A 72,089-nucleotide genomic window follows, 5' to 3' on the forward strand; every position below is an offset into this window, starting at 1 on the left:
AAAATATACAAATTTGGGAAAAAAGTTTTTTCGGCAATTTCTAAGTATTAAAAGTTAATAAAAATTGGAAATGTGGCGCGCGCTCGTAGCGCGTTTTTTGTTTAGATTTAAAAAAAAATTATGAAGGAAAAATTTATCGTTTAGGTTCCCTCTATTGATTTTCCTTTATATTGCATAAGGAAAAGGGGTTTAATTCTCGTAACTTTTTAAAATTTTTCTAGAGTTAATAATTTCTAAGAGTGCGGTTTTTTTCTATAAAGATAAAGTTAAAGAAGTTTACTACATTTTTACATTTTTTTTTTTTCAAGTTTAAAAGGGGGGACTGGGGCTAAATTTCATGGAAAAAGTTACCCCTAAAAATTTATCAATAAACATTTTGATCATTTTCAAAGTGAAATTTTTAAAAAAGAGGGAAAATTTTTAAATCTTTCTCTGTACTTATTGAAATCTGAGATCCCCCCGGAGTTTGCATATGATTTTCCACGAAAGGCATTTTTTAAAAAAGATAGTGCTTTTTCGACGGTCCCCGACTAAGCCCCTTAAAAAACCCCATTTACTTTACTTGTTCGACATGCACGAAGGAGACTCAAAAAAATTTTATGTTTGGTAATTTTTAAAAAAAAAAAATAAGTTTTTATATAAAACATATATAGACTTTTTCTTTGTGTTTAATAACTACGCGACGTAAAAAGAGTTGTTCTGAAAAATTGAAAACTTGAATAAATAATTATTTGGTGCTAAAAGGGAAAAATTTTCGCTCTTTTAAAATATATACAGGTAACAGCAAAAAAATACTATAAACAAATTGTTTGATATTGCAAAAAAAATTGTCTGGCGCAGATAAAGAATCTTTTATTTAAACAAAATAATTTTTTTTATAAATCTTTGTTTCTGTACAACAAACAAAAATTTTTTACAAGTAAGTAAACTATAACAATAAACAGTATTTTTCAATGTCATTTTTTAAAAAATAAAAAAATATTTTAGTACAAATGGTTAAATTTTAAGTGTTACCAAAAGTTAAACGTAGTTCCCTGAAAAAATTAACATAGAACGCAATTTAATCTTTTATTTCGAGTAATTAAGGTAATAATATACAATAATTTAAGTATCGAAAAATAGGATAAATCAAAATTAAAATTTTTTATAGGAAAAATTTTTAGGGTTAAATTTTTTATAAGGTATAAATTAAAAAAATTTAAAAACCCAAAAAAGTGAGAGGGATGTCAAAGATTTTTGTTTTCAATTTTTTACAATTGTTAGAAGAATTTGCCCCCGGGTCAAAAAACTTTTTTTTGTTAAAAGAGAATGAAGAAGTAGGCGTAATTTAAAAAATTTATAATTTTGGTTAACCCGGCAGGGGGCAGCACGCCCTAAACCCCTAACGCCGCCCCAAGCGTTTGTTTATCGAACGATGGGGGTGAACTGTCGTCATCGAACGGGGCATTCGCCCCAAACGGTTTTCGATAGTCACTGGGGTTTTTTCCGCGCTTTTAAATGTTGTGTTGTTTGATAATAAAAAAAAAAATCAGATGATTTCGCTGTGATTCGGGAAAAGTGAGTTTGGGGAAAATAGTTCACTTGACATTCGAAAATTAAACGGTGCAACAAGGGCGCCGTTATTACGCGACAAAAATTTGCGTAAAAACATTTTAACAAAGCGGTTCGTGATTGGGACCAAAAAATCACGCCAGGTGAAATATAAAAGGGGGGGGCCCCGAAATCGTTTGTTTCCCACGAACGTAATAATGTTAACATGGAGGCTCGCGCGTGTTCGGTTTTTGGCAGCGTAGATACGTGAGTTGGAGCGCGCAGATCACGGATCAGTCATCGGGCTAACCTGATGTCGTGGGTGTGTTTTTGGGTTTTTTTTTTTCACCCCTTCGGCCGTGGTGCTCAACGCCACGTAAAATTTAGGGATCAGTGATTCTTTTTTTGAAACTTCGGTTCGCGATTAATATCGCTTTCGCCGCAATGGGCAACGTGACGAAATTTAATGTGAGATTTCGAACGATTCGATACAGATTTTGAGCGTGTTCATCGTAAAGAAATTGTTAGAAACAAATATTTTTTCGGTGGTGTCATGAACACATTAATACCAATAGTGGACATTTCGGATGTTAACAACCACGTGTAGTGTTTGGGGGGACTATTTTATTCGTTAATAGATAAAGTTTTTATGTAAAGGTTTCAAAAAATTTTGCTTTTATGTACTTTGTGATTTCGGAAAAATTAGTAAAAAAATGGATTTTTTTTTAATTTTGGGCATTAATTCCCGTATTTGGTTCTCGATTGGCCCACGTGGTTTTTAAATCGTTCCCCATCCTGGCCCCAATGGGAGCGGGCCACCCTCCTTAAGATACACCATTTTGAATCTTCCGTGCAATCTATCCGAGACGGATATCGACGATCGGATTACACCCATTGTCGGGGACCCGTAGCTTGTGGTGGGGTTTAAGTCAAAAATCGAGGACCCCAAAAACTTTTTTTGGCCCTTCGAGCCGGATGGGGAGCGTAAGAGAATCGAGAACCGAATAAGGACCCAGTGATATTAAGGGGGGGCGTGTTTCGAGATACAGTCGAAAGTAATCGCTTTTAATAGCAAGGGTTTTTTGGACATATTCATAAACAACTTTTGGGCAAAAGGAAGAGTTTGAAAATCAGCAAAAATCTTCCACTCAATTGCTCGACCCTTCGAAAATTTTAAAAAAGATTGGGTCGTTCTTTTTGACGGCGAAAGGGTTTTCGCCAGGATGGGATTTACAAGCTAAATGGCTAAAGGTGTGCACAATACCCATTGCTAACTTTTTCCAGAGGATGATCAAGGGAAATAATTATTCAAAAAGAATAAATTTCGCCCTTCACGAAGATCTTATCAATCACCCCGGTTTCATATGAACGAATGCTAGAAAACCTGGTTCCTGTCGAAAGTCGAGATAATCCTCGAAATTTTTTGCGCAAAGGGACGCATCGTCATTCTCTTTAAAGCTTTCCCCTCTTTTAAAATTTCCCGTTTTTTCTAAAAAAAAACGAAGTTTGGGGAGACCTTTCGCGACCGTTTTAGTCGTTGATATAGATAACAAAGAATGTAAATTTCACTGTATGCATTTTTGATCTCTATTTTTGAAGGCCCGGCCGCGAGCGTTTTATCAGGAATAAGTAACCCCCGGGGAAAAATTTTAAGGTGCGTGGAAAGCTTAAACCCCACGCGTTTGAAAAAAAAGAGGGTTTTTGATCGAAAGTACATGTGTCGCCCTTTTTCATTTCCAAAGATGACTCGCGAATCAGCGTCAGAAATTACGATTGCGAGTAAAACGGAAAAGCGTTGCGAATTTGAAACGCTTGACGTACGCAGGGATTTTGTAAGCGTATTTGATACTTCATTTCACAAAAGTTGTTTGTACGCGTCGAGGGGGGAAATTGAAGAGTAGCGATAAGAAAACCCCAACGTAAAAAGACTTGAACGTTATTTTCGCGCGCATAGCGTGGGAAACCCCACTCCGAACACGATAAAAACAAAGGGTCCCCGAGAGGAAAAGGCCCCCCCAAAACTGCGATTTAAATTTTGCATGTCCAATTTGAAACAATCTCACTTTCTCTCTAAGTGTAAACAATTTTTTTTAAGAGCACGGATCAACGCCGAATGATAAGAAATTAAGCGGTTTCAATTGTTAAGCGTAAGCACTTAGCCTATTGTCAGAGTAAATCAGTGTCGCAAATGTGCAAGCGGCACCCCAAACAAGTCCACTTTGACTCGGGCTATTGAAACAAACAACGAGCATTCCTGCGTCATGATCGCAGAAGTTATAATTACAAAGTAAAGCGCTTCAGCGGTCACTTTCCTACATACCGACTCCTGTGGTTGTTAGGAAAAGGGGGAAAAAAAATTCGCTTTCGGGCTTCCCTTAAGTCGACCCCCTATTGACGGTGGTTAGAATAATTTTTTAGGAAAAGGGGTTAGCGAAAATTTAGGGACCTCGTATCAAACTTTTATTTCAATTCGGGGATTAGCGTGCAGTCCCGGGTTTCGGGCGATTCCCGGTTAATTAAATTTCCCCTCGGATAAACCGGCCCAAACCTTCACCACGGTAGTTACATCATGAGAGCTTTGACGAAGTATGCTCCAGACACGTTCGTCATTACGTGAAGGGAAAAAACACACTCCAACTTGACTTAGCGGAGACGATCCGACTGGATAACTCCTAGCCCTAATTATTGGAGCTGATTTATGCAAGGTTTGTAAATATACGAAAATGGACCCATAGGTAACCCGACGCTATACAATCGCTTTCGGGGGGTTCTATCTGGCCCACGTCAACCCTAATCATGTATCAAAACCCCTGTAGTCGGTCTACTTTGGTTTCATGCATGTCGGACCCCCAACCTCAAGGTCCCTTACCCGTTCACAAAAAGGTATAGAGTTGCTCACTGCTCCCCTTGGGAACGGCAAATTTTGTTTTTTGGGGGGGTTTGAAGAAACCCCAACAGTTATGCGTCCATAGAAGATAAACAAGCGAGGACACTTAAAAGCCGCATACTGAACAGCAAGGCAGATGTGTGCGACTCCTTTTAAAGGGGGCCCCGCCTAAAAAATAGGGACCTCGCAGCATGCTGAACCCCGATTTTCGCGCAAATTTCGAAAATTTTGTTCAACCCACCTTGCAAAAGAATTTGGACTTCATGCGCGAATGAGAAAAAAATCATAAAAGCAAGCGCCCCTTGATTAAAATAATGTTAAGGACCTAATCCCTCATATCCAGTCATCAAGGAGAAAAGTTCGAAAAACCCGTTTAAGATCGGTCAAACCCTCCTCTAACCCAATGGAACGTTTAAAATTTTCAAGTACCCCGGCCCCAAAATTGCAGCCCGATTAAAGCAGTTATATTGCGCTGGAGGCAAAAAAAATGTATATTTTGGGGACATCGCTAAAATGATGCCAAATTTTAATCGATCAAGAAAAGGACACCAACGGATACTGGGGTCGCCCACAAATAACAAAAGGAAATCAACTCCTTACCGTTACTACGGCCATGCGCAGACTTTCTTGCTCTCAGTATCAAACAATTGAACTGGACGAGGGAGTTTCATTTCCGTTGCTCCCCCATCCTAAGAGAAAACATCTACGTCGATGCTGTATTATTGGTGCAGAGTTTATCACATTTAAAGAAAGCTCCCCCAAAATTTTGTAATTTGCTGAACCCGTGGGGTTCGACCCCGGAAAGGGCAGAAACCACCAGTTTGTTTAGATATTCAGCCTGACCATGGATTGGCTTACGCAAAAAATTGGAGATGATGACATCTAAAAATCCTCGGTTTTGTCGGGAACCCAAACAGACTTTTTTCATTTTCAAATTAATTATCGAAATTTTCCCTAACACCAAACGAGAAATTCTACAACAATAGCAAGATTTTTTCGACCCGCTGGGTGGGTCAACCTGCGTTTTTAAAGGCAAAAAAATTTCGCAGCAATTTGGCGACACCGTATCGGGGGGGCGACATTATCCGGGGACGAAATCTTTATCGGGAAAGTTTTCCGAGTATTACCTATCTACAAAAAAAAATTCAATGAGTGCTGGACAGGTTTTGAGCCGGAAGGAACGGGAAACGGGTTTTGCGGACGCATCCACAATCGCTTACGCGCATGGTTTTTTTACGCGTGACCCCTTTCGGGAAAATACGGTCTCGCTCATTGCGGGCGATTTAAAGCGGTTCTTAAACAAGACGGTTCCTCCCCCTCGAATTTCTGTGGTTCTGCGTTCGCTGATGACTTATAAAGCAGTCATTCTTTTTAAGGGGAATTGCGATTTATTTTTGGACAGATCCACTGTAGTTCTGCACCCCAAAGAACCCCCCCAAAAATTGGAAATTTGAGCCATAGAGTACCAAAAAATCAACACGTTCCAAAACCGGTATTGGCATGAAACCCCCCCCGGGGGAAAAAAACCCCGGGGGTGGCCCCGGGTTCCGGCCAAATTGATACCCAAAAAGGGGGCTAGGCCGTCAGGGTTTTGATTTTTCTGATGAGGCCTCATAAATTCTATCAAGCACCAAAACCATTGGAAAAAGGCATGGAAGCTCATCAAACGTACCCGTAAAGGGGAGTTTGCTCAGGTATTCATGGGGGCCAAAAATTTAAAAACGTCCTGCAAATTATCCGATCAAAACAAATTTAAAAGGAAGCACGCGGAGTAAAAGATCAGTCCGGTCCCCCCCCTTTTTTTTTTGGGGTTTTTGGGTTTTTTTTTTTCCGAACTTTTGGTTTGCTATGATTCAACAGAGGGTTCAACAAGAAACTTTACTTAAAATCAAAAGAGTTAAAAAGAAACACGCTGATTTTTTAAATCCTCCAGACCAAATGGTCTACTCCCTTGGGGGAAGATTGGAGCTTTCCCTACCATTTCAACCAAACACCAGTTTTACTAGTGACACCAAATTACTACAATGCTCATTCGTACACGCACATAGCCTCGCGCACCCGGGGGTTTCATTTCCCCCTTCAAAAATTCCCAAAAATTTTTTGGTTTTAAAAAATTAGGTTTGTTAAACGTTATCTACAGGTGCTTCGAGCCCGAGAAAGAGCTCAGGTAGAAAATCTTTGGGCCTCCCCATCAACTCGAGTTCAACCCCAAAACGGGGGTTTGCACGCGGCACGTTTAGCCGGTCCAGTGTCATTGACCCTTTCTCTGGTGAGGAACACCTCACAAAGGCTTTCCATAGCCGTTTTCATATGTTTGGCCACTCGAGCCACTTCATCTCGAGTTGGTCAGCGATTATTCAACGCCAGCATTTTTGAACGCATTTCAACGATTTTGCCGCCAGACGAGGCTTGCCAGCAGTTATGTATTCGATAACGGTACAACATTCACAGGAGCGATAAAGAGCTATCACCGCGCGTATCGGGATGCTCACGCAATACGGATTGGTCTCAATTTAATCGCAACAGATAGGATCACTTGAATTTCATCCCGCCTCATGCTCCTCATTTTGGATGACTATGGGAGGCAGGAGTGAAGAGTGTCAAAACACCACCTTCGTCGAATTGTAAGCTCACACGCATTGACATTTGAGGAGTTCACGACAGTGTTGTGCAAAATTGAGGCTATCCTCAACTCAAGGCCGCTTTCTCCACTCAATGATACTCCAGACGACTACGAGTTCCTGACCCCAGGTCACCTTTTGATTGGGACTGCCATTACTACGAATCCGGAACCTTCCGTTCTACAATTGAACGAAAACAGATTGTCGCGATGGCAATTACTCAGACAGATTACGGAGCGTTTTTTGGAAGCAGTGGCAGTCAGATTATGTCAATACTCTTCAACAAAGATCAAAGTGTGCGTCGAGAAACGCCTCCGATTCAGGTTGGCTCAATGGTTTTGATTCAAAACCCCCTTCTCCCACCGTGTAAATGGGAATTAGGGCGAGTTATTCATTGTCATCCGGGCTCTGACGGGTTAACTCGAGTCGTCTCAGTTAAAACAGCGACGTCCGAATACAAGCGACCAGTAACTAAATTGTGCCTACTACCTATCGATATTAACTTAATCGATCAACTGTCGGAACGTAAGACAGGTACTGCGGAAAACCCAACTCCATAATGCGCATGCAACGTCTCAATCGTTCGCATAATTAGGACAAGTCAAGTCCTTCGTAGTTAGTTAAGGCGGGCGGCGCTCAATATCCTTGACTACTCAAGACCACTCGCGTCGCGATAATGTAAGTTTAGTAAGAATCTATGTCTTAATATTGTTATTCAATCATGTAAGCAACCAAATGCCTGTTATTGTTCAATATGTAATCACTGAATCTCACTCGAAAAATCATTAAGCGATTAACGTTTTATTTTTTCTTTTTTTTTTTCTCTTTATGTAACAAAAAAAAAACCCAAACCTGGGGTAAGTTCTTTAGTTACTGTAAGACATTTCGAAATCTTTATTTCGAGGCGGGCGGTATGTTCAGAAGTAAGTTGACCCCAGGTCAAGAACTTTATTATTTGTTCAAAGAGAATGAAGAAGTAGGTCGATAATTTGAAATTCTATAATTTTTGAGTTAATCCGGCACGGGGCAGCACGCACTGAACCTACACGCCGCGCTTCAAGCGTTCGATTATCGAATCGATCGGGGATGAACTGCCTCGTCATCGAACCTGGGCATTCGCTCCTGGCACGGCTTTGCGATTAGTCACATGTGGGTTTTCCGTCGCGATTCTAATTGTTCGTAGTTCGTTTGATTAATAAAAAAAAATAATCAGATTGATATTCTGCTGTGATTCAGTGATAAGTGAGATGTGAAATACGTTCACTTTGACATTCGCTAATTAACGGTAGCAACAAGGTGCGCCGTTATATACGCGACATAAAATTTGCGCTCAAAACATTGTTAACGAAGCGGAATTCAGTGATTTGGGACCAGAATTCACGCAATGGTGAAATATCAAGGTGCCGAAGTCCGATTGTTTCCACGAACGTAATAATTGTATACATGAGGCTCGCGCGTGTTCGCTTGGTACGCGTAGATCACGTGAGTTGGAGCGCGCAGATCACGTGATCAGTCATCTGGGACTGATACCTGATGTCGTGATTGTGTTTGCGTTCCTTTTTTTCATCCCTTCGAGCCCGTGGTGCTCAACGCACTGTAACATTTATGTGATCAGTGATTCTTCATGTTAATTGAGACATTTCGGTTCGCGATTTAATATCGCATTCGCCGCAATCGGCAACGTGCACGAAATCTTAATGTGAGATTTCGAACGATTCGATACACGAGTTTGAGCGTGTTCATCGTAACTAGCAATTGTTATGCAACAAATAGTTTTTCGGTGATGTCCATGCAACACATGCTAGATACCATATAGTAAGACATTTCGGACTGCTTAACAACCACGTCGTACGTGTTTTCGCGGTGACTATTTTATTCGTTAATAGATAAAGATTTTATGTAAAGGTTTCAAATTAATTTGCGTTTATGTACATTGTGACTCTCGGACAAATTTAGTTAATAAATGGATTGTTTTTGTGTAATTTGTGCATATAATTCCGTATTCTGGTTCTCGATTCGGCACGTGGCTTAAATCGTTACCCATCCTGCGCACCAATCGGAGCGCGTCCACCCTCCTTAAGATACAGTCCACTTTGAATCTTCCTGTGCAATCTATACACGAGACGGATATCGACGATCGGATTTACAACCCGATTGTCAGGATCCGTAGCTTCGTGCGTGAGCGTTCAACGTCAGCAATCGAGCGTACGCGCAAACACAATGTACATACATATATCTTAGTAACTAAATCTTAAATTAAAATTCTATTATAATAAAGAATGTAGTTTTGTTAATATTTCATTTTCACAAGGCTTAATTTCTAATTTATAATTAGTAATAATGTATAATAATAAGGTATAATAAGACTTAAGTTATAATTAAACGAATAGCTTAATTTTTTCCAATCGCTTATAACTCAAAAATTATTGGTGCCTCGACATTTCTGCCGAGAAAAAATCGTCTCCAAATGATCTCCATTGACACATCAATCTGTTTCTCACTGTCAGTCTTATGTTAGTTTGTCAGTTTTTTGCACTAAAAGGTTTTTTTTCAGAGGAATTTAATTTTAGAGTTAGATTTCTTCTTATTTTATCTAATACTATAGGTCTGTGTGAAGTTCGTATAGTTAACGAATGGTTCTGTGTGGTAGAAAATTGTTCGAATTTGGTATAACCTTTTGATAATTTAAGTCTGTTCTCCCAATCCCATCGTTGGTTTCCTTTAATAAGAATCTTCATTCGAGGTTTTTTAATAATATTCAAATAATCATACGTAGTTCTATTTTTCACTGGATGCCATGTAAAATTAGCTGAAGAAGATGTTGGATTTCTGCAATAAATGTGTAATTGATTATTATTACGTGATTGTACGATGTCACAATAAATATTCGTATAAAAAATGTCAAGTCTACGGTACCCCGTTTTAGCAAAATTTGTCCACATCTGCGTTAAGTATTCCATAATTTTATAATCCGGCGTACCACGTGCAAATGGTAACACACCGAATGTTTTTCCTATATGAGGATAAAATAAATAGCCCAGTTCCTCGAAGTGAGATGTACCTGCAAAATTTTGTTACGTAAATTAATTTCAAACGTTGATAATTTTTTCCATACATTACAAGTGCATTATAAAATTTATATTTAAATGTTCTCTAAATTTTTTAAATCAAATTTCTCCAGAACTACGTGTGTCTTCTTACAATCATATATAGAAAAAAATTTCACGTTTACTTTTTTTCTAACTGTAATATTAATTTGATTCTTACATAGTTCTATTTTAATTAACAACGCAATACCTGAAAGCGGTTTTTGAAAAAATATTTTCTTCACAGGAGAGGTTTCACTTTTGTACGAAAATTTGTACAAGTAAGTCGACTCGTTAACATTAGAATTCATTTGAGTATCAATTGCTTGTATAATGCCTCTATAGATATGCTGATCGCCGATAAAATCAGAAAGATTTTCTATAGTTTCCTCCGACACTGTTTTATTACCAAAATACAATGATCGTAATTCTGGTACCGTGATCCCAAGTTGTGATAATTGACGCAAAACTCTAGGATATATGGCTTTCTTGAAATCATAATCAATTTCCTTTAAAGTCTCGTTGTTTACCACTGAAACAATTTTTATAACGATTTTAATTTTAATTTTATTTGATTTTATTTATTTTAATTTTAATTTTAATTTTTAATTTTTATAATGATTTTTTATTTAGGTATTATAAATATATATGTAGCTTTATTACGTAGAAACAAAACGGTTTTATTAATAAATAATTAATAATTATTTTGTACATTTAAAAGTTATATATTGATGAAATCCTGAAACTTATTAATTTTGATTAAATTTATTATAACATTCTATGTTCATCAAAACATTTTCAAAATATTGCAGATCGTTTATCTATGAAAATTCTACATAAAATAGTGATTCATGATATACTAATAATTAATAATGTGTAATAATGAAAAGCAAAAGCAAATATATATATTTACGGCCGACAAAAGTGGCATTAATGAAACAATTGCCTTCCTGGTTATTATATCCGAACATAATTGGTATTTCAATTCCATTACGTAATAATTGCAATGGATTTTCTGGTAAAAAAGGATTCGATGACTTGGAATCCACGGTCGGCGTAAATGCAAGCAAAATATCTAAGCCAATCTGCAAGAACATAATATTCTTAATATAAAAAAATAGTTTATAGTAATTCATCGAACATTATTATTGCAATAATCGTAATAGAGCGTCAAAAGACCTCCGCTGCTATCAATTTTCTTCCGTCTATGTCTTTCAGAAATTTCAAGGCGTCTTCCGGATCAAAAGTCGCATTACCAAGCTTCTGGGCTAACATCAGACCGTTATTGATAGCATCGTCTTGTTCAGTGAAAGCCCAAGGAACTGTCATAACACCACTTTGACATATTGCTTTATGAAATAAACCTGTTAAGCACACATTCGCACATAATATAATTGACACTTGAAGTTTAATATGACTTTATCGTGAGATTTTTACATCTTTCCTCTTTGACTCGATATGACACATAAATTTAATCTGCGTGGTTTTAATTTTCAATTCTCAATTTAGAATCGATATTTTTTTACTGAAAGATGTTATCAGATATCTTCTAAGTAATTTTCTACGATGTTTTAAAACGTCGATATTATATAGTTTGCAATCAAAATTTAAGTTAGAATGAAAAAAAAATCTTATTAAAAATTTTTTTGCTACAGCAAACCTATAAAATTTTTTAATTTTCTTTTGTGTAAAATATGTTTCTAATATTCTTAATATATGTATATTAATATTATGTCCTGTTGATTCGTACCTTTAGCTAACGGTGAAATAGTTAGATAATGAACCATCACTCCACCCGCATTTTGACCAAAAATTGTGACGTTATCGGGATCTCCACCGAATTGCAATATATTTCTTTTAATCCATCTTAACGCCATAACTACATCTTTTAAGCCCTGATTTCCTGTTGCTATTTTCTCATCAAAATTGAGAAAACCTAAAGAGAGAATGAGAGAAACATGTCGTTAATACGTTTAGTAAAGTTTACTATCAAGTCTTAAATATTCGTATTCGCTAGTCAGTAAAATAAGGAATATTAAATAGCCGACCAAACTAGCACAAATTAAAATTAAGTTTCACGACGTTTTGACCATGTGGTTAAAATGTTTATAACGTTTTTCACTTGAAAAGAACCACAACCACATGTTCGAACTTTTAATCTGTGCTAGTTTGGCCGATTATTTAATATTCCTTATTTATTTATATAAATTATGTAAATATATAAAATGTTTAACGATTAAATAAATTGATTTCACGAGTTTTTGTAATTACTTATAATTCGACAATTGTTAAAAAAAAAACATTTATAAAATGTTATGATAATTGATTATTGTTTTGAAATTGGTAGTTTAAAAAAATCATACATAGACGTAAATTATTTGGATCGTGGAAAATAGAATGCGTGTGTATGTGTTTACTTAAAAAAAAGGTAGATTATTGAACGCAAGTAACATAAAATGATTTTGAGCTAATTAATAATGTACCTAGAACACCTAATCTGTAATTCAGGGTGACGAGTACCACATCCTTCCGCATGATATAATCGGGACCGTACAAAGCCGAGGTGCTGTCTCCCACAAAAAAGCCTCCACCATGTATCCACACCATCACAGCATTTTTCTTTGAAGTCGTCATATCATTGGTATACACATTCAAATAGAGACAGTCTTCGTTGCCGACTGTGTATTTCATATCCACCTGAAGACAGTTGTATCCGTAAGACAAAGCGTCTCTATCGCTGGACCATGGTTCTGGTGGTTGCGGATCCTACAATCAGTGTTTTTTATCTAAATATATTTTTATAGATGATCAGTTATATGAAATTTTGGCGCACTCTTATCTTGTTATAGATAATAAAAAGGTGTATGATTTATATCTGCATCTTAGATGAAAGAAAGTACTAATTAGTAATCATAATCCTTTCGTAAATTATTCAGATAATTTGTTTTAGAGTCATAGCATAAAAATAATTAATTACTAGAACTTAAGCAAGAAGCGATAAAAATTTAAAAATAAAAGTATGAATATATTTTTATATCCCATTTATAATTTACTTTTTTTATAACTGTGTCTACATAAACGATCTTAAAAATTATATTAATTGGAAGTTATCTAGATAAATCGCCACATAATTTTATCTTTTATATATTTAAAACAATATCATTTTAATTTTATCTAACGATGAGGTAAATTTACATATTCATCTCATCTTTATTTTGCTAATTATAAATCATCTAACAATAAGCACAACACTGCCTACAATAAATATGTAAAATTTTAAAAATTACAACAAACACTTGTAGTAACGTATACACATGCAATACAAAATGAGATATGAAACGGGATAAGCATTTGTTTTTCTCATTATTTTGAATATTACGATCTTCTTCAACAGATTTACTAATAGAAGATTCAGATGTCTTGAAAATCTCTGTTGTTTAATCAGAGCCAATTGGGATCTGTTCTAAATTTGGCGATATTGTTAAGTCATAAATCCTTACTTTAAAAAAAGATATGTTAACTAAGTAAATTTAATTTTAATCAAAGTATTAAGAGTTTTTTTCCGCGATGGCTGCTTGTTTCGAAGTTTGTTTCGCGGCTTGAATCACAACCAAGTTGTTTGTCAGTTTTACAATTTGTGATTAAATTTAATTAATATTATTTTAATTTGCCGAGTTCCTATTATGCACATAATTTTGTTTATGTCATCGATCTTTATTATGTACATAATTTTAATTCACCGGTTTAGCTGGTTGAAGTTTGGAACGTTTCAGGAGCGATTTTCTAATAACGGGTTTGTTGCCATTACCCTTTTGCATAGAGCAAGTTCTGAGGGCCAAAAACAAAGTACAGAAACGATTAATGCAATACACGCGTCGGAAGACACCCTTATATTCGAAAAACCACCCCTAAAATCAAATAAAATATTCTTGCACCTCAACGAATGATGTATCGCTTTTGTGCTGTTGCATAGAGGAGCTCCTAACATTCTTACACAACGTACAAAACAGTACGATTCGATACATGCATCGGAAGACACCCTTATACTCGAAAAACAACCCTTAAAATCACTTAAAAGATCCTACATCTCAACGAATGATTTGTCGCCCTTATGCTTTTGCATAGAGGAGCTCTTAACATTCTTACACAACGTACAAAACAGTACGATTCGATACATGCATCGGAAGACACCCTCATACTCGAAAAACAACTTTTAAAATCACTTAAAAGATCCTACATCTCAACGAATGATTTGTCGCTCTTGTACTTTTGCATAGAGGAGCTCCTAACATTCTTACACAACATACCAAACAGTACGATTTTATACTCGTATTTTTCAAGTTATTTTATTATCATAATCTGATATTTTAATATAAAAATATAACATATCTCCTTAAATATTTATTTTTTGATAATTTTATCCTAATATTTTCATGCACAGAATAATGAGACAAATCGATTGGTGTAAAGAAAACGCAGTTGTCTTTAACACAAAATGTGTAATTTACAATGTACTTTTTGTTAACCTCTTGAGTGTTAGTGACGCACATATGCGCAGAAAAAAGTCGTGCCATTTTTGTCTCATGACGCATATGTGCGCATTTGAAAAAAAAACATGTTTATACTTTATCGATTCGATTGTAATTTGGTAAATCATGGTTTTTGAGGTCGCTGAATCCGAATCTGAAATCGGATTTTCAAAATTCAAAATGACGGATCCAATATGGCGGACGCAAATGCGAACAATGGTTCGATTTTGACAAAAATTTGTATCTCTAGATGTTTGTGATCGCGAATGTACAATTTGAATCCTGACTCTAAATATCTGAAACTCGGATACATTATGACGAATAAAAATTCAGCAAACCATTCATGGCAAATTATCCATCGTAAAAAATGTAAAAGAATATTTTTTTGTTTTTATATCCCGCTCTCTGATATATTTATATTGTTTATATTATTTTTTATATTATGTGAGATATGTTCTAGCATTCAGGCGCTCAAATTCAAATCAACCGAAACCATAAGGAACTCATTTTCATTGGAATCAAACTATTTTTCAAATTTGCATTCGCTATTTCAAATTTTGGAAATCCGATTTCAGATTCGGATTCAGCGACCTCAAAAACCATAATACTAAAACTATAGGATAAATCAATGAAAATTTTTTTCCAAGACAAAAATGGCACGAAAAGCTTATTTTCGTCTGACAGCTAAGGGATTAAAAGCCCAACCGTGCCTTTTCTTTACATTAATCGACTTGTCTTATTATTCTGTGCATAAATGTATTAAGATAAGATTATCGAAAAGTTAATATTTTACGAGATATTATGTATTTTGTATCAAAATATCAGATTATGATAATAAAATAACTTAAAAAATACTCCATAAACAATATATAATTATAGTGTTTTGAAAAGCTCTCGAACTAAGCTACAAGAATATGTAATAAAAAATAGGGGATGCAATTTTAAGACTCCTGGCTACGCTCCTGGCTCTCTACTCGCTACGCGTTGGAAACAAAAGACGATTCTGTCTCACTCACGATAATTCCAGCGATATTGTTTTGTTTCCAACGTTTGGCTTCTACGGTGTTGTGTAGCACAAATGCTTGATTCTCTGTGAAAATTTTATTTTTTCGAAATATAATAGAAGGTTTATTATATATCAAAAGTGTTATGTTGTTGCGTATGCATTTATACGTACTTTGTGATTAATATTGCTATCCAAACAGTAAAATGGATAATTTACAAAAAATCAACTCTATTGAAATAAGGAGATTTGCAGAAATATTATGTAATTTGATGAATTCCATAGAAGATATTAACTTTGATTTTTGTGGGAAAGGATCTGTTTGCGAATTAGTAAGTGTCTTCTTTTAAATATTATATATATATAAACTGAAAAGAATTTACAGAAGAAAGAGATAAGAATGTTATCTTTTTAATTAATAATAATTTTTTATAGAAAAATTTTAATTACATACTTAAAGTTATAATTTCTTTCACTACCAAGAAGAGGCCGCGTGATGTTGCTCTCGGATTTAGATCAACTTTTTACCATTTGTAAGAAGGGGGGAGGTGTCCTGAGTACACTTAAAATATTAAGTGTAGATGGCCAGCCATTCGTTAGTAATTAACAAAGAAACATTTTATGTCAGGTAAATTTCTATATTCTAGCTCAATTTGCAAAGTGTTATTAAACATTACTAACTTTTTAATAATTTTTTCGTATTCAAGAGGTCAAAATCTACAAAAAAAAAACACTATTCCTTCTACTTATACCTTTGAGGGCAAAAATCGATCACTTTTTTTTACATTCTAGTTTAGCTGAGAGAAGATGATAAAAAATGATCGATTTTTGCCTCCAAAGGTCTAAGTAGAAGAAATAGTGTTGTTTGTAGATTTTGACTTCCTGAATACGAAAAAATTATTAAAAAGTTCGTAGTGTTTGGGGAATACCTTGCAAATTGAGTTAGAATATAGAAATTTACCGGACATAAAATGTTTCTTTGTTAATTACTAACGAATGGCTGGCCATTTACACCTAATATTTTAGGTATGCACGCAGGGCACTCCCCCTACAAATAGTAAAAAGTTGATCTAAATCTGAGAGCAACATCACGCGGCCTCTCTTAGTAAGTTTATTATAAAAATTTTTCTATTTTACATTTATGTATTTGTTTAATTTTATATCTAATTTTACATTTATGCATTTTTGTTTTTCCAGCTATTTCAAAAACAGAAAAAAAATTTGATCGAAAGAAATTCTTGAATTATAAAAGGATATGGAATAACAATCAGGGAAATATACGAAGTATTGTACTAAATGTATTACAATCTCGATCCAAAGATACAACGAATATTATGACAAAATCTGTACATGAAGAGACTAGAAATAAATTATGAACCGTTACACAATAGTTTAGCTACACCACAGCGATGTACTGTAATATCGACGCGTAAATTACTTTTTAATGAAAATGACATGGAAAAGTTGACTGATATTGATTGCAATGCGAAAGTACCATAGATTGCGTGAATAATAGTGATAATACATTTAGCAGTAAAGGCGACAATAGTGACAGTTCTATACAATTTCATAAAAAAAATAACAAAAAAAAGTTGACTGATGTTGATATGCAATGCGAAAATAACATAGATTGCGTAAGTAATAGCGATAATACATTTAATAGTAAAAGCGACAATAATGATAGTTCCATACAATTTCATCAAAAGAACGTGAACTTACAAGTACAAAAGAAATTTTCCATTTTGCAAGGACGATTTCATATTCAACGAAATATCATTTTTAACGAATATGAAATCATTAACAGAGATAAAATACGAAAAATAATACAATACAATATGGTACATTTGCTACATTTTCTATGTCCGTTAAAGTTTTATGGCGGAATACGACGTAACAGTGATTGTTTAGTAGCATACGCAAAGTGCAGATACATCAGTCATGTACAACAATTTAAGTTTGATATAGAGAATTTAAATAATGCTATTGTTGATGTATTTGTTTCAAGTACAAAATGTACTGAAATATTGCACAAAGGACCACCTATTTTTTTAAATTTAAAAGGTGAATCGCGAGATCAGGCAAAGTTAAAAATGAATTATATATCTCCTCGAATGTTGCAATTAAAAATATTGGAAAATGTGGATCATGAACTTGCTAATGATGGATATTTTGAAGAATTGCGTAGACTTAGTACTTATCAAAAAACAAAATCTGAGGAAAATAAAAAAAATGACTCATATCTTTCTTCATACGATTTATCTGATTTATTTCAGAAATATATTATAGATCAAGAATCTAATGATCCATATATACGAAATGTAAGTTTGCCATTCCATGTATACAATATGTATACAGAGGAACAAATTAATGTATTGGATAAAAATGACATTATAATTCATTTTGATGCTACTGGCTCTATTATCCGTAAACCAAAAGGTATAAAGTGCAAACGCATTCTATATTATGCAATCGTTGTTAATAAGAATGGTACTATACTTCCAGTAGCTGAAATGATAACCGCAGTACACGATATTAATGCAATTAGTATATTTTTGAAAACATTCCGACATTTTTTGCCAACTAAACGTTTTAGCTGGCCATTATTCTCAGTTATCGTTGACGACTGGAGTTGGGCATTAATTAATGCAATTATAAACGAGTGGAATACACTAACAGTATCACAATATTTAGAAGAAGTTTACATAACGCTTAATAAGAAAGAAATAATACGTTCAAACTGAATTGTTGTACATAGCTGTTGTGCACACTTTCAAAAGCGCATTTTGTCTACTATTTCTAACAAATTTTCGAAAAGTATTAAAAATAAAAGTCTCATATTAGAGTGCATGGGTATATTGATACATTGTAACACTTTAGACGATTTAGATTATTGTTATGAAAATTTTATGATCATATTATTGACATCATCTAACAAAGAGGCTCATAATAGTATTATCGATATGAAAAAATTTCATGCTTCAAAATATAAATTTGAGAATGAAATACACGATGTAAACTCAGATTTTGAAAGTGACGCAGACTTTGTAGACAATAATGAGCCAGAAGGTCGAATTTTCATTAATTCGCCATTTTTTAAAAGATACATATCGAAATTGTGCGATTTAAAAAATACTGTTGAAAAAAATAGTGTAAAAGATAATAAATACTATGCTCCAGAAATTGCAGATTACATTACAAGTCATTATATGCCTTTTGTTCCAATGTGGTCTGCGTTACTATTAAAACTGGTTACACCTGATAAAATTCGATTAAGCAATGCGAATGTTGAAAGTTTTTTTAATATTGTAAAAAAAAATGTTTTAAATGATGAAGTAAACTTAAAAGTTGGACGTTTTGTTAAAAAATAAAAGATTATACAACACAAGTATGCGCTGAATTGAAATTGAATATATCTATAAAACGCAGAAAACGTAATATTAAATATTGTAATACACAAGACACAAATAACGAATTAATAGAAGAAACGTGGCAAAAAAAGCAAAAACCTTTGTACAGTTATTTTGAAGCTCGCTCCTTAGGACGCATAGCTAGAAAGTATAACTTTCGTACAAGTACGCCTATATCAAATAAAAATACAATAGATTTATCAAAATTAAACTTAAGCGAAAGTTCTACTCATGCAAATGCCCTTGAAAATGGGTTATTTTTGGATGTCGAATATTATATGAAATCACCAGACTCTACATTTACAATTGAACAATATGGATCAATAACAAATGCATCAGTAACAGGATTTGATATTTATAATCTTATTGCAGAAGAATTTTGTACTTTAAAAAATGAAAATTGGATTGAAGGCAAGATTATTGATTGTTTCGCAATTACTTTACTAAACAGCATCTCTGCTAACTTTATATATGTTCCTACAAATCATTCAAACTATATGATAGGAAATTCCTATAAAACATCTAAGAGTGCACGATGGCGCATGTACAATATAAAAAATCCTATTAGCGGTGTAATATTATTACCTTATTTATATTTATTTCATTGGCATCTTTTAATTTTTGATTGTTACAAGAATACAATTTTACACTTAGATCCAAAATATACCGAAAGTTCTGACAAGAAACGAGCGATTACAGCATTTAAAAATTATTTAAAGGAAACCTCTTTGATAGATGAGTCTGGTGAAAACATATGTGATAGATCGTGGCGCGAAATAACATGTAATAATAGGCCTTTTCAAAAGGATACATTTAATTGTGGAATATATGTTATATATTATCTAGACTGTATAATACGCGACAAATCATTTGATGAAAATTTTAATCCTGCACAATATCGAATTACAATTGTCGAATCCTTATTAACGCCATCTAGATGTATGAAAGACGTTTGTCAATATTGTTTTAGCGATCGTCAAATATCTTTAGTAATGTGCAATACTTGTCGACGTTGGGCACATCAATTGTGTCTCAAAAGGAAATTCAATGATACAACAAACTGGACAGATCCAAATGCAAAGTATAGATGCTTATTGTGTGCCAAAGGTTTTCGACCATGGATGAAATATGTTCAATAAAGTTTAATCAATCGCATAAAATTTTATTTCTTCTAACCTTCTTTACAACTAACAAAATAGTTCTCAAGTATCATCATCTTAATGCATACAGTTTCAATATATATCGTAGTTTCGATATATATATATATATATATATATATATATATATATATATTATCGTTAAGATGTAGGATATTTTAAGTAATTTTAAGGGTTGTTTTTCGAGTATAAGGGTGTCTTCCGATGCATGTATCGAATCGTACTGTTTTGTACGTTGTGTAAGAATGTTAGGAGCTCCTTTATGCAACAGCACAAGGGCGACAAATCATTCGTTGAGATGTAGGATCTTTTAAGTGATTTTAAGGGTTGTTTTTCGAATATAAGGGTGTCTTCCGATGCATGTATAGAATCGTACTGTTTTGTACGTTGTGTAAGAATGTTAGGAGCTCCTCTATGCAATAGCACAAGAGCGATAAATCATTCGTTGAGATGTAGAATTTTTTAAGTGATTTTAAGGGTTGTTTTTCGAGAGTAAGGGTGTCTTCCGACGCATGTATCAAATCGTACTTTCTTGTGTGTTGTGTAAGGATTTTAGGATCTCCTTTATGCAACAGCACAAGAGCGACAACTCATTTGTTGAGGTGCAAGAATATTTTATTTGATTTTAGGGGTGATTTTTCGAGTATAAGAGTGTCTTCCGACGCGTGTATTGCATTAATCGTTTCTGTACTTTGTTTTTGGCCCTCAGAACTTGCTCTATGCAAAAGGGTAATGGCAACAAACCCGTTTTTAGAAAATCGCTCCTGGAACGTTCCAAACTTCAACCAGCTACCGATTTACTATTATGTGCGTAATTTTAATTTGCTGAATGTCTATTACGTACATAATTTTATTGCATACATAACTTTTTCTTAAATTTTTATTGTGTACATAATTTTAATTCTTAAATTTCTATTATGTTTTAAATTTCGATTTGCAAAATTTCCATTATGTATGTACATAATATTAGTTAGCCGAATTTCTATTATGTACAATTTCAATTATTTACATAATAGAAATTCGGCATGTTAATTCATGCCAAAATTATTATTAATTAATTGAAAAACGTTTATTAATTATTCAAATATATTGCAAGTTTATAATTTCATAGAATTTGATTTTAATAATATAAATATGATGTTTTTTAAATCGGCCAACAGAGCCAAAGCACGAAAAATTAATTATTCGGAACTGTATCTCTTGGTTTGAGATCACTAAGTTCCATATATAAATTAATCTTGAAACTTACATATGGAGAAATAGGCGCGAAAAATATAGGTCCGAAAAGTCGCTGAAGCGGGAATCGAACCCGCGTCTTTCACTTTCCGGGCGACTGCTGTTACCAACTAAGCTGTTTAGATTTTTTCGATCTTATATTTTTCATTTGCCTTTTAGTAGATGTTAGTAAATAACGCCGTGATTAGGCCAAGGCGTGAATAAAATCAGAAAGAAATATTTTTATTTGATTTTATTTATTTTTATTTATTTTTATTTATTTATTTTATTTATTTATTTGATTTGATTTATTTATTTGATTTGATTTATTTATTTTTATTTGATAAAAATATTTCTTTCTGATTTTAATAAGTTAATGAATATAGTCATTCTTAAAACTGAATACGTAATATCTTTGTTCAAAATAGGACATATGTTTATAATAACTTTTTTGTCTAAAATGATATGTACAATTATGTCCTAAACTTATGTAAAAGATCATTCCTCCTGTATAACAGATTTTATTTCTAATTATTTGTAAATTACTGTATCTTTTATGTTTTATAAAATTATCTAATAAACAGTTTGTATCACTTGTTAAAGTAAAACTTTTTTACAAGGATAGTAATATTTCAATAATCCAGATAGTAATATTCAATAATCATTCTCTGTACTTACTTGAAATCTGAGATCACCCACTGGAGGCTTAGCATATGGTATTCCACAAAAGGCATTGTAAGAATCGCCATATTTGCTTTTCTTGACGATGCCGATTAATGTCCCTTCAGACACATTTACTTTTACTCTGTTCGACAATGCGGATAGCTCTGAAAGATTTATGCTCTGGCTAATTTATTGCGAAAAATAAGTATTTATATAAAAACATATATAGATATTCTCTTATTATGATCTGAAAGCTAAGCGATGTTAAAATAAAGTTCGTATCTTGATAAATTTAAAGATACATAAATAATTATTTTGTGTGCTACAAGGAAAACGTCGCTCTTATTAAATATATACATTGTAACAGCAATAAGACTATTATTAACAAATTGTTTGATATTGCAAACAAAATCTGTCTTGTCGCAGATAAAGAATTTTTTTATTTAACAAAATTAATTTTCTTTATAAATCATTTTGCTATCTGTACAACTAATAAATTTTATTACGCAAGATATATGTATGTACAATTATATCAACGAACGGATACTTTTCAATGTCATTCCTTTGAAAAAGAAAAATATACAATATTAATTACTATGCATGGTTAAATTTTAAGTATTACGAAAAGTTACAACATATTTAGATTTTTATATAGGTATGTGAAATTATATATATAGAGTATCCCAAAATTACATTCTTCAGCAAAAATTTCGAGAGAAAGGTCATCATTTTTTGCATGTTTTCAATTTTTACCATGTATATCTTTGTAACTAAATCTTAATTAAATTAAAATTCTACTAAAATAAAAATTGTGATTTTGTTAATATTTTATTTTCACTAGGCTTAATTTATAATTTATAATAAGCAATAATGTATAATATAATAATAAGGTATAATAAGGCTTAAGTTATAATTTGACGAAAAGCTTAATTTTCTTCAATCGCTTATAACTCGAAAATTATTGGTGCCTCGACATTTTTGCCGAGGAAAAATCGTCTTCAAATGACCTCAGGAATCTCCTTATTATTAGGGGGTCTAGTAATTTTTACACCCAATATATATACATATTTTTATAAAATTCGTGTTATCTACGCGACGCACAATTTTTTTCTGTTATTTTCTACCAAATGTTAGCTAGCGCCTGGATAGTATACGTATCTAAGAGCTAGACTACCACAATGTTACACATAAAGGCAAGCACTGACTATAGACTTACTATATTGACGCTAGTTCGTGTTTAGAAGAACTGGCTCGCGCGCGTAGCTATGCATCCGCGATTTTAACTTTCCACACGGGTGTTATTATATACGTATAAGAGACAAGACAGTGTTCGCGCATGTATGTGTGTATGTGTTTTCGAAACATCAAGAGCATTCTCGTCGTCACGACATTTTTGTCATCCCGATACGCGACTACTTTTAATTCTTGATCGATAGCGACGATAATCACGTCATGTTCGCTGAGTTAAACGGAGATGTCAGGCTGAAACACACCTTCGGTTGCTTATATTCTATCTATACAACGTCGATGCGATCTTCGTCGCGCACCGTGTTCGTTAATTCAGCGAAATATAATTAATCGGCTTTGTTGTCGTGCGCGCGCAGCATTAGGTGAACGGAGAGACGTTATATGAAAACTTGCTGTTGCGTCTTGCCATTGTGTTCCCCGAGGTATGCCCGAAGAATATTGCGGTGTGCACGATGCGCACTATACAGAGTGTCCAGAAAATCGCCCGGAATACTTCGGGAGATGATTTGGGACTCAAAAAGAAGAAAAAAATGTTATATAAACATACCCATACAGCACCGATAGATTGCAAAAACATTACAACAATCTTTCATCGCAATATTGCAATATTGCAAATTTACTGCAAAATGTTGCTACATCATTGCTGTTGAATTGCAGCAATGTTAAAATGTCCGCTTTTTGGAAGATTGCAACAAAATATTACAACAATATTGCAATGTTATGAGTTTGCAATAATGCATTGTTATTGCAACCATAAACTAATGTTGCATATACAGGTATACAAATGTAAATAAATCTACGTCTACGTAGCGAAGCCGGCGCCTGCTATACACGCACACATGTATTGCGCAGAGCGTTTGGCGCAGAAATTTAAGCCAATGATTTAATAAAATTATTGATTATCGTTAACATCTTTTATTGTACAATATTGCAAAAAATTATTTTATTACAGTATTATATCCAGCAAATACCAAGTTACAGTTATATAATTGTTAGTTGTAATTTTCCACTCAACAATATAATTGTTATAATACACGTATTATATTTTTGAGTGGGAAATTACTACTAACAATTATATAGCTGTAACTTGGTGTTTGCTGGGTATATGTATATTACAATATATAAATTATAGAATTTGGATTACATGCAATATTTCCGAAATATTAATGTCATGTTGCTACAAGTGTGCTGGAATTTTGTACACCTATATCTCTGCAATGTCTTTATAATGTTGCATTGCAACTTGCAACATTGCAACGTTGCTGCAATATAATTGCAATAATCTGTGCTGTATGGGTAGGTCCGGAAAGAAGTCGTTTCCAAGTTATAGCCATTTTTATATAATTTTTTGAAATATTATTTAATTTTTTAAAAATTTTTCGATACTTGTAAATACGATTATATAATTTTTAAAAATCAAGGCTAAACATAAATAAATATTTAAATTAAATTAAATAAGATGTTCAAAATGGTCACCTTTAGCACGAATGCAGGCTTTTATTCTTCTATCAAATAAGAAATTCCGAACTCTTTGAAAAACATTTGGATTTCTTCTTATTTTTTTGAATTTATGAATTATTCTTTGTCTTAAGTCAGGAATATTATTGAAAAAATTATTTAATATGAATTGAAAAAAAATTAAAAAATAAAATTTAAAAGATTTAAATAAAAGTGGTTATAACTCGGAAACGACTTATTTCTGGACCTAATTTATATAATATTTTTTCCTTCTTTTTGAGTCCCAAATCACCTCCCGTAGTATTGCGAGCGATTTTCTGGACACCCTGTATAAATGCAAATTTTTTCGCGGAATTGCGGAAACAAATAAAAACAGCGATCCACGCGCGCTGAAACGATAATACACAAGTCTGCGGAGAAGCTTTCCCGGGCAAGGAGATATAAATAAATTCAATGTGCAATTGATTGTGGTATACGGAATTTTATAAATCGGAAATTGTTCTATTCGATAAACGATCGCGCGACATTTTGTGTGTTTATTTGCGCGTTTTCCGTTGGAAAGCTCACTGTATTAGAGGACTTTAAATGATTTTCAGTAACCGAACGGTTCGGGTACACAGTTCGGGCCTCTTTTTGCTTGAATTATATACCATCTACAGTATTTGCTATTATCTAAATAAAATTATATAGATGATCATCTAGATAAAATTTTATTTTATCTATAGATAAATAATAAAAATATATATTTTCTATATCTACATCTTGGATGAAAAAAGGGTTATCTTTATTAAAATTCAGATAATTTGGTTTAGAGTTATAGTATAAAAATTATTAATTAGTAGAACTTAAGCAATAAGTATGTCGCCAGTGTTTGCTGTTCTCTAAATGAAATTATATAGCTAAAATTTTGGCATTCTTTTTTCTTTAAATAGATAATAAAAATATTTAACTGCATCTTAGATAAAAAAATTAAGTGTTATCATTACTAAATTATCTAGAATAATGTTCAGATAATTTGATTGAGAGTCATAGCCAGGGTTTACTGTTATCTAAATAAAATTATATAAAAGATCTAGTTAAAATTTTGACATTATTTTATCTTTATATAGATAATAAAAATATGTTTTTATTTATAGCTGCATCTTAGATAAAAAGAGTGTTATTTTTATTAAATTATCTCGACTAATGTTCAGATAATTTTTGGTTTAAAGTCATAGCACATAAAGATACTTAAGTAATAAAGCTTAAGTAGTAGGCGATAACAATTTATAAATAAAAATATGAATATAATTTTATATATACCTTTTATAATTTAAATTTTTTTGTAATTGTGTTTACATAAGCGGTTTTAAAAATAATATTATCAAAAAAATATTTAGATGAATCGCCACATATTTTTATTTTTTATCTAGATAAATTTAAAACAAAATTATCTTTATTTTTTCTAAGATAAATTTACATATTTTTATCTCAGCTTTATCTAATTAATTTTGAAATCATTTAAACACAACATTGACCATCTGATAAATAAAAGTCTTACTTGTGTGTACAGGTTGATTGAGTATTTGAAGCGTTAGAATGCATCTCAAAATAGAAATCAAACATAGGTTCACGTTTAACATTTTTAACTCTATTCACGGATGGCACAATATTGTTACACAATATCTCGACTAGTAGAGGCTGACGAGGTCAACGATCTGTAAAATAGTAGAAGATACTTTTACCATAAGAAAATAGTAAAAAAATGTAAAAAATGTTGGTATCTGCGAAGTGACGCAGAACGACGATATACAATATTTTAACTGTATGATGTTAACCGCTGTAACTAAGTCATACAGTGTTATACAATATTGCTAATATTGTTTGAAAAACACTCTATTTATTAAATTAATTAATTCCTTTTGAACTGATTTTCTCACAAGAAACAGTTGCGTACATGCCACGGAAAAAAAAAGATTGCTATCACACCATACATGTATTTTATATGACAGCAATCCTTTAACAACTCCCGTGTATATATCTATAGAAAAACAATAAAGAAATTCAAGACAATGAACAGATTTAAATATATTACATCTTTTATATAAATAATTCTAAGTGAACTCACTACATATATTGTTGATATCTCGTAGTTTTAATTAAACTATGGAAAAGACGATGCGGATAGTGATATGTAGTGATGTTGCAAAGAAATTGAAAAGTAATGTTCGCTATAAATTTGCTGTTTGTCAACGATCGTCTGTTCGTTCCGGTGTTTTATATGGTATTGAAAATGTGCGAGCGCGTCTCGAAACGGCTACCAGAATTATTGTATCGTCATATTTACGTTTATTTTCATGTACATCTGTATATTGGTATGTGTCTTCTTCGTCTTGTGTTTATTATGATTCTGCTTACCTGAGTGCCTATAGTATGTGTGTCTGCGCATATGTATAGATTTGTATGTTAACATTTTTAATTAATTATATTAGTTGTTTTTTATTATTTGTATTGTATAACTAAAAAATAATATTATATTCAAATTTTTATTATTTTATACAATTGATATTTGAAACATTCATTCAAGTGGATTTCTTTCAATTTCAAATAATTGTCTCATATTAGAAAATGGAGAAAATATTGTTTTGCCACGGATTTTATTTTTTTTAACTTTTTCTTAAAGCAAATCAAGATTTTTTTACATAATGTACGTTTCGATCATTTTAGACATACGGATTATTAGAAAGAAATTATCTCAGTAAATCTATGATTTTTTGTAGAGTTTGGGGTATTAGAAGACATAAAAATTTCATTCAATAAAATTTTTGTAATCACTTTACGTAACTTTTTTCAGAATTTAAACAAAAAGGACCGAACACGCGAATTTCGTTGTTTACATCTATTTGTAAAGTTTACGAGTTAAAAAGAATTATTAAAATACTTAAGAAATAACATTTTTGTAATATAGTTTTTAATAATTTGAAATTATTATATATAAAATATACACTATATATTTTAGTAAAAATAATTTATATCTTATTGCGGTGGATATTAATATTTTTCATTCGATAAAAATTTTTTAATCACTTTACGTAACTTTCTTTCAGAATTTAAACAAAAAGGACCAAACTCGCAAATTTCGTTGTTTTTACCTATTTATTACATTTTACTATATAAATAATTCTAACTAAACTCACTTTATGTATTGTTGATATTTTGTAGCTTTAATTCCATTCCGAGCAAGGCGATGCGGATGGTGATGCGCAGTGACGTTGGAAAGAAATTGAAAAGTAATGTTCGCTATAAATTTGCTGTTTGGCAACGATCGTCTGTTCGTTCCGGTGTTTTATAAGAGACTGAAAATGTGCGAGCGTCTCGAAACGGCTACCAGAATTATTGTATCGTCATATTTACGTTTATTTTCATGTACATCTGTATATTGGTATGTGTCTTCCTCGTCTTGTGTTTATTATGATTCTGCTTATCTGAATGCCTATAGTATGTGTGTCTGCGCATATGTATAGGTTTGTATGTTAAAATTTTTAATTAATTATATTAGTTATCGATATTATCAATATTTTATTCTTTCTATGAAATTACAAAGGAAAGACGGTCATCACGAGTAGCGTCTGGCAGATATGAATGGAGTGTGTACTATATAGTGGTATTTCTAGTTTATTTTTGAAAAATACGTTGTCGGATTAAAACTTTCTTATATATGGTTGGATTTGGAATTAAATAAGCTTTCAGAATTTTTATAAAAAATTTAAATGTTTTCAAAAATTATGGAAAGAGGGAGGAATTTCGGAAAATTTGAAATTTTTGAAAAATTCTTTTTTAAAAATTCACTGTTTTAAAGAACATTAAAAACCATAAAATTTTTACTTGAAACAATTTTTAATATCTTTTGCCGTTTCGACGGTATTAGCTCAAAAATTTAAAAAACCGTTTTTTTTTTTTCAAGAGGGTGTTTACTCCCTAAACGTCGAGATACGCAGCTAGAAAAATCACGGGTCTAATATTTTTCAATGCTATATAATATATTCAAGGCTCATTAAAATCGGTGAGGGAGATTTTCGACCGTTCCCTTGTAAGTGAAATATATAGCGTATATATTGTTGATAAAGGCGATGCGGATGGTGATGCGCAGTGACGTTGCAAAGAAATTGAAAAGTAATGTTCGCTATAAATTTGCTGTTCGGCAACGATCGTTTGTTTGTTCCGATGATTTATATGATACTGGAAGTGTGCAAGAATGTCGAAACGGCTACCTGTATTCTTGTATCGTCATATTTACATTAATTTTCATGTACGTCATATTTACATTAATTTTCATGTACGTCTGAGTATTGGTGTGTGTCTTCCTCGTTTTGTGTGTATTATATTCTGCTTGTCTGAATGTGTGTATCTGTGCATATAGATGTGTGTATGTTAAAATCTCAAAAAACAAATAGATGTGTGTATGTTAATCTCAAAGAACAAATTCAATTCCACCAAGTGCGCTTTAGATACAGATGATGTCGGCGCTAATTTTGAAAATAATATGCAACTTTACATTTTCTAAATTTTATGTTGAGGGAGTTAAAAGATTATGTTAGAAAATGGAAACAAGATTGTTCTGTCATAGATTTTACTTTTTTTATTTTTAATTAAAACAATAAATCAAGATTTTTTAACATATTGTACACATTGATCATTTTAAACATGCGGATTACTATAAAGAAATTTTCACAGCATATCTGTGATTTTTTGCTAAGAGATACTAATTAGTAACAAAATTTACTTAACATAACTTTACCACCTTTGTACGTACTGGTGTTTTGAATTTGTGTTAAAAATACTAAGAAATGTGAGCGGATATAGAAGACAAGGGATTTTTATGCAGCTGCATAGAATATAATTCACGATCCATTTCTGAGGGTGTGGAACATATCTCTAACATCTCGTGCTTTTTATCATGCGGTTTTTCTAATGTTTGAATTATCAAGCGTATCTGGATATCATATTATAATGTAAGTTAATAATTTCTCTGCGTTTTATTTGTATTGGGCGCTGATGAAGGCTCAAAGAAAGAGCCGAAACGTACGTCGTATCTCATTTTTGTAATTTGTATTTTAATACTGTAATAAATTGGATTAATTTAAAAAAAATATATATATCATGCTTCATTATCTGCGCTGAAGCTCTTATAGCCAATTACACTTTAATGATCTTTTGTTTTAATTTAGTAGAGCTATTCTAGAGTGACAGAATTGTCATCTCGGTTGCTAGTTATTGACTGTAACGCAGGCTGGAAAATGCTCCCCCCCCCCTCGTTTTTTATCAATATTAAACAACAATATGGTTGTACAGCAGTTAACTTATTTAAGGCATGGATTAAATTTCAAAAAGTGCGTATATACATGAGATTAAAGATTGTCTTTGTGCGTAAATGTATTAACTTGGATATTATTCTTTCACATTTAAATCCTCAGAAATTTGGAGATTAATTGGTCACATCGTAAGTCCATCAACAATTTGAACTATATAAAATTTCAATTTTTCAAAAAATTATTAAAGTTAGTACAGATATTGCAAATTTCTAGGAATCTATATAGTATTATTCCAAGTTACATTTGCATTCGTTTTTTTCTAGACAAACGGGACCATTATTTACCTATTATAACATTTAACAAAAAATATAGATTTTTACTGATTAAGAACATAAATAGAACAAACAACATCAAAACAATTCAATATCATTGTATTTTCAACAATAATGACAAAAACTTTAATTTTTATTTTAAAAAAACCGACTACACTTATAGGTGATAATGAATTGCTAACACATGTTAAATTAGACTCTATAATGTTTAAAGATGACAAACAATCCATTAAAGAAGATAAATAATAAATGGTTCATCAATTTATCGTCCGTCTCTATTCCTCCTACAATTCAAAGTCTGTTACAATTAGGAGAAAAGTTTAATCTCCTGGTTACGGACAACGCTAAGTTAATAATAGAATTTATTAAAAGTATTGAAAATAATCTCAAAAATATTCCGCGTACAAATCAAATTGAAATAAAAAATCACACTACAGACATTATGAACAAGCTTCCATCTTATAAATCTTCAAAGAAAAAACTCGATGCACATATCCTGAACTCAGTTTCCCTTACGAAAAAATTTTTAAAAAAACATCCTAACATAATAATAACGCGAGCAGACAAAGGGAATGTTACGGTGGCTCTCGATAAAAATAAATATTATGAAAAAATGGATACGATACTTGATGATAAAAATACAAATGTTGTTTGTAAAAAGAGTCCGATTAGTAAATTAACGAACAGCCTTTGTAACATTTTAACAAGATGGAAAAAGGAAGGATACATTTCGAGGTCTGCATATGCATATTTGTATTGTGGAGATGGGATATTACCGAGGGCCTTTTTTTTTGCGATCGGCGCGGGAGGAGGGAAGCATTCCTTATTACTACCCCGGGTCGGCCCCGGGGTTATGTGGGACTCAGGCTCCACCGGGTGATCATTACCCGGCTTTATTTATTACCGTATATCCATTACCGTGGGCATCGCCCACTACCCACTAAACCCTCCCCCCGAAACCAGAAAGCAACCATGTGCACTTCTGTATTTGACTGGGGAAGCAAGAACTGTTGTTCACAATACCTTTGTTCCCCCAGTCCAGTTCATGGCTACATGCCATGCTGTCCTCTCTCCATCATTCGTTCATCCCTCTTTCATTCATCCAGTTTCTTCTTGCACTATATACACGAACGCAGACACACACTAGACAGCACTTAACTGTCCATGCATCAGCCCTCATCACTTATCTCCCCCCCCCACATCCCTCTAAACCCCACCCATCCCCACCCCCACCCACACGCACATGCACACGCACGCACACATACACACAAGGCAAGTAATACGTAGCACGCTCAAGCGATATCCACTTGTTACTACAGCCCCCTTTTGAAAGAAAGAATTCCTAGCTATTATATGTCCATTATTTTTACTAATGGACCAGTCCTAATATTACCGAGGGTCTATGGGCTCCCAAAAAGAACTGCCCATTTTGGATAATTGTCTCATCTCTGGATAGTCCGCTATATAATTTAGCTTCCTTTATGCAAAAAATCATGTACAACAACTTCCCGAAAGTCACTAATCATATCTCGAATAGTTTTGAATTAGTTAGCAAGCTATCTAATATTTTTATTGCTGACAACATGGAGTTGATGTTCTCTGGATGTAGTCTCTTTTCACAACATCCCTATAGATATGGCAATGGACAGCATTGCTAACAGATGGCATTTTATCTTGCATAAGTGTTCTATCCCACAAAACGAATTTTTATTAGCAGTTTGATTTATATTAGATTCAACTTTTTTTGTTTTCAATGAAGTCATATATAAACAAACTTTCGGGACACCGATGGGCTCTCCACTTTCTCCGATCATTGCAGACATTATCATACAAGATTTAGAAAATAAAGCCTTAGATACACTAAAATTTACACCATCTTTTTACCTTAGATATGTAGATGACATAATATTCACGTCTCCGTCATCTGACCATAACCATACTAACAGCTTTTAACTCCTTTCATCCTCGTCTCCAATTTACAATAGAAACGAAAGTTGATGGCATATTGAACTTTTTAGATTTGACGTTAATTTTAAATAACAACTACATTATATTTGACTGGTTTCATAAAAGCACGTTCTCGGGGAGATATTTAAATTTTTATTTCCAACATCCGACTTACCAAAAACGGGGCACTATAATAGATCTTGTGGATAGAGCGGTCTCTCTATCTCATCCACTTTATCATCAAAAAAACCTTGAACTATGCATCAGAGTTTTACGTATGAACGGTTATCCGCTTGATTTTATTTTTGAAACAATACAGAACCGCGATTACACGCGTTTTTTAAGAGAAGACAGGAGAGAGGTGATAATATTAATTGTGAGCGGAACGAGGAGCGTGATTTATTTTTTGTCGTGCCTTATGTTCTTACTATTTCTGAAAAATTCAAGAGTATCGAAAAGAAAATAAATCGCAGAGTAGCATATACCGGCTTGAATAAAATGAAGAACTTCATTAAGGTACATAAAGACCTTCTTAAAAATGTTAACAAGTGTAACGTAATCTATAAAATAGATTGCAAAATTGTGAGGCTTCTTATGTACGACAAACGAGTAGACAATTGCAGACTAGAATTAAGGAGCATCAGAGCCACATAAGATGGAACTCTGCAAATCGTTCCGTTATCATCAATCATAGACTAGAATTTTGTCATGGTTTTAAATGGGATGAGGTCAAAGTTTTAGATAAAGAACCTGGCTTAACTAAACGATTAACATCGGAAATGTTGCACATTAAGAGACAAAAAAAAGCATAAACTTACAAACAGATACAGAGCTTTTGCCTGATACCTATTTAACTCTAATCAATAAACTTCCTAAATTATAAATTACATATTTTATAAGTTTGACATATTCGCTCAGATAGAATTATGTTCAGTATATACTATTTCGGTGCTTCTAGTTAAGTTTAATTTTTGAGTTTAACTCATGCAATTTAGACAATTTCAATTTATACTCATTTTAACTATTTGTGTTCATAGATTAATGATAATTATATATGTGGGTACTTGTCAACACACTTCTACATCTTTTTACTTTTATTTTTGTGACTATTTATTTTAGGTTTTAAATATCCTTGTATTTTTATCGACGACTCTTTTATATATTTATTTTGGTTTTAATGTATCGTAAATTCAATCGATACAATGTATATATTTGCTATTAATACATTATTATATTATTATATATTAATATATTAATATATTACTATATTACTATATTAATATATTATATTATATTAATATATTACATAATATATAATATATTTATATATTATTGTGTTAATATATTAATATATAATTATATTTTCGCGAATTTATTATTTATTATCTTACTATTTTTTGAATATACAATTTATTACAATCTTAAAAACGCAATAATTAATAATGAGTAAAATTTAAATTTAAATTTTGCAATTTCACATCTAATCAATCTATGTTTGTCTCAATAATGTATGTCTTAAAAAATCGAAACGTTATTTAATTTATTATTAGTAATATTTATTATAAAGATTGCTGCGAAAATTTTGGTGCAAAAGAAGTAAAACATAATAATAAGTAAATGGAACTTTAAACATGCTAAATGATTAAAATATTATTAATTCCATTTTTCAGCCTTTTTAATCTACTTTTGTTTTTTGGAAAGTTTCTTCTGGTTAAATGTGATCAGTTTCGATATATGGTAGATATTCAGGCAAGTCATTCTAAAATATTTTATATTTTATTTTATTTTGTATACTTTAATTATCAACGTTTAAAAGAAAATGATTTATATAGAATAATTTCTTGCATATATAATACATATGTTATATTATAACTGCATACACATTAAACCAATAATAAGAATGCATGGTAAAATTCGTATAGTTGTATATAATGTCTATTTTTATATACAGAAGAAGTTTTTGAGAATCGCGATCAAAAACAATAATTATTTTAATGTGCATTTGCATTATAATTTTTTCTATCATTTTTGGCAAAATGTAACATAATTTTTTTCGCAGAACATTCTGTTCGTTACAAAGAAATGTGAAACAGCAACAGAGAAAGAAATTGTTATTTTATGCAATCTATACGTGGGGAATTCCCTTTATTCTGGCTATCGTTTGTAGTATTATGGATTTTATTCCAAGCGTGCCAGAAATTTTTCAACCAAAATTTCGCACAAGCGGTTGCATGTTAGATGGTGAGTATACGTCACTGACGGATATAACTCTATTAACTTTAAAATATTTGAAGAATTTTAATAATTAAACTTGCGTAAATTCAAATATTAACAAGAAGAAATGGACCAATTAAATGGCTAACTAAAATATTAAAATAAAATAAATAATAATCCTTAAGGTTGCCAGTAATAATTAATAAAAAACCACTCCTCAATGTTTAAAGTCGACCAGACTGGCAATAATTTATTATAAATAATTATTTGAAATACAACAACAACGTTTCGGCTGTCATTGCAGCCCTTTTCAAGTACATCTATAAAAAGTTCAATCAAAATAATTATAATTTAATACACTTATTCGCAACAATTAATTATACATTTAAATACAAAAATGTGTTACATACCAAATTTAAAACAGTAAATCAACTTCTATGCAAACTACCGACAATGTTAACGCTTGTTTTGATGAACAATGTAAGACTGACAGAAGTAAGCACATATTAAATAGATGTTAACTGTTCACAAGAATCTTAGTCACTAAGCGTTAAGAAGATAGAGACGAAACTAAATGTGTCTTTCGTAATTTAAATCGTCATAATAAAGTCAAATAAATAAAAATAAATAAATAGGTGGATATAAAAATAAAAATAAAATTAAAAGTAAAAATAAATATAAAACGACTTAAATAACGTCAAGAACACGATCATAAATCCCACTGAAATTCTCCGTATCTTTCTGTAAATTAATACTTTTTCCTTGTTTTTTTATGTAAAACATTTCTGCAATTTCTCTTTTTCTTGTCTGTTTTTCCTCATGCAGAATCACCGGAGAATCCCAACGGAACTCATGATCGTTGCAAGTCCGATGTAAACTAATGACAGAATGCAATGTCTTGTCTTTTTTTATGTTATTTCTATGTTCTTTAATGCGCGTTTCTAAATGTCTCTTTGTCTGTCCTATATAAGCCGAATCGCAATTCGCACAATCAATTTTATAAACAACATCAGTTCTTTTTAAGTTTTCGATCCCATCTTTACCTCTTTTTATCAACGTGTCCAATTTTTTTGGGACAGTATACAAAGCATCAATTCCACTTTTATTGATGCAACGCGTAATATTCTCGCTAAGATCTTTAATGTAAGGTAACACAATGCAATTTCGCGTATCAAATTTATTTCGATTGGGCGAGTTAAGATTACTGCCAAATTTAATCGCTCGAAGTCTTTTATTTTGATTAAATTAATATTTTCTTCATGAAAAATAGGGTCAGCGAGTAAAATAGCCCTATCAACTAGGCTTGTAATCACGCTAAATAACAATAGGATCCTTATTAATAATTGTTACCCGTTAACAATTATTATTATAACAAAAACATCAATAAAAGACTTCGAGCGATTAAATTTGGCAGTAATCTTAACTCGCCCAATCGAAATAAATTTGATACGCGAAATTGCATTGTGTTACCTTACATTAAAGATCTTAGCGAGAATATTACGCGTTGCATCAATAAAAGTGGAATTGATGCTTTGTATACTGTCCCAAAAAAATTGGACACGTTGATAAAAAGAGGTAAAGATGGGATCGAAAACTTAAAAAGAACTGATGTTGTTTATAAAATTGATTGTGCGAATTGCGATTCGGCTTATATAGGACAGACAAAGAGACATTTAGAAACGCGCATTAAAGAACATAGAAATAACATAAAAAAAGACAAGACATTGCATTCTGTCATTAGTTTACATCGGACTTGCAACGATCATGAGTTCCGTTGGGATTCTCCGGTGATTCTGCATGAGGAAAAACAGACAAGAAAAAGAGAAATTGCAGAAATGTTTTACATAAAAAAACAAGGAAAAAGTATTAATTTACAGAAAGATACGGAGAATTTCAGTGGGATTTATGATCGTGTTCTTGACGTTATTTAAGTCGTTTTATATTTATTTTTACTTTTAATTTTATTTTTATTTTTATATCCACCTATTTATTTATTTTTATTTATTTGACTTTATTATGACGATTTAAATTACGAAAGACACATTTAGTTTCGTCTCTATCTTCTTAACGCTTAGTGACTAAGATTCTTGTGAACAGTTAACATCTATTTAATATGTGCTTACTTCTGTCAGTCTTACATTGTTCATCAAAACAAGCGTTAACATTGTCGGTAGTTTGCATAGAAGTTGATTTACTGTTTTAAATTTGGTATGTAACACATTTTTGTATTTAAATGTATAATTAATTGTTGCGAATAAGTGTATTAAATTATAATTATTTTGATTGAACTTTTTATAGATGTACTTGAAAAGGGCTGCAATGACAGCCGAAACGTTGTTGTTGTATTTCAAATAATTATTTATAATAAATTATTGCCAGTCTGGTCGACTTTAAACATTGAGGAGTGGTTTTTTATTAATATAAAAGTTATTTAATCTAAAATTTCCTTACTTGTTTAGTCTGCCTATTTCTTATTAATTTTAGAATATTTATTGAATGAAAAATTATATAAACTATTTAAAACTTAAATTATGTTTTACACATTTACAAAATATAGAAATTTAAATAAGTACAAAAAATGTATTTTTTTTACATCGCATACTTTTATATTGTATTATATTATGTGCTCAAAAGTATGTGCATTATCAGTAGCAATTGTTTATCTATTTTTACGGCATTAAAAATTGGACGTTACAAAAAGGATACGGGTCATTGTCTAAAAAATTCGGAAAGCAAGTGCTATAACGATAATAAAAAATGTTATGTATTCAGATATCGTTGCATTGAGATATAATAATCCATTTTATTAATTTATGCTACTTTATTAACATTTATGCAAACAGCATCGCATAATTGATCGATTTGCATTTTTTTATAAAAGAGAGTGTTAGACCGGTATTAATAATAGTCCGATCTTATATTTAATCTTAAGTCCGAGCTTGATTAGTTAAATTTAAATTCAGATTATGAGAATACTGGCCATAGGTTGTCATTACCAGACGACATCTTTTCTATTCGTCGATTCACTTTTTTTATTTTGTAATATTTTCAAAAATATATCACTTTACTTGTTTTTTTCGGAAATCTATGCAATTCTAAACAAAATGACAATTAATAACGAAAATCAAATTAATGAATGCACCTGTATTTTACAAAAATAAAAATTTTAAATTCTTAAAAATTTCATAAGGTTTATACACAAAATAGATTTTATACATCATATATTCACAAGAACTATGAAAATTATATATTTGTTTGCAGGTTTAATCTATATTTGAAGCTATTTATCGTGCTGTTTATCGTAATAGGCATAAAATGGCTCATAATAACAGCGTCATTATTATAAGAAAATATATCAATTTACAACTCGTGTGCTACTAATTTACTGAACATTATGAAGAATTTATGCACCTTTATCATATTTCTGTGGAAAAAAATCAAGCGCATGTTATTCAAGTGATTCGGCTGCGGTTTGTTGCCAAAAGCTTGATCTGGATAAAATGCAACATTATCGATCATTATTATACTACATCAAAAGAAATAGTCAATCAGGAGAAGATGATTTCTTCTGGACAAGCAAGAAGTCACTATAGGACTGACCTTAAATTTTTATTTGAAAATTAAAAACATGTTTTTTTTTATGTTGATCTTTATGTTTAAGATTAATAATTATAATTCACACATATTTTCGGATTTCGTAGCAAAGGCATATTATTTTGTCCCGTTTATTTTTCAAATTTAAATAAGATTAAGTTACATTTTTGACATAAATATTTATAATATTGTTAATTGTAGGCTGCTTTATTTTCAATTTTCAATATTTGTAGAACTTTAGAAAGCTGTTACAAAATTTACATAAAATTACTATATGTTGTTATTATATATATATATATATGTATATATATATATATATATATATATATATATATCAAATAAAAATATGTTTATTTATTAATATTATAAATTGTAATAAAAATTCATAATATTAGTATAATTTTTATAAACTTAATTAAACATTTTATCATAAGATTATTGTAACATTAATACTTAAATAATTAAAATCTTAGATTTCTTACAATCACAATATGATCCGGTGTAGCTTATTATTTTCTCTAATATAATTTACATTTTAGTAATTATTAGTTTCAATTATTGATTTTAAAGAAAGGACCGAAACGTTTATATTGAATAAACTTGTTTGTCTTACAAGTTATAGTGTTATTCTTGTTGAACTCCTACATCTTGCGCTTGGCTCTATAAGCCTTGTTTAGATTTGTATTGATTTTAAAGAATTTAATGAAATTTTTTTGAAAGATTTTTTGCTCGCTAAAAGTTGGGTGTGAAAAATTAAATAGCATCAGGGCCATCGGATCTACCGCTATTTTTAATTCCTAATCAAATAAATGATCATGATATAGCTCTCAAAGTTAGGCACGTCGAATATAAACTGGTTTTAGAATAAGTTTTGTTTTTACTTTATATGTGCAGGCATTATATCTAATATGATGATGTATAAGAGTTGGCAAATAACGATAAACTGATATATTCAACATATAATTTTCTCTTTTAATAATTTTTTTTGTAGTTTAAAGATAACAAACGAAATTAATAAAATTGTGAAATAAAGAAAATTTTTCTAACGCATGCGTTATCGATTAATTATTTAAAACAAATTTTACATACAAATAATAAATGAATAAAATAATTACAATTTAATACACATTTAAAAAATAATTAATAACTACAAAATTTTTATTAACTAAGGAAAAGTGAGCTTTATTGACCAACACTGGCTAAATGTAAGAATCTTGATTACAAAAGAGACGACGTTTTGACCCTAAATTGGGTCCTCTTCAGGCTATAACATTAATTCAAATACAAAAAAGTTTACAATAAATTTTAACTATGATAATATTAATGTCTATTTTATAAAAAAATAATATTGAAATTAATAATACCTTTTAATTAAAAAACAAAAAAAAAAATTAAACGCTAATAGTGTCAATCTATAATGAAAGATCGAATATAACACAAAATAATACGTTTAATATGGCGTTTAATATACGTTTAACAAGACAAACCGCGATTTAAATAGTCAACAAGTAACCAATGTTTAGAGAGAATTAAAAATCAAATAAATAAGCCAAATGATCCACAAAACCAAAATAACCCGTTCCTAAACTTTAAAAAAAGAAGAAAATACATTAAAATGTATATGCTAAATGAATGAAAATCATACTAAAACCGACTAACTATGCCTGAAATAAAATAATATTATAAGTTACTAAGATTTAAAATAAATTAAGGATAGTGTCGTAAATTGGATTTAAATTTTCAGTATTCTTTTGCATATTAATAGAGTTCTTCAGTTTTTTTAATAAAGATCATTTCATCTATTTCCCCCTTTTTTACATTACGTTCATTATGTAAGATTGAAACATTTGTCCAATCAAAATCATGGTTAAGAGAAACTCTATGCTTACTAATGACGGAATAATTAGTTTCATGTTTTTTTATGTTTGACTTATGTTCTTTAATACGTGTCTCCAAATTTTTATTGTCTGAACATGAGATAAATTTTTCACATATCACCCCACGAAATGACAATAAATTAAACAACATAATTCATGTTTCTCCGACTTATTTTCCAACAGAATCTGATTTTAAAACAATACAAAAAAATGGTTTATGAATATTTCTGATCAGATGACACGGTAGCGTCTCGCTAAGTTATATCTTTCATTCGTCAAGTTAAAATACAATCTACAAAAAAACAAAAAAAAAATATCGAAAAATATCGAAAAAATAGCGAAAATATCGAAACAATAGCGAAAATTATTTGTAGGACGCTACTGTGTATCCTTTACCGGACGTAACACGATTTTTATAACCTTGAAAACAAAAATTTGAAATATTTCATGAACCGGAACATATTTTTCAAAAGATGACTTTATCAATCGAAAGCGCGATTTTTTTCGAGTAAAATGAGACCTTAACGAAGTTGATAGCTCCATTGGTTGCGGAGCTATGAATTTTTTAAGTTATTTTTTGGTCGAAAATGTGACACTTTTTTTATTCAGATACGTCGTCGTACTTGTCCGCGGGCACCCATCCCAAAAAAGTGATTTTGTCCGCAGCTGCTTTATCTTATTCGCGGTCACCCATCAGAATAGTAATACTTTCTCCTGCTGCTTAACCTTTTAAGCAATCTAACAAAAAATAAATTCTCGCTCTCTCTCGCTCTTTCTCGTCCTTTCGCGCTCTCTCTCGCTCCCTCTCCCCCCTTAATCTTACCCTTTCTCTCTCGCTGTTTCTCGCTCTTTCGCTCTCTTTCGCTCTCTCCCGCTCTCCTTGCTCTCTCTCGCTTTCTCTCGCTCTCTCTCGCTCTCTCCCGCTCTCCTTGCTCTCTCTCGCTTTCTCTCGCTCTCTCTCGCTCTCTTCCGCTCTCTCTTGCTCTCTCTCGCTCTCTCCCGCTCTTTCTCGCTTTCTCTCGCCCTCTCTCGCCCTCTCTCGCCCTCTCTCGCTCTCTCACTCTCTCTCGCTCTCTCTCGCTCTCTTTCGTTCTCTCTCGCTTTCTCTCGCTCTCTTACGCTCTCTCTCGTCTTCTCTCGTTCTCTCTCGCTCTCTCTCGCGTTCTCTGGCTTTCTTATGCTCTCTCTCGTCTTCTCTCGTCCTCTCTCACTCTTTCTCGGTCTTTCTTGCTCTTTCTCGCTTTTTCTCGCTGTCTCTCGCCTTCTCTCGTTCTCTCACACTCTCTTACGCTCTCTCTCTCTCTCTCTCTCTCGCTCTCTCTTCCTCTTTTCTTTCTTTCTCGCCTTTCCTCGTTTTTTCTTGCTCTCTCTCTCGGTCTCTCTCGATTTCTCTCGTTCTCTCTTGACTTTCTTTGCTCTCTTTCTCGTCCTATCTCGCTTTTTCTCGTTCTCTTTTGCTCTCTCCCTTGTCTTTACTTGCTCTCTCTTGCTCTCCCTCTCTCTGTCTCTCTCCCTCTTTCTCTCTCTCTTTTTTTCTCCCTCCCTCTCTCTCTCCCTCTCCCTCTCTCTCTCCCTCACTTCTGTCTTTCTCTCTTATATTTAATAATATTACAGTCACTTTAGGGTTTGACGTCGGATAATTGTTAAAAAGCTGAAATTTTGGCAAACCTTCGTTTTTGCATAAGATTGGAGAGGAAAAAATTACCATTATATAGTGGCCGTTAAGAAGAAAAAGTAAACAATTAGGACTTAAATTTTGTTTTTTGCAAATATCTAGTTGAGTATCAATTTTACAGAAAAAACAAAAAATACAAAAGTACAAAATTAAAGAATGGATAATTTTGCATAAAAAATGTTATCTATAAGTCTTTCATACAAATAATACTTTTTATGTAAATAATTTTGCAAGACGTACGCTGCATGGTGTATTCACGGAGCGTGCTGACAGACGTTATGTGGATTGAAGCGTTACACGCGCGCACAAAAATGTCATAACTTTTGAACGAATTATTGTACAAAAATGAATGAAGAGTCATTGAGAAGCCAGAGATTTCAACTTTTTAATGTAACCTTTTGTTATTCTGTGCTAATACTTTAAAAAATTACGATAGTTTAAACAAAATGTTACATGTTCTAATGTTTGTCTTCTCTCATTAGATTAGTAACAGATAGTCTTAGAATATTCAGAAAAATTATCATAAAATAACAAAACAAATTACATTAAAAAGCTGAAATCCCCAGATTTTTAACTGTTCTTTTTTTCATTTCTGTTCGATAATTTATTCAAAAGTTATGACATTTTTGTGCGAGCATGCAATACTTTAATCCACATAACGTCTGTTGGCACGCTTCACCATGCTCTGTAAATACACCGCAACAAACAACTTGTAAATTTTTTAAGTAAAAAGTTTAGCTTATACAAAAAAAGAAAATAGAATACTTCATACAAATAACAGAATTTGGGTACTAAATTTAATGTTTAATTTTATTTTTTAGCGGCCACTGTACAATGATAAACTTTTTTCTTTAATTTCATGCAAAAACGAAAGTCTTTACCAAATTTCAATTTGTTAACATTTTCTCTGAGGTATCGCTCAATTTTTATCTAAAGTAACTGTAGTATAAAATATATTGAAAGTCACTATAAAAGCTACACGCACATACATATGTAAGTACGTAAGTACACAAGCATGTGCGCACGTAAGCATAGATATATGTTTACATATACATATTTTTTAATAAATCTTTTAATGAACTTTGCAAAAATATGTGAAATTCTACTAAAAAAGACATCACAGATATAAAAAAAGTGCTAAGTTATATCTTTCGCAAGCAACAATAATTCTTTACAAAAAGTCGTATCAAATATATTATCTTCTCAAAAATTATGTTTATAGCCAAAATAATTCTTTGCAAAAATTAATCATCATTAAAAATATTTTCTCAAAAATTATATTTATAAATTATATTTTATTTTTGTTAATAATACTAGAAAAAAATTAAAATATTAGCATCAAAAAGTAGTGAAATCAAAAAATTGCGTTAAATAATTATATTAATAATACGAGAAAAAAGGTTAAAATATTAGCATCAAAAAGTAGTAAAAACAAAAAGTTGCACTAAGTAAATGATAACATAATACATGTATATTTAGATAAATTTCCTATAATAATACAAATGTATAATTATTGCTTTATTAAAACGTTTATAATATATATATAATAACAAAATAAATTTACTAAAATATATATATTTATTTATTTCTCTTTAAATTTAAATAACATGAATAGTTATGTAATTAATTTAAACTGGAATGTATATACATTGTAAAGTTATATATTTTTATAAAATATTTAGATAAATAGGTATATATAATAAAATAAATTATTTATCTATAAATAATTATTTAATTCAAATATATTTAAACGTATACTCAAAAAAAATAATATAAGGCACAAAAAATTAAATTTAAAAAATTTAAAAATTTAAAGTTAAATAAAAATTTTTAATTTAAATTGAAAAATAAAAGTAAAAGAAATGTAATGTACAAAAAATACTTATTTTAACACATTAGTAAATAAAATAAAATATAAATCAAAGTATAGACTAATTTTTTTACTGCAATACGCTTCAACGGAAATCTATAAACATATTACATGGCTCGATATTCGAATGACATGTGGCTAGCTGAACATATCGATATACACATATGAAATATATGTATATACCATAATGTAACATGTTAAAATTATCATATTAAACAGATTCAACAATTGGGCAACATTGGATTTTTTGTTAAATAATAACGCTTATGTATTAAATCTGTAATATAATAATTAAACATGTTCGATTACTATATTTAGTTGTTGGTTAAGTTAAATAAAAATTTTTAATTTAAATTAAAAAATAAAAGTAAAAAAATGTAATGTACAAAAAATACTTAGCGCTGTTTTTGTATTGTAGCTTTTTGATTACGAAACGTTCTTAAAAATGATGATCAGTAACAAAATGTGTATATACAGGATATATTAGAAGTCGCATTCTATTTTTGGAGAATGAATTGATGAAATCAAAATAAGTCGAAATTAAAGAATCATAAAATTACATTTGAACCTTCTTTATAAAAAAATTTATAATGAAAATAATGCGCTTTAAACATCTATCTTAAAATTCTAATTGCGATCAGCGAGACATTGCAGATGCTTTGAAACATTGTATTAGGATAAAGAAATTTTTACTTATTTATATTTTGATTGATTAATTAAACACTTTGAAGCATTTTTTGCAGACCATAACTTCTGTCACAAAAAATGACAAATTACTTGAATACTTTTTGTAATACTACTCTTACTATATATTTGTTAGTTATATTTTTATTGTAATCTCAACAATTACAAATTTCTAATTCAAGTAAAAATAATTTATAGAAATTTGTCGAATATTTAATTAGAAACTCTTTAAACTTTAATGAAGGCTAAAACGTAATTTTGTTATTCTTTATATTTGACTTATTTTAACTTCACCAATTCATTCTTCAAAGATGCAACGTGACTTGTGATACACCCCTTATGGAAATTTATCACTAGTAAGTCCAATTAATCACTTATTTCGAGTACTTAAATTACTGCCTATCAGTATATTAAATGATACTGATATACAGTAATTTAAGTAGGTACTCAAAATAAGTGATATATTGATATACAGTAATTTAAGTTCTCGAAATAAGTGATTAATTGAACTTACTCGTGATAAATTTTTATAAAGGACTCTGTATGTATATCATGTGCTGTAACAATAAAATAAAAATTCAAAAAATTTTTTTATATATAAAAGTAGCCTACTTGATATGAAATGCTCCATATACATTAATTAATATATGCTAAAGACGTATATGTATTAATATATATGCTAAAGACGTATACATATACGTCTCTAGCATATATTAATTAATGTATACTAAATTGATTTTTATAGTTTTCACTTAGTTTTATGATTGAAAATGACACAATCAAATCCCAGTGAACCAACAACTAAATATAGTAATCGAACATGTTTAATTATTATATTACAGATTTAATACATTAGCGTTATTATTTAACAAAAAATCCAATGTTGCCCAATTGTTGAATCTGTTTAATATGACAATTATTACATGTTACATTATATACATATATTTCATATGTGTATATCGATATGTTCAGCTAGCCACATGTCATTTGAATATCGAGCCATGTAATATGTTTATAGATTTCTGTTGAAGCGTATTGCAGTAAAAAAATTAGTCTATACTTTGATTTATATTTTATTTTATTTACTAATGTGTTAAAATAACAATACAAAAACAGCGCTAAGTATTTTTTGTACATTACATTTCTTTTACTTTTATTTTTCAATTTAAATTAAAAATTTTTATTTAACTTTAAATTTTTTAATTTTCTAAATTTAATTTTTTGTACCTTATATTATTTTTTTTGAATATACGTTTAAATATATTTGAATTAAATAATTATTTATAGATAAATAATTTATTTTATTATATATACCTATATATATTTATCTAAATATTTTATAAAAATATATAATGACTTTACAATATATATACATTCTACTTTAAATTAATTACATAACTATTCATGTGTGTTATTTAAATTTTAAGAGAAATAAATAAATATATATATTTTAGTGAATTTATTTTGTTATTATATATATATTATAAACGTTTTAAAATAAAGCAATAATTATACATTTGTATCATTATAAGAAATTCATCTAAATATTATATATTATGTTGTCATTTACTTAGTGCAACTTTTTGATTTCACTACTTTTTGATGCTAATATTTTAACCTTTTTTTCTCGTATTATTAATATAATTATTTAACGCAATTTTTTGATTTCACTACTTTGTGATGCTAATATTTTAATTTTTTTCTAGTATTATTAACAAATATAAAATATAATTTATAAATATAATTTTTGAGAAAATATTTTTGATGATGATTAATTTTTGCAAAGAATTATTTTGGCTATAAACATAATTTTTTAGGAGATAATATATTTGATACGACTTTTTGTAAAGAATTATTGTTGCTTGCGAAAGATATAACTTAGCACTTTTTTTACATCTGTGATGTCTTTTTTAGTTGTACTAACATACCAGAAAAAGTACAATTATTATTAAAATTAGGTGAAAAATTTAGTTTACCAATCCCTAACAATAGAAGTAAATACATAATTTCTTTAATCAAACATATTGAACGCAATATTTATCAACTTAATGAAAATCATTTCGAAATGCATTCCAGATTCCGAAAATTCCATTCTCAATAGCTTCCATTTGGTACACCAACTTAAAAACATCTCAATCACAGATCAATACAAACTCATCTCATTGAATGTTAAGTCATTATTTACTAACATTTCTATTAATTTAGCAATAAACAGCATTAATAACCGTTGGCTCCACATTGAAGAAAATACTAACATACCGAAAGACGAATTCATCAATACTATCAATTTTATATTAAATTCCACGTATTTTAATTTCAACCAGGTCAATTACAAACAGACCTTTGGGATCCCCATGGGCTCCCCTCTATCTTCTATCATCGCAGATATTACCATGCGAGATCTATAACAAAAGGCTTTGCAAATTCTTCCATCTCCACTATTATTTTATCATAGATATGTGGACGATATTGTATTGGCTGCACCATCTGACAATTTTGATGAAATTCTAAGGATTTTCAATTCTATACATAACAGGATACAATTTACAATTAAAGTAGATGGTGACAGCATTAACTTTTTAGATGTCACTCTTTTAATTAAGAACAGCAAATTTACTTATAATTGGTTCACGAAACCTACTTATTCTGGAAGATTTTTTAATTATTATTCCAACCACTCTCACTCACAAAAGAAATCCACAATATATGGATTAATTGATAAGATCTTTTTTCTCTCACACCCAATCTACCATCAAAAAAACATTACTAAAATTATCCATGTCCTAATGGAGAATTCCTATTCAATAGATTTCATTTTTAAGAACATTAACATTAGACTAAAATCATTATTTGACAAACTGATCTCATCTTCCATTCACAAATATAAAAAAAGAAACAAGAATACATCATTTTTTGTTACTCCATACTCAGAGTCACATGCATAACAAATTAAACAATGCAGTAAGAAATTCAACTTTCAAACAGCATTTTATTCAATCAACAAATTGAATAAATACATTAAAGTACACAAAGATAAACTTAATAAATTTGCACACAGCAATGTTGTATATAAAATCAATTGTAATTAATGCGAAGTTACATACGTAGGACAAACCAAACGTCAACTAACAACCAAAATTAAAGAACATCGAAAGAATTACAATCAACAGTCAATAATTAGCAAACACATGAATGATTTTAATCATTATTTTGATTGGGAAAACGTTAAGATCTTAAATGAAGAGCCTTCCTACGGTATGAGGTTGACATCTGATGATTCACATTAAAAAAGAACACAGAAGGATCAATAAACAAACAGACACAGAAAAACTACCAGATTGTTATATGTCTATCATACAAAAATTAGAGGGAGAATAATATACAACAATTTCCTTTCCACATCTTTACCCACACTCATCCACACAGATATATATATATATATATATATATATATATATATATACAAGATAAAAATTTCTTTCCCACTCAATACCAAACGAGACACGACAGATACAGAGCATACAAGATATATATATATATATATTGTATATATATATATATATATATATATATATCTTGTATGCTCTGTATCTGTCCGATATAATATATATATATATATATATATGTATGTATAAGTGTACAACATCTAAAGTAAGTTATCAACATATTGATGTATAATTGGACTAAATTGTTTTAAACGTGTTAATTTTTGATTACTAAAGAAACACATTGTTTTTTCCATAGTCAATTAACATAGTCAATAATATATTTAATGAACACAGTTTTATTTTTATAACATTCTGAGCAATCAAATAAACTAATGTGAAGGTCTTTATGGATTTTATATTTTACATATGACATAATGTGAGTTCCAATTGATTTTTGATATTATATATATTATTTAAATTGAATTCAAAAACTCAATATATGTTAAAAAATTTTCTCTGTTTGTATAGTAAAATTGTAACTGAGGAGGGCCCAATCAGGACTGAAACGTTTTACGATTAAATAAATATTAATATGAAACCAACGCTGTTTTGTAGAGAATTTTTAGCGTCAATTAGCGTTAGTATCTACGCTGTCTTTCAGTTTATAAATATTTTAAATTTATTTATTTTCCGTCTCACATGGGATGATAAATATAAAGAACACCGAGAAAAGTGGGACGTTATGTGTTTACGCGAGATAGTTAGAGGTTTTCAAAGATCCCGGGATTCGCACATGAACTGTATGAAAATCCACGTTTTTACTGGAGACATCAAAATTAACCGAACGATAGGATAGAGGAAAGATAAAATATCACTGCTTAAGAAAGATGACAAACTGATTTGATCTTTTAAGAGTTTATTTGAGAAACACACAATTGAGATGGAGACAAAAACTGAATCCGAGACATATAGCCTTCGCGCGACAACCTTGCTTGATCAGAGAGCTCAGCTCAACTGCCGTTGACGAGGTGTCGAGAGACAAGAATTCCCCGTCGTAAGGGTGAAAAACGGGGAGCAAGGTATGTTTATTTGAGTGCGAATCAGCTGATCGGTAGCTGATCGCCAGCTGATCGGCAGCGAAAAACAACAAGGAATGTCACGGTCGCGGCATCGTAACAATACGAGACTCGAAAATAATATATTTGTCACGCTGAAATAATTGGCTATACAAAGGCGTGATATATAAATACAATGATCGAAAACTTATGCCGAAATATAAGATTGATCGATATGCGATAACTTTTACTTGTCAAACTCCAAACATTATGAAATAGGAGACGCATCACGCAAAGCATCGCCTGGGGACCACCGCCCCTGAGCCGCGGTGTATTGCCACTATTTAATGCGTATTTATTTGTTCGCTTATTACAGATTAGTCAGTTGTTACTGTATATATATTCACGTCAACGCTTAGGAATCTCTGAATAGCGATATGTACGCTCGGACACACTATCACGACAACGCCTGGAAGACAATGTCTCTGAGTCGCGATAGAAATTATGCGGACACGTGCATGATCACCCGAAGTCGAGAGAGAACAGTAATGTTTTGTTTTGAGAGATGGTCTCATAATCCCTCCGCTCTGTTCCCCGATTGGCGTTTTCCGTTTAACTCATATTCCATCAATCGGCTCGCGCCTTTTGATCTGATTGTGAGTATCAGGCGGCTCGGAGATAAGGTCGGCGTGAAACAGAGATATTATTGTTGGAAACGAAATAATCCCGATTCGAACTTGGCGCGAAGCGCCCGATCAGATAGGAGAAAGCGCTCGCGATTTTCGAGGACCGAGAGCGCGCGCGTTATCCGGCAACGCGGAAGCGGCGATCGTACGTGCGAATCAGTCTCGTGGCAATGGTCCTGGCGAACGTTTCGGAAAGAAAAGATAGTCTCAGCGGAAGTGTTGGTAAAATCGAGAAGATAGCGCAGAAACGCTGTACACTGTTAGCTGAATACATATATTTGTTTGTTCACTGAAACAAGAGTTTTTTTTTCGTGATTTTCCTCCACGCAACCTCGCCCTAAGATAAAAATCCTTCAATTATGTTGCTTCCTTTCGGTCTCAAAGTTTGATAGTGAGTAATAAAATTGATATTAGATTACGACTTCGCCGGTTTCCGCGCACGTGGCTGTGTGTCCTAAAGACGTGTTAATTCTTTTGATGTCGTGCACGACTACGCATAGCTGTATGTATACAGAATTATATACGCATATACAGGGTGTTATAAAAGTACCGGTACTGCAGAATAACTCGAAAAATATGAGTCTTAGAAACAATGTTAAGAACTGGGTTTTTCTGATTTTTTCCTGGCTATCTGACGTTCAGATAGACAAGAAAAAATCATAGAAACCCAGTACTTAACATTTTTTCTAAGACTCATCTTTTTCGAGTTATTCTGCTGTACCGGTATTTTCATAACACCCTGAATACATAAATATATATATATATATATATATATATATATATACATATATTTTCGTACGTTTAGCCGCAACAAATGCTCTAACATCAGCTTGTGGCTCAATCTATCGTCAGTAGAAGTTTGTATGATCTTTTTTTATCTTCTTTATATATAGTATGTAAAAGCTATATGTATATACTCCTACATAGTATAGTAAACGGATAGTTTCTCGTAAAGCTATTGACGACTCGTCGTCCTCGGTAGTGTCACTTTTTCTTCCGCGCAGGCACATGTATCTTGAACATCCTTCTATCAAAAAAAAGCCAGATACAGTGATATAATAATACTGATGTTATCTAATGAGATAATTAAAATTCAAGACGTGCAATCATCAATATTAATAGTAATAATGCTAAAATCAAATCGACATTTTGCTGAAAAACAAAATAAGATAATTTAATTTTATTATATTTTGTATTTGACATATTTTATTGCAATTAATACAAAAGAAAAAGTGTGCATAAATTTAATGTGACATTTTTTAATTATTGCAAATATAAAACTTATATGAAAAATTATGAACACTAAATTTGATTATCTAATTATTCGAAAGTATATTCTTATGTGAAATAATGAGTGGAAAAATGTTTGCATTTGTGTGTTCCGTGCTTCTCCTCGTCATTTCGTTATCGAAATCGCAGCAAAATTCTACCAACAGAGATGAGAATTTGACGATACGATACGAGATAAATGCGGATTCTACAACAAATTATAACGACGAAATAATAACACTGCGACATAATTTGCATAAAAATTTGACGAATAATACACAAAATGACAAAATGCAGCATAAATTTTATATGAATAACAATCGCGAGGATAATGATTTAATTCAACATAAACTGAACAAGCATTCAATGCAGAATAAAGATGATGAGCAAAAATCGATGAAATCTAACACGAATTCGACAAATGTCAATCATAAAAGGAATTTCATGTCACAGAAAGTTCATGAAAATGTAACTGAAAAGATTGATTCTATGTCACTTGAAGTTTTCAAAAATTCCAGCAAAGATACTAATGAAACTATCATCGTCCCAAACGAAATGTGTCATAATGATACTTGTATTCGGCTCTGCTGTTTTCTTGGCAATCGTTTGGTTGATGAAAACTGCATTCCTGAAGAAATTGAATACATTTTTCCAAAAGTATACACGAACGATTCGACGCAGAGCGAAAAGAGAGTGAACGAATTGTTTGAGCTGTCCATTTATGATTCGTGCCAGGAAGATCAACTGCGTCCCAAAGATTCTCAGTACGATTATAAGATTTTTACCAACGGTTCTATATATTTAACTTATTATAAAATATTTGTTGAATCGACATCATATTGTCTCACTGCCGTCGACGGGAATGAGTTCGAAGTCACCATCTGTTCCAAAACTTATGACAAGATCAATGAGATAATTGATAAAGAACCCAGATTTTCTGGCGAAGAAATTATGGAAATAAGTGCCGATATAGTATCTATGTTACTTTTGGGGTCAGTATTTCTGGTGTATTCCATATTGCCAGAACTCCGAAATAAACACGGCTTCATGTTGCGCAATTACAGCGTTGCTTCGTTTGTTGCATACGGAGTTGACATGGTGTATATTTTGAGTGGTGTACAGTATCCCGTCTGTGTTATAATAGGTAGAGTATATATCTAAATCTTAAGACATACAATCAGTATAGCGCATGGTGGAAGAATAAAGGTGAGTCAAGGCGCAACGTAATTTCATCGGCCAATAGAAAGTTGCCACCAGATCAGCCATTACTACCGGGAAACTAGCAGATATTTAAATTAATAAAAATGAATAATAGTATATTGTGTATCAAGTGCGGAAAGTTGACAATTGGTCACGAGTGCGGGGGATGGACGCACGAGCCGAAGGCGAGTACGACCACCCCACACGAGTGAACAATTGTCAATCCGCACGTGATACACATACTATTTTGTATTACAAGTGCAGGCAAAGTGGTTTTGTGCGCGTTTTCTGTGCGCGAGGTGGCCGATCGCACGCCGCCATCTTGCGACGGCACGGTGCGGGAATAACCGTATTCAATACATTGCCTACGGCTTCAGCCGTGGACAATGACTTTGAACGCGGCTCAGCCGTAGGCAATGGCTTTGAATGCGGCTTATTCATTCACCGCGTCGCCGCTAGATGGCGGCGTGGGAAATCGGCCGCTTTCCGCACAGAAAACACGCATACAAAGTGCCACTTTGCCTGCACGTGTAATACAAAATACATTTTTTTAGATAACCAGACTGTTTATTTATTTTTTCGTAAGCAAGAAAATGAGAAAAATGCATTTTTATTTTTAAACAAGTACACAATATAAGAAACTAAACTAATAAATTTATTTCCATAAACTGACAAAGAAATCAACATTTAAAAAAGAATTACTCGAACAATTTTTTTTTTTTAAACAACTGCACTAAAACAAAAATAAAGAAAAAGAAAGCATTACTTATGATAAAGTTTAAAGGAATAGGAAAACAAATTGACATAAAATTAAAATTATTTTTTTCAGTTTTTTTGCTTTTCTTTTTCTATTTTTGTCACAAATAACATTATTTAATGCTCTTAATTTAATATAAGTTGTGGTCTTAACTAAACAAAGTAAAACTTCATGTGGAATACTTTACCTATCAAAAAAGTCAGCTAAGAAACTATCTGAATGAATACTTTTTTAGAAGATTTTGACAATTCTCTATGATTACTATAGCTACGATCACTTGTACACAATACATATACACGCGACCAAGCATGTGTTAGTAAAACAAAATGGCTGATTTGGTGAGTTGCGCAAAGCGAACAAAAATTGACCCCTTAACTTGACTCATCTTTATTCTTCCACCATGGTATAGCGTATATATTATATGTTTATCAGATATTTAATGTATATTAAATATTGCGTAGGTATTAAATTTGCATATTAAATTTACACATTAAATATTAATTAATAATTTTAAATGTTATTTGAATATATTATTTGTTAAAATCTTAAAAATGCAAAACAGTGAATAACATTTAAATTTTATTTAAATGCATGTTAAGATATAATTAATATAAGTTATTCGTCTCAAATAGATATATTTTTTGTGTTTTTGAATTTTGCTGAATTACATATTGAATCAAACATGTTTAATTTGATTAGCAGTATTTATTACGTAAATATTAAAATAAAATTTAATTGAGGAAGTTAAAGCAAATCTATTTTAATGGAGAAATATAAATGTTATAACTTTGAAATCCTGCAATTTTAACGAATAATGATAAATAATATATTATTATTTATTAATAATAATATTTATTATATATATATTATTACTAGCTTTTCCCAACACTGACCCCGCTATTATTAATTTTCACACAATTTTTCATTTTACGAAACCTCTTTGTATACAATATTTGTCGTAAAAGATTTCGGATTTTCTTAAATGTTGCAAATTTTTCGGGGTGTGCGACGATGTGGTTTTTAAGTACTCTTTAAATTTTTTAAGTCTGTCTGTATGTCTGTCTGTCTGACCGCGAACTACTTATACATTTGTGGACCGATTTTCGTGAAACAGGTACCAAAATGTTTTTTTTATATCTTTTATTGTTAATTTTTTTTAATTTTTTGATGTAAACTGATTTTCGTGAAACAAGTATCAAAATGTTTTTTTATCTTTTATTATTAGTTTTTTTTTTATTTTTTGCTTATGTTCCTACCGCTGAGCCGCTATTCATAGTTATCATAAATATGCGATTGCGTGGGTGGATGCGTAGGTGGAGGCGTAAAACTTACAAAAAATCACCATCGTCACACTTCCCGGAAAATTTGCGAAATTTTGGTACCAATTTGATGAAGATCGGTCCACAAATGTGGAAGTAGTTCGCGATCAGACAGACAGACAGACAGACAGACGGACGGTACTTATATGTATATATAGATATATAGATATAATATATTATTATTTATTAATAATATAGAAATAAATAAGGAGCAGGAAATAGTTCACAATAGCAACGCGAAGTAATTAGGTAATCGCAAATACAAAGTTTTTATTTAATATAAAAATTTTGTTTATTAATTAAAGTTATATTTGCGACCAAATTATACTTCGCGTTGCTCTTTTGGCCTATTTCCTGCTCTTTATTTATTTCTTAATTATAAAAGTAAATTATATATTACATTAAGAGTTTTAACAAGGCTCTGTAATATAAATATAAATTTAAAGATATAAGACAGGCAGTAAGAGCCAACTTGCGGATGACAGTGCGTTATCCTAACGAAACTAAATTTTTTATTAGAATTAAATACCTGTGCACAAGGCACCAAATTTTACTTGGACACGGCCAAGATATAAATTGGAATAATCTCTACAAGAGATTTTTAATTCCATGTATCCCCTATTCCCCCTAAATTTATTTCTTTAGGGGGAATAGGGGATACATGGAATTAAAAATCTCTTGTAGAGATTATTCCAATTTTATATCTTGGCCGTGTCCAAGTAAAATTTGGTGCCTTGTGCACAGGTATTTAATTCTAACGAAAAAATTTAGTTTCGTTTAGGATAACGCACTGTCATCCGCGATTTGGCTCTTATTGCCTGTCTTATATATGTTAAATTTATATTTATATTACAGAGCCTAGTTAAACTCTTAATTTATACACGCTGGCTTAAAGGCGTTTGTTTACCAACATTAATATATATAACAGAGAAAAATATAGAATCGAAAGGATCTGAATAGCTCAGGTGGAAGAGCAGTCGCCCGGCAAGCGAAAGGTCTCGGGTTCGATTCCCGATTCTGCGACTTTCGGATCTATATTTTTCTCTCGCATTTATTTCTTTAGGGGGAATAGGGGATACATGGAATTAAAAATCTCTTGTAGAGATTATTCCAATTTTATATCTTGGCCGTGCCAAAGTAAAATTTGGTGCCTTGTGCACAGGTATTTAATTCTAACGAAAAAATTTAGTTTCGTTTAGGATAACGCACTGTCATCCGCGATTTGGCTCTTATTGCCTGTCTTATATATGTTAAATTTATATTTATATTACAGAGTCTAGTTAAACTCTTAATTAAAATCTTAAATTCTTCATGATCACATTAATTCGGTTTAGGTTACTATTTTCTCTAATATGACTTACATTTTAGTAATTATTAGTTTCAATTATTAATTTTGAAGAAATCAATGAAATTTTTTGTGAAAGATTTTCTTTCCTCGTCAAAAGTTGGGAATAAAAAATTAAAAAGCATCAGCCATCGGATCTATTGCTGTTTCTAATTCCTAATCTGTTATACATATATGCGAGTAAATAGGAAGCGCGAATGTGAGAGCGCAGGCGTGAGTAGCGAATAGGGTCGAGCGAGCGAATCGGGGGGAGTCCGTCTCTCTCGCTCTGATTGTGAATCAGGAGTCACGAAAGGAGACTTTTCGGGAAACTTTGTAAGAGATAACATGTAGTCAAGTAAAATTATATTTTAATATAATGAGGAGCAAAGAAATTATTTCCACCTGCACTCTACCATGTTACTCTTCCAAAGATGTATACGAATACACGACATAATTAAATGAATAAATAATCATGATATAACTCTCAAAGTTATGCACGTGGAATCTAAACCGGTTTTGGAATAGGTACTTTGTTTTCACTTTATATGTGCTGGCATTATACCTGATATGATGATGTATAAGAGTTGGCGAATAAACTGGATATATTCAATATAATTTACTCTTTTAATATTTTTTTTGTATTCTAAAGACAACAAATGTGATTAATAAATTTGTGAAATAAATAAAATTTTTTAACACATGCGTTATCGATTAATTGTTCAAAAGAAATTTTTATATACAATTATTTAAATAAATAAAATAATTATTCAATCATCAATTTAATTTATCACCATCAATTTACTTCTTATTTGCGGATTCTTAGAAATATGAAGACTCTTCATTTAATGCTTAAACAGTAAGAGTTTCTAAATGAGAAGTCTAAAAAACAGACAAGAGTATTTTAATTCACTGCTGGGTTGGTCGAGGTATCGTCAATAGAAGTTTCAATGATTTGTTTTTGTTTTCTTTATATATAGTACGTAAAAGCTATATGTGTATAGTTCCATATAGTATAGTAGATGGATAGTTTCTCGCAAAGCCATCGACGACTCTTCGTCCTCGATAGTCTCGTCTCCTCTTCCTTAGAGGCACATGTATCTTGTGCAGTCTTCTATCAGAAATAAATTTAAATCCGGGATACAGTGATGTAATACTGACTTTATTCAATGAGATAATTAAAATTTAATACGTGCACTCATTAATTTTAATAGGAATAGTACTAAAATAAAATTGACCTTTCGAGATTTTGCTGAGAATCAAAATAAGATAATTTAATTTTATTATATTTTGCATTTGACACATTTTATTGCAATTAATACAAAAGCAATGGTATATGTATAAATATAATATGACATTTGTTAATTATTGAAAATTTAAAACATATATGAAAAATTATGAATACTAAATTTGATTATCTAATCATTTTAAAATATATTATTCTTTTGTGAAATAATGAGTGAAAACATGTTTGCACTAGTGGTTCTCTCCATTTTTAATATCAGTTACTTTAAAGTAATACACAAGTACTTTACCACCGTTGTACGTACTGGTGTTTTGAATTCGTGTTGAAAATACTAAGAAATGTGCGGATATGGAAGACAAGAGAAATGAGCGGATATGAAAGACAATAGATTTCTGTAAGTTTTTTGTACGTTATATATATACATCAGGGTTGGGAAGTAACGAGTTACTTGTAACGAAGTTACAGTTACAGTTACAGTTTTTTTCGGTAACTGTAACTTAACTTCGTTATTTTTCTCCATCTGTAACTGTAACTGTAACTTAGTTACATTTTTTTAGTAACTAGTAACTATTTTAACAGTTACTTTATTAATTACTTTTTTTGGAAACATAAACATTCGCTAAAAGTATCGTTTAAGTATGGTAGCCGTTATATTGTTAAATTAAATTTTGATAACAGTAGCATATATATATATATAGATCTTCATATAATTTAATTTTTTACCTAAAATTTTCATTTTGTGTACATAAAATAATACAACACATAATTACAATCGACCAATCACAGTCAAGTATTTAAAAAAATTCTTAAATGTAATAATTAATCGATTTGCTTGCGACTTTGCGATTACTATTTAGTAAGTTACCATATATAACTATTTTTACTGTTGTATATAAAGGTCATTCATACATTGATAGTAATCGCAAAGTCGCAAGCAAATCGATCAATATTACATTCAAGAATTTTTTTAAATACTTGACTGTAGTTGTGCATAATATGTAAGCTCCTTATATTTAAAATAATGTATAATTATTTTTAAAAAGTAATTGAAAAGTAACGACTCGTTACTTTTTGAGTAACTGTAACTGTAACGAGTTATTTTTTAAAATTGGTAACTTGTAACTGTAACTAGTTACTGTTTCAATAAGATAACTGTAACTGTAACTAGTTATTTTTACAAAGTAACTTTCCCAACCCTGATATACATCCATCATTGTTAATAATAATTCGATAATGTCTGTACCGTGATCTCTGATGCAGCTGCATAGAATATAATTCACGATCTATTTCTGAGGTTGTAAAACATATCTCTAACATCTTATGCTTGTTATCATGCGGTTTTTCTAATGTTTGAATTATTAAGCGTATCTGGATATCATATTATAACGTAACAGTTAATACTTTCTCTGCGTTTTATTTGTATTGGGCGCTGATGAAGGCTCAAAGAAAGAGCCAAAACGTACGTCGTATCTCATTTTTGTAATTTGTATTTTAACACTGTAATAAATTGGATTGATTTTAAAAAAAAATATATATCGCGCTTTATTATCTGCGCTGAAGCTCTTATAGCCAATCATATTTTAACGGTCTTTTGTTAAAATTTACTTAATTATATAGTTATTTATAGGTTTATTATATAGTTATAAAAAAATCTCGTCCCTTTTCTCGGTTCCTTTTCTCGTTACGTTTATCTCGTTCTTTTATCGTTCTTATCTCACGGGAAAATTCTACCCCCCCACGTAACCCCTAAATTTAAGCTACATCAAGACAAAACAATCAGACTGGGATCAAATTGGATTCAGGCAGTACCATCCTGGGTGGACGACCAAGTGGTGACAAATGTCATTTTGGTCCGATAAGACCTATATTTGGATTATCCGGAAAGTTTAAAAGAGGAATAAGGGAAGTCGTGAGACCCAACCTAGATGACAGATTCTCAAGTACGTATTTCGCAATAACCTCGCGGTGGGCGCGTACCGAAGAAGAGGTGTAGATCGGATTGATTGTTGAAGGATAGCCTCATTCCCAATAACGAGAGTCACGGACTAATGAACAGCGGGGGCTCGCAGGCGATAAACATTATCTCCACAAAACCGGGCGCGATCACGTCTAGAGGTATAATGGGGTTAAGAAACAAGTTGAGATCAGAAGGGTCGGTGTGCAGAGCATAGAATATAGGCGAGCGCCAGAAGCCGGAGGAGTGAAAAAAATACGTGAAACTGGGGTGAGAGGGGACGGAGGGTTGGGAAGGACGGAGACGCTGATGGAACAAAAGTGAGAAAACAGGCTTCAACAAAAAGAATCAAATGAAGAGACGCTAGCTCGCGAGAATTAATAATAGACTTATACTCATAAATAGAACAATAAACAAAATAACGAAGGGTAGGGTCTCAGTAACGCTTGTCTCAAAAATTGGGGAATTATTTGTGCCAAAAAGGACAATGCGCCAGGAGCACATGCAGCAGGAGAATAATGTGACAGGGATGGGGAACTTGCGCGAGGTGATTAAGTATCAGATACAAAAAACAGAGAGCACGGAAATAAACAGTGAAGCCGATTACGTGCTCTGTGAAGGCGCAGTCGATGAAATTTAACACAAACAGTTCTCACTCTCTCTTTTCTCTTAGAAAGAAGGGCTGTTTCTGGCGTTGACAATGTGAAAGTAGAATTTTACGTCAGAAAAGCGGGATGAAAGTGTAAGAGCTAAGAGTTATTTGAGAATAAATAATATTTTTGCTATAAGTAAGAGAAAGATAAAGCGAGAACTGTTTGTGTTTATTGAAAGAGTTTAGTCGACTGAAAATTTACAAAAAATTTATTTGAGTATATATTTACGTGCCTAAGTTTGTACCTGATCATCATTAATACAGATTGCGCAATGGTCAATAAATATTATTAACGTAAGATTATATAATAGTTCGAATGCTACTCCTGGCACGATTGCCATTTTTTGAAAAATATATTACAAATTTCTGAGAAAGAGTGATATATATTATATAACCTCTTGAACAGAGACGTTATGATCAACAAAAGTGTTATTAATTATCATCCAAAAGCCAGAAATAATCGAATAAAATACGTTGGACTTTAAATCGACGTCCAATTGACCGATTATTTCTGACTGGGCTCTTACACTTTCATCATGCCCTCCTCGCGTAAAATTCTACTCTCGCATTGTCAACGCCAGAAACAGCCCTTTTTACAGGATTCTACGTTCTGTCGGCGAATATTTCATTAATTATCGTCAGGTTGCTGTTGAAACAGCTTCATGTTGTCGTTGTTCGTCGTCAGCTGCTCCTTCTGCTTTCTGCGCCGTCTATGGTTCCGCTTGTGTACGCAAAACAATGCCACGAAGACCACGAAGAGGAACACCGAGATACACGAAACGACAAAATTATCACTTAGATAGATAAAAAGCCAGTTTCTTGTAAGAATGCAGACTGTCGTTTTTCAGTTCTCTCACTCGATTCCAGTTTAAATCTAGCACCTAGCAAACAGAGGAAGAACGCCATGAGTGTTATCAGACATGAAACGTATACAGGGTGAGCGATTTTAATAGATCCACGCGAATATCTTTTGAACAATGCATTGAAGAATGCAATGAAGAATGCTTCATACAAAAGTTTTTTTATTTCGAGGGTTATATAAAATGGTGTCATTGGTTTGACCTTGGATACTCGCTTGAATGTCATATAAAGGTCATCATCAATTTCTTAAATAGAAGTAGCACAAAAATATGCTTTGAAAAATAGGGGTCTCGATTTAAGAAAGTAAAGATAATCTTTAAACGACTATCCAAGGTCAAATATATGATATGAATTTTATATGAAGAATTATTTTTAATAGAAACTTTATTTAATAATAATATTAAAAATTTTATTATATTGTTTTTAATTTATAAATCTTAATTTCCCATATTTAAAACAAGTAAAACAAAGTTCGCGGATTTTTAGAACTCGTTACGAATTCCTCCATTTTATGCAAATTGCAGATAAGATATAAAAAGATCGTTGCTATATATACAGAAAATATTAATTTACAATAGAAAAGAATATATAAAAATTTTTAATTGCAATTTAAGTAAGATATATTTAAATAACAATCTCACCTGTATGTCCGCCTTTAAATAACAGGATTTCGTGCAATTTTAGATTTGAGTGAATTTATTATATTATTTTTAATCTATAAATCATAATTTATAATTATTGTAAAAAACAAAAAAAATAGAAACGGAGTCTCACGGATTTCTAGAACTCGTATGAATTCTTCTATTTTATGTGAATTGCAACTAAGATAAAAAAATCCTTGCGATATATACAAAAAATATTTTTTATAATCGCAAAAACATATATGACAATTTTTTTATTGCCATTTTAAGTAAGATATATAATTAAACGACAATCTCACCTGTATGTCCGCTTTCAAATCTAACGAGATTTCGTATAATTCCAGATTCGAGTAATTTTATTATAATATAATTTTTAATTTATAAATCTTATATATCTTAATTTCATAATTAATGTAAAAAAAATAAAAAACTGATTCTCCCGTATTTATAGAACTCGTTACAAATGCCTGTATTTGATGCGAATTGTAGATAAAATTTCAAAAAAATTCTTGCGATATATGCAGAAAATATATTTATAATGACAAAAACATACATGACTATTTTTTATTGCCAATTTTAAGTAAGATATATTTAAAACGACTATCTTGTACGTCCGCCTCTAAATCTAACGAGATTTCCTCCAAGCGGGATGCTCCAGTTTGGAGCATCCCGCTTCCAGTACCGAGTTAGCTCTGTTGTAGCGGCACATCTTCGGCGGCGGCTTCAAGTACATTTTTTTCGCGGCTCCCGGTGAATCAGAACATTTAGTACTATGGCCACGACGAAGCCCAGTAAGAGGAACCTGTTGAAGAGAAATATGCTCATATCTGCAACAGAATTAACAAAATCGTACGTTTATAAACTTTAGCCAAACTTTGCCGCAACTGGATAATTAATCGCTCGCGAAGGTGCAATATTTTGGGAAATTTCCCCTTTACACTGCCCCCTTTTCATTTATAATTTTTAAAATTTAAGCAAGATCTCTTTCTCTTTTATTACTTTTAAATTTAATAAATTCCAAAAATTTAATTAAGTCACTAGTATTCTTACAAAATTTTGGAAATAATCGCCAAACGCGATAAAAAATTTTTTATTCAAATTTTACGACGTTTTGACTAATGGTTGTGGCCTTTTTAAGTGGGAAAAGTAAAAAAAATAACTAATCAACTCCTTATCTCCCATGCAGTGTCAAAATTTTTTATAAATTTTTTTTTTTTTTTTTTTTTTTTTTTTTTTTTTTTTTTTTTTTTTTTTTTTTTTTAAAAAAAAAAAAAAAAAAAAAAAAAAAAAAAAAAAAAAAAAAAAAAAAAAAAAAAAAAGTTAAAAGGTTTTTCGACCATGGATAAAATAAAAAAAAATTTTTTAAAAAAAAGGGATTCTACGCCCCTACTTTTTTAAATTTTTTAATAAAAATAAATAAAAAATTCTTTTGGTTTTTTAAAAATTAAAAGAACAAAAAACGCTAAGAGCAAAACGTTTTAATAGTTAAGTCTTTGTCTTTTTGCGAAGACGTATTCATAAGTTGATTCGTGCACATATTCCAAAAAAAAATCCTTACTAATTTTTTGATGCAAATAATTTGTTATTTCATTTAACTTGCTAAAATTTTTGTCACACAAACAAAAAACAGAAAAAAATATTTGGAGAGCATCAATAACATTCTTTGTGTTTGGGAAAAAAAAGGGAAAAATTTATTTTTGACAAAATGTAACTTTTTTATAATACGAAGGGTAGTTTTCCCAAAATTTTCCCCCCCCTGTATGGGACCGGGGCCCGCTCGTATTTTTTTAAAGCACTTTGAGTGTTTGGTGCCCGGAGAAATGGGGGAATTTTTTTTTGGCAAAAATTGAATTTTTTAAAAGAATAAGGTAGTTTTTCAGTGTTGGGGGCTTCCGCGGGGGTTTTGGGACCGCCCCGCCCCCTATTTTTCAGGTTTAGAAAAATTTTTTTTGGGCCCGGGGAAATGAAAGAATTTAAACGGTGTCAACCCCCCTCCCAGGTGAACTGCAAACCGGAGGAAAAAGTTAAAAAATGTTATAAAATTAAGATGGGGGGTGGGGGGCCCCCAATGCGATATCGCAACATATCTAAAAAAAGAAAGGAATCGGAATCGAGCAAAACGCCCTACTCTCCAAATCTTGAAAATGATATCCGCAAGACGGTGAGAGGGGAGAAAAACCCTAGGGTGCCGAAAATTGTGATAACAAAATTTTTAAAAAATAAAATAGGTCGAATTTAGTAAAACAAAAATTTCCAATAAAAATTCATCTGGGGAAATTTTACACTCTTTTTAATATAACCCCTTGTTTATCAAAACTTCTAGCCTTTCAATGGGATGTTTGTGAACAAGTGAACATCTAGTGAAAAAAGCCACATTACTATCCACAATAAAAAATTTTTAATTTTTTTCAAAAATGGAAAATATCAGAAATGTTTGAATCCCGGGTTTTGGAAAGGCCTTATATATTTCTTGTGTAAAAAATTTTGGCAAGGAATAAAAAGGGTATTTTTGATGACCAAAAGACACGAAAGGGCCAATGGTTATGACCTTGGAGACTATCGTTCCCGGTAAGACCCACCGTGAGTTCAGGGATTTGTTGTTGGTTTAAAGAAAAAGTAATTATTTATTTTCCCTTTTTTTAAAATTTTTGTGAATGATTAATTGGTTTCTTGCGGATTTTTTGAAACAATTAAAAATCCCGGGCAGCAAGCAAACAAACATTTTGTCCCAGTACATATCTCTGTCCCTGCAACGTGACTTTTCCCTTTTCCCCCTTTATAAATAAAATATGGGATTTTCTTGGAGAATTACCGTCAATTTGTAAGCGTAGTGAATTTTTTTGGGGTAAACTTTTTCGACATTTGGAATTTTTTATTTTGGGGAAAAGGGTATTTTTGACGTAGATTTGTTTTTCCCCCGGAAAATTTTTAAATATTTGTTCTATATTTTTCAAAAAATCTTGGGAATTATTCTATCCATTATGGAGACGAAGTTTTTAAAACTGCAAAAAATCTCGAATTTTACGCGGTATAGATACGGGTACAAATTTTAAAAAAACCCTTATCTCTTTTACGAACAACAGGAATCAAAAAAGCAAAGGGAATGGGTCCCAAAGGAAAAAGCTGAGAGAGAGCCGTCCGACTACATGGCTTAAATCGAAAGAAAAATTCGAATCTGGGAAAAAAACCTGAACATGACTAAGTTGGTGTAGCATACGGGTGTAATGTTTTTATTTAGTTTTCGCCCACGTTAATAATATTTGGGTAGGATAAAAATTCCTGTTTTTGAATTTGTTTTGTTTATCCAAAGCCATCTAAAATTTAAACATCCCGTCCAACCCTGTCTTTTTTATAAAAAAATGTAAGCTGTAATAATATGAAGAATAGTTTTTTGGTGTAAAAGGGGTCTTCCGCAGGGTGTATCGCAAGCTTGTTCTATATTGATTATTTAGTAATTTTTGTGTTTTTTTTTAATTTAAAAAAATGCTCCGGACGTTTTCCCAAAAATTTACCAGTCACCTTTATCATATTTTTGTGGAAAAAAAAAAATCAAACCCCATGTTATTTAAGCGTTGGCTGAGATTGTTGCCCAAAAAATCGATCCAAACGAAAGCAAAAATTGTCGAGCATCTTTACCAGCAAGAAAAAGTCATATAGAAAAAGATGACTTCTTCCGGGGCAAAAAATCAATTGAATAGGACCTTTAATTTTTATTTTAAAAATTAAAATCATGTTTTTTATGCTAATCCTTGTTTTTGATTAATGGGTTTTAATTCATACTATTTTTGGATTTCGTAGCAAAAGCTATTATTTTGTTTTTCCGTTCTTTTTCAAATTCAATGAGATTTTTTCATTTTGGGCAAGTTGCACAAATTTGCATAAAATTTTTTTTAAATTGTTTTATAGATATGAAAAAAAAATATGTTCAATTTTTTAATATATGAATTGAAAAAAATCTAATATTTTAAAATTTTTTAACTTGTAATATTATTATCATAAGATTTTTGTGTGTGGGTGTTTTATATTATTAGATATTGTAATACTAAATTGAAACTTAGATTTTTATGTAACAAAAAATTGGGTTTTTTTAAATTATTTTTCCCCAAATTTAAAATTTACATTTTGGTAAATATTTTAATTTGAAATAAGTAAAAAGGGGGCCCTTTTTTTCATAAAAAAATTTTAAAAGGGAAATTTAAATTTTAGGGTTTGATAAGTCTACATGTTTTCCCCCAGTGTATGATTTATAAACCCAAAAATTAATTTTTTTTTTTAATTTTTTGACAAAAAAGGGGCCCACTTTTTTATTTATTTTAAATTATTTTTTTTTATTATTTGACCCGATCTTTTACTGTTTTTGTTTTTTTGTTATTTACTTTTTAATGTTTTTAATTTGGTTTAAATTTTATTTTTTTTGAAGAAATCAATAAAATTTTTTTGTGAAAGATTTTCTTTTCTCGTCAAAAATTAGGAATAAAAAAATTAAAAAAGCATCAGCGTCATGGAAATTTTCCCTGCGGGTTTTTTAATTTCATAACCAAAAAAAAAAAATCATAAAAATCTAAAAGGCCATGCACGTGAATCAAAACCCGGTTTTTGGGGAATGGAAATTTTTTTCTAATTTATTTTTTAATGTAATTTAAAACAATATAAAAGGTGTAAAAGAGTTGGCGAAATAACGATAAACTGATATATTCAACAAAATTTAAAATTTTTTAATAATTTTTTTTTTTAAAAGATAAAAAAAATTTTGGATAAAAAATTTTTGGGGAAATAAATAAAATTTTTCTAACGCAGGCGTTATCGTTTAAATTATTAAAAAAAAAATTTTATTTAAAATATTTTAAATAAAAAAAAATAATTTTTTCAATATAAATTTTAATTTATCATCAATTTTTTTTAATTTTCCGGTTTTATTTTAAAAAAATATAAACTTTCTTTTTAAGCATTAAGTTTTTTAAAAAACAGTAAAGAGTTTTTTATTTCGCTGCGGTTTGGGTCGGGGTATCGTCAGTAGAAGTTTCAATTTTTTTTTTTCTTTGTAATAATGAAAAAAGAATAGTGTATATTTCTAAATATAGAAAGAGATGGACATTTTTCGCAAAGCTATCAACGATTTATCGTAGCCCGGTAGTTCATCCCCCTCCCGCGCAGGTACATGTATCTTGTCATCTTTATCGAAGAAAAGTAAAACCCCGGAAAACCGTAAATATAAATAATATGACTTTTTTAGAAGAAATTAAAAAACCCAATATTTTAAAGCAGATATGAAAATTTTTGAAAATAATAGAAGCTTTTAAAGTCTTTTAAAATATTAATCCATTTTTAAATTTTATGAATTATTTTTTATTTTTTTTTAAAAAATGGGGAAAAAAAGAAAACAATTAAAAAATATTCGATACTTTTTAAATTTTTTAAAAATATGTGATTTTTAAAACGAAAGTATATAAAAATTTAAAAAATTTTTAACTATAAGTTTTTAGCATAAAAAAATTTTAAAATATACAAATTATAATATACAATAATTTTAAATAAAATTTAAACTATGCGATTGCGTTTTAAACAGATGCGCGAGATCACAAAATTACGTGTCAACAAACACCCTGATTTTTTTTGTCAAGAAAAATAAGTGAAGTCGGGAAAAATCTAGAGGGGAAAGGTATCGGTCGTTTCAACGCGACACGTGAATTGCGTAACGCAATTGAGCGATTCAAAAGGAAAAATAAATTAGCAGTGTTCCTACCCGCGTAGTATCTTTGACTTGCTCCCCTTCCCGCAAGTATAAGCTGGGGAAAATTTTTTAATTTTTTTTGGGGTGTTTCTGCTTTTAAATTTTTAAATTTAAAAATTTTCATAAAAAATGTTAAATTTTTAAATTACCCTTTTAAAATAGGATAATATAGAAGTAGTATGTGGGCCCACTATGTGTGCCCAAAACAAACCCCACCCCCGGCCCCCCCCCTCCCGTCCCGAGGGTTTTTTTTTTGGGTGCCCTCTGCTGTCCCAGAAATTTTTTTATGGTGTGACGGGGACAATGGCACTGTGTGGGGGTCTTTGACCCTGTAACAGGTTTTTAAAAACCCATTTCCGGGACCCCTTTGGCCCTAAAGGTTCTGGGGGGTTGGGCCTAGACAGTTTTTTTGTGGGGAAAATTGGTCTATTTTTTTCGGGGCATTGTTTTCGGTCTGATAGGTTTTGGACTATACTTCCCGGCACTTGATTGGGTGTTTTTTTTGGGGGAAAGGGGTTTAGGGGAGGTAGGTGGGTTTTGGAAAAAAACCCGAAAAAATGGCGAGTCGTGGTATCCCGGGGCCCACGTGGGGGGGACTAGGGAAGGCTGCTTTTAAACCCTCTCTTACGCAAATAGAGGGGAAAGGGTTGTGAAATGACAGCGATGAAAAAATTAGCAAAAAAAAAAAAGGACTTGCACTGTTTTCGGGCTGTAGTTTATAGGGGGGGGGCCACTATGGAAAGGTGGCTTTTCATGGGGTAACAAAAAAAAACAAAAAAAAACAAGAATACAAAAATTAAAAAGCCTCTAACGTCTGACCGTGATTTTGCTTCCCTTATACGCGATATCGGATTATCGACACCTGGGTTTAACAAATAAGCCCAAACAATAAAAAAAAAAAAGAAAAACGTTTACAAATCGGCGGGAACGTAACCTGACCCCCGGGAAATTTTTTTTTAAAAAAAAAACTAATAGGAAAACACGCTTGCTCGGGTTCGCATTCAAAGTTTTTTATTGTTTGAAAAAAAAAAAAATTAAAAATTATTTTTTTTTTATACAGGGAAAAAGGAAGAGAAAAGAATATATTGAAAAATTTTTAAAGAAAAAGGATCGAATTTTATTTCGCATGGGGGTAAAGGTTAGAAAATTTTAAAAGAAAAAAAATATAAAAAAAATTTTCCGTGGGTAAGTCAAGGCTCTTATTAAATTCTGATTAAAATTTGATAAAAGGATTTTAAAGGACCCAGTAAAAAAAAAAAATTTCAAATTATTTTGGACAAAAAATTTCATATAAAAAAAAAGATATTTTTTAATAAGGGTTTATTAAAAAATTTACAAAAAAGGGACAAAAAAGAAAAAAAACTTTAAGTCCTTTTAAATCAAATATAAGGGGAAACTTTTCGATCAATATTTTGCCCTTTAAATCAACGCTGATTAAATTCTAAAATTTAAAAAAATAAAAAACGGTGTCAAACCGGAAATTTATATAAATAAATTTATATTTAAAAACGCCCTTTTAAAGTATGTAATGCTTTAAAAAAATCAATAATGATTAACAATTTTTTATCGAAAGAAAAAAGAGAAAAATGAGAAAAAATTTGCAGAAAAGGGGAATTTTCCCTCTAAATGGTAATAATGGGGAGGGTTTAAAAAAATTTAGATTGTTTTTTTTCCCGGGTTTATTGCCCCGTTTAGAAAAATTTAATTTGTTTGAACCCTTTTAATATTTAGATTTTTATTAATTTTTTTTAAGCTTAATATGTTGTACAAAAAATTAAGAAGTTGAAAAATTTACATATAATAGATTTTTACCGAAAAAACCCAGTAGGTAGGAGGAACATCGTTCTTGAGGCCCCGGAACGTTAAGGTCACAGACAAAGTGATCAAAAAGGGGGAAAATGAACGGTGTTAATTTATTATATTTTGTATTTTTTTCGGGGATTTTGGGTAGTTTGCCCAAATTGTCTATATATGTGTCAGGTAAACATTCTTGTCCGTTTGCAATTTCAAACTTTTTGTTTGTTTTTTTAAATTGTGATCATTTTGGAGATTAATTTTGCCGAGGAAACTTTCTTTTTTAAGGGAATTTTTATTTTTTCCATTTAAATTGCGGGGTTGAAAACAAAGTTTAGGTTTATTTAAAAAGGGATTTTTTGGGTGTTTTTATTAAATCAATTTTTGGTTTTTCCAAAATTTCCTAGTTTAAAATTTACCTTTTGGGCCCCCAATTTTGAGCTTTCCCAGTCAGCAATCAATTCATAAAAAAACCCTTGGTTTTGGGAAAAAAAAAATTTGGGAAAAACTTTATTTTTTTATGCATTTTAAGTGTTTGTTTAATTTTTTAAATAAGAAAAGAGATTTTGTTTAAAGTTTGGGTAAATTTTTTTAAATTTGTTAGATATGGTTGGTAGTTTAGGGAAAAGGGAAAAAATTTTGACTTGGGGTGATTTTAGAGAAAGAAATATTTTGGTTGGGTTTTTGGGTTTTTTTTGGGAATCAGTAATTTTAAACGGGGTTTTAGGGTTTTAAAAAATTTAATTTTAGTGGGGTAAGATTTTTTAATTAATATACCCAAATTATCAGCTTTAAGTCTTAAAAGGGGAACCAATTGGGTGGGGGATAATAAAAATGTTTTTGTAAACCCAAAATCCAATTTTTGTTCCTTTTTTTGGGACAAGGGGGATTTTGGGAAAAAAGTAATGAAAATTTATCTACCAGGGGAAGGTTTGTTTAGGGTTTCCCCAACCCAGTTTTAATAGAATTTTTTTCTAAAAGGAGCGGGGACATGAAAAAAATTCGGATTATTATTTTTATTTTCCAAGGGTAAATGAATTTATTGGAAAAGATTTTAAAAATGTCAAAATTTGGGTATTTGTGAGAGGGGGCAGACATATAAGTCATAAGTATTTTAAAAAAAAATAGGGGGTTTTGTAAATTTTTAAAAAGATTTGACGCGGTTTTTAATGTCCTGAAGTACTATGTTTTGCTATAATAGGTGAAAGTGGCGATCCAAGGGTGCCATGATTGCGTTTAAAAAAACTATTTTTTAAAAGTAAAAAATGAGGGATTTAAAACTAATTTTAATTTTTTCATAAACTCGGGTTTTTTTTTTCCGGACTTTTTGAAATCATTGTCAAATTAAGATTTTAAATTTTTGTTGCCCAGTTTGTAGCATTTTTATATGGCTTTTAGTTTTTAAAAAAGGTGTTTTCATAATTTTAGTATTATAAAAAAAAAAAGGGCGAGATTTTTGGGTTTGGACTTTTAAATTTGAGGGGGAACATAATTCGAAGGACAATTTTTTTATGGATTTTGGGGGGAACTTTTGCTTTTTGCAAGAAGGGGCCGGGTCAGTAAAATAGTAAAAGTTTTAAAACTTTTGTACAAAAATGTATTTTTTTTTTTTCCCTCTAAAATAGGCCCCGTGGTAGGGGTTTTAATTTCCTATTTCGTATCTTTTAACAAACTTTAGTGGGGTCACCTTTAGTTTTTTCCCTTTTTTATTTAGGGATCATTTTTGTTTTAAAGCGACAGTAAACATTCCCTTTAAATCTGCTTTTTCAAAATAAAATTTTGGGTTTTCTTTAAGAAAATTTTTATTTACAAATTTACAATTTAACCCAATAACATTTTAAAAAATTAAATTACTATTTTGGGAGGAATATCGTGTTTCTGCTTTTTTACATCATTTCCTTTTTTTCTCTTCGATAATAATTTTTAAATCAATTGTTTTTTAAGGCTTTACATACTTTATGAGTTTTTTACAAAACTGATTTAAATATTACCTTTAATGCCCACCGTTTTTATTTTTAAAATTCAGAATTAATCAGCGTTGATAATGGTAAAAAATAGGGGCCGAAACGTTCGTTTTAAATTGTATTTAAAGGTACGTTGGTTTTAAATTCTTTTTTGTAAACCTTTTATTGAAATTTTTTTAATAAAATTAATTAAAGAATATATTTTTTTAATAAAATTTCTGTCCAACATAATTTGAATTTTTTATTTACTCCCTTTAACACCCTTTTTATAAAAATTTAAATTTAAAATATTAAGAAAAAATTTTCCCAACGAAAAGTTTTTTTATTACTAATTCTTTATAAAGGGGATTTTTTACATAAAATTTAAAAAGGTTACGTAGAAATAGGTTTTTAAAATTTTTGAAGAAAAAAAAATTTTAAAAATTAGAAATTACGTTTTATTGAGCGGACAAAAAAATTTTTGAAAAAATGTACGAGGAATTTGTCGTTGGTGAAAAAAATTTTTGGTTTAAAAAGAGTAAAAAATTTGGGATTAAGATGGGATCCGTAGACATAAAGAAAAAGGAAATACCCAACTTTTAATGCCCGAAATTTTGTAAAAAAAAGCCCTTTTTTTTTTAGTTGAGGGTATTCCACCAATGGATGACGGAGTTTTCGTCAAGTCGAAGGAAAAATGGGGGTTTCCCAGGGGGAGATCGAAAGACAATAGGTCCCTGTTCCATTTTCGTCAGAAAAAAGACGCCCCAGGGGTTCCCAGATCTATTTTTGATTGTCGTATTAGCGCCCGATCCCCTTTCGACCCCCGTCCACACCCTCGGAACTCTTTTCCCCGGGAAAATAAACCCCCGGGCAGTTAAAATCGATATAAACGTAAGGCCCGTAGAAATTTGAAGAGTTAAATTTTTTGGGAGCGAAGAGAACGCGCGGCCCGGGTTTATTTTTTGAAAACTTAATTTTTTTACTTCTCCCGGTAATTTTTTGCACGCGTTTTCCCGCCCCAAAAAAATCTTTCTTCTTTTCTTTTTTCCCCAATTTGGGATTTGCTCGAGGCTTGAAAAAATCTTTGGTCTGTTATACTACCCGTTTCCGAGTTTTTATATTAGGAATTAAAAACGGGGTTTATCATTTACGTTGCAAACAAAGAAATTTTTTCCCCCGTAGCAGGTTTTCCCTCACTTAGGGGGCCCGCTTGTCGTTGTCGAGCGTCCTCCCAATTAAAAATTTGCGGAGAACTAAAACCTGGGGGTTGGCTAAAATTGGGGAAACCCATGTTGCCGCTTTTTAATTTTGCCCAGTAGCCACCCTTTTTAATTTGTAAGCGTTATGAATGCGTTTTTTTGAAAAATTTTTCGAAACCCGTGATGCGGGCAATTGTCCGCAAACCCCTTCCCCCGTTGTTTTTTGAATGAAAAGGGAGAATCTTCAAAAAATTAAATATTCTCGGGAAAGTAGTTTCCCGTAAGAAATATGCTTTTCGTTCCCTCTGACTTTTAAGGTGCTCGAGTATCTTATAATTTCTCGAAAACCCAAAAGTAAAATATTTGAATTTAGTTTCGCCGTCAAACCCTTTCGTTTTACCGTGTTAATTTACGGGAGCCATGTTTTTTGCCCGCCTTCCTTTTTGGGGTTTAAATTCTCCAAAGGGATACGGGGGCCCAAATAAAATAATGGTCGACGATCGCTGGGGTCAACGCGACAACCGCGATTTCCTTGGGTTTGGGAAAATTCTCGTCCGCATCGGGGGAAGCCTTGTAGGTCGAGCTATTTTCCATTTTTGGTGAGGGAAAAAATTTTTTACGTTTTTGTAGAAGGGGTTTTTTTTAAGTTTTCACGAACCGTCAACGTGCTTTGTCTCAAAGGGAAAAACTCCCTATTTTTTTTCGAACATCGAAGTTTCTTTTCGAAAAAATTTGCCAAAAA

At 31.1% G+C, this 72,089-nt stretch overlaps 1 protein-coding gene across 5 annotated transcripts; it reads right to left on the reverse strand.

Annotated features, from left to right (window-relative positions):
- Positions 1-9,276: 9,276 nt before the first annotated feature.
- Positions 9,277-48,999, reverse strand: LOC114939155 (juvenile hormone esterase-like). 5 transcript variants are annotated; one of them, XM_085490136.1, is made up of 12 exons: positions 48,650-48,999; positions 27,981-28,291; positions 26,345-26,501; positions 22,114-22,262; positions 12,608-12,890; positions 11,875-12,060; positions 11,304-11,488; positions 11,038-11,209; positions 10,562-10,656; positions 10,336-10,474; positions 9,955-10,099; positions 9,277-9,867 (listed from the first exon to the last, which is right to left on the reverse strand). In XM_085490136.1, exons 3-12 carry the CDS (start codon positions 26,424-26,426, stop codon positions 9,561-9,563), a joined length of 1,743 nt encoding a protein of 580 aa, XP_085346262.1. In that variant the 5' UTR covers positions 26,427-26,501; positions 27,981-28,291; positions 48,650-48,999; the 3' UTR covers positions 9,277-9,560. The 5 variants fall into 5 exon arrangements, with proteins under 5 accessions (XP_085346262.1, XP_085346261.1, XP_085346260.1 ...); XM_085490137.1 differs by having other exon boundaries at positions 9,280-9,573; positions 9,713-9,867; positions 10,336-10,656; positions 48,650-48,998; XM_085490134.1 differs by lacking the exon at positions 48,650-48,999 and having other exon boundaries at positions 9,279-9,867; positions 10,336-10,656; positions 27,981-28,328.
- Between the last annotated feature and the right edge of the window lie 23,090 nt (positions 49,000-72,089).

This window comes from Nylanderia fulva, unplaced genomic scaffold, assembly GCF_048542155.1.
Source record: "Nylanderia fulva isolate GAGA-0341 unplaced genomic scaffold, ASM4854215v1 Scaffold98, whole genome shotgun sequence".
NCBI classification, from domain to species: Eukaryota; Metazoa; Arthropoda; class Insecta; order Hymenoptera; family Formicidae; genus Nylanderia; species Nylanderia fulva.

What these genes read in the sequence shown, in the direction of transcription:
- LOC114939155 (XM_085490134.1), bottom strand. Translation starts at nt 26,426, where the DNA reads ATGTTAAACGTGAACCTATGTTTGATTTCTATTTTGAGATGCATTCTA. An exon ending in TATTTCACCGTTAGCTAAAG is followed by an intron (nt 11,489 to 11,874) that starts GTACGAATCAAC and finishes TGTGCTTAACAG; the next exon opens with GTTTATTTCATAAAGCAATA. An exon ending in ACAAATTTTGCTAAAACGGG is followed by an intron (nt 9,868 to 9,954) that starts GTACCGTAGACT and finishes CATTTATTGCAG; the next exon opens with AAATCCAACATCTTCTTCAG.